This window comes from Rissa tridactyla, chromosome 8, assembly GCF_028500815.1.
Source record: "Rissa tridactyla isolate bRisTri1 chromosome 8, bRisTri1.patW.cur.20221130, whole genome shotgun sequence".
NCBI classification, from domain to species: Eukaryota; Metazoa; Chordata; class Aves; order Charadriiformes; family Laridae; genus Rissa; species Rissa tridactyla.
Genome location: NC_071473.1, coordinates 4,837,574 through 4,905,181, shown reverse-complemented (window position 1 = coordinate 4,905,181; position 67,608 = coordinate 4,837,574). Strand labels below are relative to the sequence as shown.

General features: G+C 57.4%; 1 protein-coding gene across 3 annotated transcripts; it reads left to right on the top strand.

Moving 5' to 3' along the window:
• The first annotated feature begins 25,825 nt into the window (after positions 1-25,825).
• On the top strand, positions 25,826-59,588 carry LOC128914170 (ATP-sensitive inward rectifier potassium channel 12). 3 transcript variants are annotated; one of them, XM_054212828.1, is made up of 2 exons: positions 25,826-26,532; positions 55,631-59,588. In XM_054212828.1, the coding sequence occupies exon 2, from the start codon at positions 55,789-55,791 to the stop codon at positions 57,076-57,078; it is 1,290 nt and encodes a 429-aa protein (XP_054068803.1). In that variant the 5' UTR covers positions 25,826-26,532; positions 55,631-55,788; the 3' UTR covers positions 57,079-59,588. The 3 variants fall into 3 exon arrangements, with proteins under 3 accessions (XP_054068803.1, XP_054068805.1, XP_054068804.1); XM_054212830.1 differs by lacking the exon at positions 25,826-26,532 and adding an exon at positions 46,829-47,230; XM_054212829.1 differs by lacking the exon at positions 25,826-26,532 and adding an exon at positions 47,823-49,318.
• Positions 59,589-67,608: the final 8,020 nt, after the last annotated feature.

The window sequence follows — 67,608 nt, the reverse complement described above, 5'->3', positions numbered from 1 at the left end:
TTCCCGAAGGTGGGAGTGAGTCCACACAGCCTCTGTTGGCTTTGGAGGTGGTGCAACAGCTACCACCTCTCCCCGGGGAGAGGGATCTCGCTCCAGCTTTGAAGGCAAATAAGGTGATCAGCGTGTGGATAAACCTTTAATGATATTTGGCTGAGTGCAGCGCGCAGTCGGAAGGGAGGCATGGAGCAAACCTGCTAGAAAAGGGCAGCTACTCATAACCAGCCCTTCTTCAAATTTCTTGGCAAGCTTTGCTGCTGGCCTCGCAGCTCCGCATGCTGTGCTCACAGCTGCTCCTTCGCCGTCGGTGAGGCGCAACCCAAATGCCTCAAAATGAGGGTGCAGAGGAGGACGGAGGATGAGTCTGAGATGAGGGCTGGCTGCAGAGCCGGGAGGAGAGTCCTGAGCCACCGAGGTGGGGTCCGGCTGGAAAACCCGGAGAAGCCAAACCTTCATGGTGGAAGCAAAGCTTCATGCAAGAGTTTATGTGTCTTCTCAATGCCTCTTGAATTACCAATAAATTACATCAGGAATCCCTCTGCAAAACCTGTGTTTGTTCTTTCATGCGTTTCTTTCCAATGGTGGCACCCATGGGGGAAGAACCTTGGGAAATGCTGTATTTAGGCAACCGGTGACGTTGGCTTTAGCATCGAGACTGGCTGTTGGATGGGGAGTGTCACCTGGATGAAGGGGACACATCCAGCACACCAAGAACCCAGCTCCAGGTTGGGAATCCAGGATGAAGACGCAGAAGATGAGAGCAGCAGGTGCCCAGGATGTGATGTTCTGGCAACACACCATGTGGCCCCTGTCCCGGGGCAGCTGCCGGGGTCTTTCTGCCCATATTGGTGTCTCAGCTTTAAATAACAGTGATGTTCTTAGTGGTCATCTCCAAACCAGCTGCAGCCCATGACTCACAGGCTTCCTGTCCACAGCAACGCTACAGGCTGACTCACGGCTATGGAGTGTTTCATCTTGACCCCACAGCCCTTTGATTTCACCAAACACCATCCTGTATTTGCAATGAGAGGTCTCCATTTCAGGGCTGTGAAATCTGGCTTGGCATCCTGCAAAGACACACGGCAGATGGTGCTTCATCCCTAGCTTCACCTGGTTCTCCTCCTCGCCTCCCTTCACTCGTGGTTGGCAAGAAATGCTTCCTGGCTTGGTTTGATCTGCAGCTCTCCCAAGTAGGGCTTTGCTTTTCCTGAGCCCCTGGCGAAATCAGCATTTTCCCACTTAATGTCCCAACCTTCCTGAGCCTGGGGCAGTCACAGCTCTGCAACAGAACTGGCACATGGCCTCATCAAGGTGTGGGAAGGTGGATGATGTGGGCCTTATTCAGCCATCCAGAAGCTGTTTGAAGCAGCATCTGCAGAGGGATCTGAGCACGGAAAGTACCTGATACCTGGGAGGAGTGAGACCAGCCTTTGGGAGATGGCTATGAGTCGTGGCACTGATGGCAGTGGAGCTACACAGCTTTGCTCTGAGCACCTGGCACCATGGTGGCAGAGGAGGGGAAGGGGGGGTGACTTGTCCCATGTCACGAAGTAAGGCTGGGTGCCAGCTGAGAGAGCCTTGACGGACCCCTCGGGGATCTGAGCGTTCCTGTCGTGTCCGTGCAGGTCTCCTCCAGCCCATGTCCATGCTCTGAGGGGATGTGGTGGAGCCACCTCGGAGGGGTGTGACGGGAAAGGTGCTCCTGGCCAGAGAGGCCACCGACCGTGTGGCTGGAGTGCTGTGGTGAGCACCGGAGATACTGCCCAACTCTGCGGCGAGGGTGGGGGAGGAGGAAGCAGTGTCTGGTTTTATGACACAAAGCACATGCTTTTGATCTGAGTAACCTTCTGTGACAGAGTTGGGAGCCTTCTGCTGCACCCTGTGCTGCCGGGGAGGTCAGTGGGAGAACCATGGGGCCATGGGCGTTGTGTCCCGAAGCATGACAGCCACGTCTCGTACCCGTCTGTGAGAGCTGGCAGTGGGACAGTGGCCACAGAGGAGCTCTGTGGTGGGATAGGCCTGGGTGGCTTCTCCTTGCCACCCAGCAGCTCTGCCATGAGTGCGACAGGCAGGTTTGGGTTGTTCTCCACAAAGTAGGCGAGACCTGTTTGGGTACGATGTTGTGCCAACCTCCTGCTCCAGGTTTCTGCTCTCCCCAGCCCTTTGAGATGCTTTCGGCCAGCCTTGTCAGGGGGATCGCTATTGCTGAGATGTCTTGGTGAGCTTGTGGTAAAGTCTGGGGTCCTCCCTGATACTTACCCCCAGGGTCAAAGAAGCTCTACAGCAACTGAAAGGCCACAGCTTCGTGGTCCACCAATTTTCGACCAATGTTGCTGGTTTTAACCAGCCATAGCTTGGACCTGGAGCATGATGTGTCCCTACAGAGTTCTGGTTGTGCATTGCTTGGTTGTGGGGCAGCTCAGGAACGGGTAGAGAACAGCGTTTGTCCAAAAGCCTCATATGTGACCTCACAGCTTCAGTGTAAAATAAAACCACGGAGTCTAAAGACATATTATAATGGCAAAGACTGGTGCTACCTAAGAACAAGCCCAGGTTGGATTAGTCCTAGATGAGAAAGCCCTTTTTCTTCAAGGAATGGCCACAGCAGACCCTAATGCTGCAAAGCAGAGAGCAAAAGCACCTTGAGAGCTGAAGTTACTCACTGGCAGCCTCTTTTCCTCTGCTGACTCTGGTGACTTGGCTGTATCTGCCAAGGGTTGTACCTCCTGCAGCCTCCCGTCCACTCCCTGCCCACTGACGGCCGTGCCTCGCTGGGAACATGTCTTTCCAGGTGAGCATGGGAAGGTGTTTCCTGTGGAGCCACTAACCAGCGGTTGAGCAAGCGTTGCTGGCTCAAATGCAGGTTCTCCTGCTTCCCCAGCCCTTTCCCTGCTCTTGTTCCATCCACGGGGAAATGTCTTCTCCGAGCTGCTGCTGATCCCTGGCTCCTCAGCCTCACCCATGGGAGGAGAGGACACATGGTGGTTGGCTCTGGGCTCTGGCAGAGAAGAGGGTGGTGAGGGCTGGTTCTGAAGAGGTGGGATCTTTCTCTACCAGTGCTTTGGAGCTAGGAGGAAGAGGAGAGGTCCAGGAGCCATCTTCAGGGTGTTGACAAAGAAGGAGCTGAGTGAGCGTGAGTCCATGTGGGTGAGTCGGGATGCGATGGGGGAGTGCTTGTGGGTGCTCCATCCGTGTTTCACCTCCTGCCATGGTCCAGGAGGCTCCTTGATTGCTAGGAAGGGGCATATGGAGGTTCAAAGGGGTGATCTCCAGCAGTCCATGACTGCTGGACATGTTCTAGAGGCTCAGAGGACAAACCAGCCATCACCCATGGGACCCAGAAAGGTTGGGAGGAAATCTAGGTATTTTTCTCCAGGGCTGGGCTCCTCGTCTGCCCCCAATGGCAAAGGGAAGAATGGATGTGGTGGCCTGGGGATTATCTCGGTGCTTGAAGGGACTCGGGGTGGTTTCCTGGTCTACCTTGGGGTGCAGCAAGGTGCTCCAGCCCCTGAGCAGGGCTTTTCTTTCTCAGCTGGGCAACAAGGTGAGAGCAGGCACCTGCTTTTGGGGGAGCCGTTTCTGTGAGGGCTTTTCCTTGCTCTGCCCATCCCCAGCTCACCAGTAGCTTTGCCCTGCCCATTCCTGGGGGCTGTTCGCAGCGCGCAAGGTGATCTCTGATGGGAGTCCCTGCACTTTTGGCCACCACCAGGGATTTTTTTACTCTGTGTATGGACAAGTCGTTCTGCGTCTCCTATAACCTGCAGGGCAGGTTGTCCCGGGGCCGGTGGCTCTCTGTGGATCCCAGCCTCTGTGTCTGTGCCAACGAGGTGCTCACGGTGTCCAGGGTCAAGGGTCTGACCGCGGGAAGGACCCATGGGGCCATGTCCCATCTTCTAGGACACCCTGCTCGGTTCTCCCTTCTCCATCCTGCTTTCATTGCCAAATCCGCTGCTGCGACAGAGCAAACATCCTCCCGTAAATAATCTGCACAGATGGGGCTTTATTTGAACAAGCTGATGTGCACCAGCCGCAGAGGATTGTACAACGGGGTGCCGGGGTGGGGGCACCTCGCCCAGCCCTGCCCTGGGCTTTTCCTGTGGCCAGGATATGCCTGGGATCCCCACATCTCTTGACCGATGCTTGGAGCTGGGGAGGTCCAGGGAGTTTGGTCCTGCCGTGGGAGAGACGTGAGAAAATAGGTCTCGTGGTGGTGGAAACCCTGATGAACCTGGGGAAGGAGGGAGGGAGAAGGGTCCTGCTCCTCTCTAGGGTGCTTCTTGAGCCGCCCCGTCTTCCGTGATCAGAGCTGATGAAAAAGGAAAATGTTAAAATGCTGTCAAAGGTCTCACCTGGGAAACCTCAAAGCAAATGGGCGTTTGTGTTTCCCAGGCAAAACCGCTCCTTTTGGAAGCCCTGAAGTGTTTTGAAACCCTTGACTTTTTTTTGCTCCCCCCTGTAATAATTGACTTTGTGCTGAAATGGCAAATTTTTCAGGTGAATCACTGTTAACTGGGTTTTTTTGCTGCTCTGACTTCAGTGGTGGGCCACGGGGGCTCACAGTGGCTATGGCCAAGGGAAGCGGTGGCAACTTCCCGACCTCATTAGAACTGGGTCCGATTCATTATGAGGAAACACCCAGAGGAGGAGGAGGTGTGCTATCCTTGCATGCCTGACGCTTTGCCATCAACTGGACCAGTGAGCCGGGGCTGGTCTGGGGACTTGGGGGGGTCCCCTTGCCCCCCTCCAGGTGCCCAGGGTGCAGGAGCCCTTTGCTCTGTGTGTTGCCTGCCCATTACTCATACGGGGAGCACATTTTTGGGGACAAACTGGAAACACAGGGCTCTGTCCTGAGCCCATTCCTGACCGAGCAGCAGAGCCAAGCCCGGCCGGGAGGGAGGGAGGGGTCTCCCCTGGGCTGTGTCTGCTGGCTCCGGGTGACGGATGTCACCGAGCTCTATATATTTATAAATTGAAGCAGAGCAGCGCAGTACTTACAGCCTCAGAGATCTCCATCTACCTGGCAGCCAGACCCGAACCCGAGCTGCCCTTCGCCCTGGCCGCGATTCTGCTTCGCTGCCGGCAGCCGGGGCTGCTCTTATTTTTAATAGAGCGTTTCCAGACTACAGCAAGCGACAGGAGAGTGATTTGCGACGTGTCAGGTTTCCTGCCCTTTCTCTTATAGCCCCGGCTTATGAAAATATGCTCCCGCTGGGATTGCTTTGGTTCCGTTGTTGTTGTCCAGTTCAAATCCGTCTTTATTACTTGCATTAAGGACGCGCCTGGGGGCTCGGGAAAGCTTGTGGCACCAGTGCCCAGCAAAGGCCAGTCCCTGCTGCGGCTCTGGGACGAGGAGGCTGGTTTCCATCCCTGGTGAGATGAAGGGAGGTGGCCTGGGACACGCAGGCAGTGAAGGGTCACCCTGACACCGCTGGAGGTGAGACCCCGGCCATCACACAGCCCGCTTTTGCAAAGACTCATCTCCCACGTGCCCCGTGTGCGCTTTGCCTTGTGACTGAGGTCTTGATCTCGCCGCCTTTATGAAAATCCCCTGCTCAACAGGGAATCGGTTGGCTTCGGAGTGTGTTTTTTGGTGGGGACTGCCGTCTCAGCCGGCTGGGACCCTCGTGCCCCAGCTGCGGTGGCCAAGGGGACGGGGGAGCCAGGAGCCGCCGCAGCCCCGGCTGTGGAGCCAGGGCTGATCTGCAGCGCCAAGATCCCGATGACATCAAATGAGCAATTAGCTGAGGCTGACGAAAGCATCCGAGGGAAGAGCTGGCTTGCAGAGAGGAGCACAGATCGTACCTGCTGTTCCCCACCGCCCCGGCGTGCCGCGCTCTGCCTCCCCATGGCTTCTCCCCTCTCCGGGAGATCGCAAAGGGCTTCACAGCCATCACCAAATTAAGCTTTTACCGGGGAATCAAGACTGTCTCCGTTTCCCAGACGGGGAAACAGGAGGATGGGGCGAGACGAAGCAGTTCACCCAAGTCCGGGCAAAACCTCAGCGGCAGATCCGAGTCCCAGCCTGCAGCGTGGCCACAAATCCTCCTGCTGATCTCTGCTTTATTGAAAGGCACCGGGGGATTTTTAGTGGTCCTCTTTAGATTGTTCATTCATTTTCCTCTCCTTAGTTGCTCTCCACCTTGGCAGAGTCAATTTCCTTTATTAGCTCTAGACTTTCTCTGCGGTGACAAAGCTCCTAGAAGACCCCTTCCCTCTGCAGGCCCCCCTCTTAAAAACCGAGTGAAGCATCCTTAGCTTGTGTGAGTGGATACAACTACATTTCCTAGTGCTAAAGGTTCTTCCCTTTTGAGAGCACTTCAAGCACTTACACTCCGGCTTTTGAGAGTTACGGCACAGATCTCACAGAGAGCTGAACATTTCCAGGACCTTCAGGAAGCCAGAAGCAAGGGAGGGGATGCAGAGGATGCCATCAACCCCCCGGGGCATGCCAGGGAAGAAGAAGGCGCCTTGCAGGATGGGAGAGCTGGGCTGAGCCGGCGCTACCGACCGTCCCAAACAGGTTGGGTCTGTTGATTGCTGGCTGCAGCCCTGCGCCGCGCTGGGGACTGGACCGCCGAGCTGGAAGGAGCCCAGAGAGAGAAAATTGGCTGGCACGGGAACCGGAGAGGAGTAAAGCGCTTGTTGCTCGGGCAGGAAATTGCCATGTCTCCCAGAGCTTTCCTCTGCTAAAGATCCCCCTCGGCCGGGGATGGCACGGGCAGTGCTGCGTTACCCAGACACGACCTGCAAAACCGCGGCTCAGAACCACTGGGGAAATGCAAGTTGTGGTTGTTGCCACCTGCAAAGGGACCGTGCTGCAGTGTCCCAGCACGGCACAGCCCCGAGCTCAGCTCCTGGTGCCTCCGCCCTGGCACGTACGGGCTCTCGGCGCAGGGCAGCATCCCCTCTCGCTGGCCGGCACCCGGCGTGGCCAGGCGGCAGCACGTTGGGTGGCTGAGACCCTTCTGCAATGGCAAGACCTGGCTTTTGGGTCCGATCCTGGCCTGGCAAAGCTCTGCTAATGCAGCTCCCCTGGGTCGGAGCCAGACAAGTCTGGGGGTGGAATTACACCTTTCTCCACAGAGGGAGATGATCGGAGACTTGGCTGTGCGCAGGCAAGAGCTCTCTTCTGCTCAGACGTTGCGGTGGGTCCCCAAGCCAAGCAGCAACGGGAGCTGCTTGCCCAGCAGAAGCTGCTGGGTGGGACTGGCTTGTGGAACGAACACAGCGCCCAGCCTCCCGAAAAGCACCGGGGAACGCAAATCCCTGCGTGCTGCAGGCATGAGATGGATGAACGTAGTGGGTTGTTGGTCGGCATCGAGAAATACGTGTATAAGCCATGGCAGGGTGGGTGGGCAGAGGAAAAAATATAGGGTCTTGTTTGAGACCCACAGCCATGAACAGCCTGCATCCGAGCTGTTCCCAGCCCCCCACGAGCATCTGCTGCTGCAGCCGAAAAACCCAGGCAGGTAGGGAAAAACCTCCACTGCGTTTAGTGGATTTTATAGAGAAACGGGGAAACTGAGGCACGGAGATGTGCTGAAAGTCATGCCAGGAGTTAATCTGAAGTGCTTGGCATCCCTTGGCTTACGTTACCTGCTTTCTTCTCCCTCCTTCTCCAGACCAAAAGTGGGGCAGGGACAAGGCGCTTCTTCGGGAAGAAAACTGATCACTTCATGTTCGTAACCTGGGTATGCGGCAAAAAGGTTCGCAAGATGGAAAGGGTCTGGGGAGGCTGGTTTCCAGGAGAGGCTCTTGGATGCTGAAGGACCCAGAAATGCCAAAAAATCCCATGGCTGTAGCAAATGTAGAGATCCAGCAGGTTCGAAGCCGCAGAGGTGGGTGCTTTTCCAAGGGGGTGGGGATTTGCGGGGGTGAAATCTCCCTGGCAGTTATACCATCCCTCTAAGAAACTGGGCGCCGGTCTGCAGGCAAGTGGGGCCCCAAAGCAGCTTTCACCCCCCTGATTAAGCAGGAGAAGAAAATAATAAAAGCCAAATATAATTAACGGGGCAGGGGGGGAAAAGAGATTTTTCAAAGTTTGGGTCCTCAGAAAGGATGTTTTATTCATAGCCCGGCAGGGAAGTGCTGGCGGTGCCATCAATTATGGGTGCTGCTGGTGAGCGCGGCTCGGCTTTATCGTCCTGACACCCGGCGCAGGGAATTGGGGTGTCGTGGGGAGCCTGCGGGGCCAAGACACCAGCTTGGGCTCACCCGCTGGCGCGAGCCCTTCTTCTCCACCCTGCAACCCTCCATGATGCTGGATGTCCTCGGCCGTCCGGCAGGTCCTGCCGCCCCGTGCCGTGCTCCGGGGAGAGAGGATGAGCATGGCCCTGCCAAAACAGCAGAGGCGGCGGCAGCGAGGGTGGACGCCCGCCAGCCGAGCAGCCGCAGCGGATCATCACCGCCCTCCCCGCCAGCAGACGCCAAGCGCATCTTGGCAGCCGGCGGTGAAGCAGCGCAAGTTCACGGCTTGGTCAGAGGCCCAAATGAAAAGGGATGATGATATATATATATATATAAAAAAAAAAAAGGGGGGCAAAAAAAAACACATTCGAAGCACACCTAACGCGCTTCGGCGGTGCCAGGACAAGGCAGCAAGGCTGGGGCTGGCCTCTGCCCAGCTCCTCCGTGTGCGGTGAGGGGGGTTACAACCGTCCCTGGGCTTGGTGCCCCCCGGGAGCAGCTCACAGCTCTGAATATTTCCTATTCTAGGAAATCCCCCCAGTAACTTTCCAGAGAGGTGATAAAATATCTGTCGTTAAGCAAAATAAAGCAGGTGCAAGAGCAACACAAGGGGGAAAAGGGACCCGGGAACGGTCCCTGTGGGAGGTGGCCGCAGCTTCCAGAGGTGGGAAGGAGTGGGACCAGCCCAAACGGGACCAGCCTGGAAGACAGGGCTGACCCCGCGGCAGGACAGTCCTGGGCCTGGGCAGCTCTGAGAAGGTGGCCTTCAAAACGCCGAAGCATCGCATTTATAATATTGCCACGAAAGAAACTTCTCAAAAAAATCTCTTTGAAAGATAAAAGTGGTGAAACAAGGGTGGGAAGCGGGACAAGGACCCGGGGACAGAAGAAGAGGGTGACGGGCGGCATCGTTAGCTGGGCTGCAGGGTTGCACCCCAGGGTGCCGGTGCAGACCCAGGCCAGGCACCCGGCTGCGGGCATCGCACGGAGAGCAGGGGCTTTTGTGTCTGCAGCGCCTGAAAAGGCAGGCGACAAAGCAGGAGACGCTTTCAAAGGGCAGGAGCATCCTCAGAGGAGCAAATGCTGGATTAATGAGGGAAACAACCTCTGGCTGCCTGGCAAGGAGGGAGCGGGAGGCGGCGGGTGGCCTGCGGTGCTGAGCAGTGTCCTGGGGACCCACGGGGCTCCCTGCAACTCAGGGAGCTGGACTTGGTGGCGGAGGCTGCTGGGACCAAGCGCTGCGTTAACCCATCTCTTTTAATCAAGGTAATGCTGACTTGCGCCCGGGCCCAGGCGATGTCACGGGCGAGGATTGATCGCCGAGCCGCGGTCCTGGCACACCAAAACCCGACTCCGGGGACAGCCTCGGCTCTGATGGCCCCGCTGATCCGCGCTTCCTAATGCGAACAGCAATTCATTTTTGGAGGAGGTGCAGCGAGCGAAGGGAAGCCAAAGGGGCTGCCTGAGCATCCTGGTCCCCGTTCCCAGCCCCAAACCCCTCCTGGTCCCGCTGCCCCATGGACAGGGCTCCACCGAACCCCAACCTCCCACGGAGGGACAGACTCCGCTGCCACACCTACCCCAGCAGCTGCGGTCACATTCAATGGAGATCTAAGAGCAAATATTGCGTCTAAAGAGTTTTATCTGGGGGATCCCATCCTGCACGCAAGGGGCTCAGAACCCCCAAAGCGCAGAGCTTCTGCCCTGGGGCAGCTTGGGCTGCATAATCAGGGAACCAGCATGAGGGGGATGCAATTAGCCTAATTGCTGTGAGTATTTGAGGGAAGATGGTGTACTCTGCCCAGCTGAGCCTAAGGAGAGGTGAGGCATCCTCCTCCCCAGCCTGCTGGGTTACCTATAGGAGGAAACGAGCAGAGTGAGTTGGGTGCTGGGGGAGGGTGGTTGCCTGGTGTGGGGATGAGTTGTGCCAGTGCTCAGCCTCTTGGCCGCCTCACCCGACTCCCGCGTGGCGGGGTCTCAGCGCAGCATCGTCGGGGGAGGCGGCGTGGGACAGTCTGTCACCGCAGCAGGGCTGGGCTGGCTCCCAGGCACGTCGGCTCCATCTGCTCCCGCAGAAGAGCCCTCCTGTTCAGCCTCCGCAGCCAGCCAAAGGTAACTCGTAACCCTTGCTCAGAGCTGGCTCTGTGCAAAGCCATATGCTCTATAAAAAGCCACGCTCCCTGGGAAGAATCCCCCCCCTGCTCTCTATTAAGGTTTTTTAGAGGCACCTGATGTTGAGCAAAATCTCCCCTGCAGTCTGGGGTGGATGCTCTTGGAAAGCAGATTTGGGAAGACAGGATTTGTGGGGAGGAAAGGGTTTGTCTGTGGGGGCAGGTGGGCAGGGACCTTGTTCTGTGCCGGGTTAATTAGTGGCAGCCCTGCTGTCTTGCTCTCAACGTGTCAGTCCCTGAAACTTTAATGCCTTTACACTGGTCCTTCAATTATTAAGTGTGGAGGCAATGGAGAAGCCGGGCTGGGAGAGGTGGCTCTGTGGCTGCCATGTGTGGGTGCCATCCCGTATCCCGGGCACGTGGGGGCCGCAGCGTGGCTCTGAGCATCCCAGGGCTGCTGTGTGCTCCATATAGCTCAGCCATTCCCTCTGCCCGCCCACCCCCAGCCACCTTTGCCTCCATCCTCGGTGCTTTGGGGAATCTCCCCTAGCATGTTCCTGCTCCGCAGGGACCACACAATGTCCCGGTATCTCTTACTCTCTGCCTGTGGTGTGTTTTCTGTGTTAAGTTTGCCAGAGGGAATTGATGTTCTCAAGGGGCTGATGGAGGAGATGTCTTGCGAACCCGCTGAATTGATGTCTGTGACTTGGTTGCCTGTAATTTAGGGGAGACCTGTGAGCTGTGTGGGTGTTTGCGGGGTTCTCTCCCTAAGCTATAAATGGTGTTGGATGGAGCTGGAGGGGAAGGAGCTCCCTGGGCAAAAAGCGAGTGTGCTCGGTGCTGAGGTGGGGCTTGTCTGCAGCTGCCATTGGAGCCTAATGGTGCTGGGGAAGAGCCTCCCTCTAGCTATAAAACAGCACCGTGTTTGCCAAAAAATGTAAAACTCTTGTGCTAACAGGGTAATTAATTAATTACAGCTCATTAGCAGAATTACAATCCCATTAGTACCTATGGATTGTGGGTGGGGGGGAAAAACTGATCCTCAGGGGATGCTTGCGAGGGCACTGCAGGCTGCTGTGCGCCGCTGGTGGCACTGGGGAAACCGGGGGTGCCTTGGGGCTGAGCTATGGGGATGGGGTCATGCTCGGCCAGCCCCTGCCGGGAACCCCCGAGTGATGGCGTTTTGCTTCCAGGGAGGTGTACACAGAAATTGCTCCTCTCTCCCCAAAACAGAAGCACCAGCACTGGTGTCTTCCCAGCAGCTCACACTGGATGTCAAAACTGTGCTCCATCCCACCGTGCTCTGCCTGTGTCCCCTTTTGGACACAACCCGTGAAACTCCAAAATTAGGTGGGGATGGATCAGGGGAAGGGGCTGAGCCCACGTGGGACAGGTCGTGGGGTCCCGGCATCCCGGCTCTCCGCTCTCTCTGGGAGCGAAGCCTCCCTCCTGCCCCGCTTCTCCCCTCGAAATCCCATTAGCGCTTCCTTTATTCTTCGCTTTGTCTTGCTGTCACTCACTGGTCGCTCATTTCTTTGATCCCTTTAATTTATTATTTTTATTTCAAAGTTGGTTTTGTTTTTTTTTTTAAAAAAGGCTCCATCGGCAAGGTGAGGTGAGCGTGGACCTTGCTGATTAAATATAGCGATGAGGCACGTTGATCAAAGCGTGCCAGTTTCTGGGTGTAGAGCTTGTCCTTGTGCGTTTGGGCCGTTTCCCTCCTCCTCCTCCTCCTCCTCCTTCTCCCCGCCGGGACATGGAAGAGTTCTAGGGCCTGCCACGAGTCCAGATAAATTGCTCCAGACCTTAAGCCCTGGCTGGAACAAACACCAAGTTTTCCCCCATTTCCGTTCCCTGAGCTTGATGCTCAGGATCTGGGCGTTTCTGTAACGCAGCAACACACCTCATGAATAAAGATTAAGTTGATTAAAAAGGAAAACCCAGAGCAAGGCGGAATAAAAGTGATTTGCAGAGATTAGATGCTCTGGCACATCAGGAGTTCCCTAAAGGGCTGAGCTAACATGTTCAAGCATAAGAGCTTTAAGCCCTCTTGCCTGTTTTGTAACTAATGGCTTTGGGTTGGGATGACTAACCCTCCCATTTCATAATTGTCCCCATGGGACGCCGGTGAGGTTTCGCACACAGGAGGACCTGCCTGGTCCAGAGGCCGGTATCCCCGGCCATAACCCACTTTGTGCAGTTACACGAACTGCTCTGCCAGCAAGATGCTCCCTTCGCAGCAGCCAGATATGGGGGAGATGGAGCAAAGGAGGGGTATGAGCCTTGTACCCCAGCAAGCACAGCCTCTTCCTTCCTCCTGCATCCTGTAGCCTGGGCATCCCTTGCTATCAGGCACCCAAATCATGACTGAGCCTAAAGAGAAAAATTAAAAAAAAAACAAGAGAGAGAGAGAAAATTTTCTTCTTATTTGCAAAAGCAAGGCTGATAACGAAGCACCTCCAAACCATGCCCCAGCAGACAGCGTTGTGTCCTGGGTCTCTTGTGCAGCCAAGGCAAACTGTCCGGCTCCTCTCGCCACGCATCGAGCCTCACGGGCTGCCAGCTTCGCAACCTGAGCTTTCCACCCACCGCACAAAAGCAAAGGTACATCCTGCCTCACAACTGAGAAAGAGAGGTGGGGGGGGGGAACAACCAAACCCCACCCAAACCCACACTTTTCTTTTTCCCAGGGCGTCTTCTTCCCTGGATTAGCACTGGCTGCCCCAGAGACCTGCCTGCTCGTTGCACGCATGGGACGAGCGCTCCAGCATATGCTGGCAAACGGGTGCCATGTAGTATTTAATGAAGCAGCAGGGAAAGGAATGTGCATACGTAATCTAGAGAATCCTTTGTCCGGGATTTACAGGGGTAGATATAAGGGCAGAATCCAGCCCGCTCCATTTTAATGACGCAACCTCTGTCTTCATCAGAATTTATTATTTGCTCTCGGGTCTGCAGCAACGTCTCTATTCTGGGCCAGGACCTTGTCTTGTTAACCCCTGTTTGAATGAGCAAGACCATTCCTGTACCCAAGAAATTAGAAAGTAATTGACCTTTTAATTCTGCCCTGAAAATGCAATGCTTTCTGTGCCTCATTTCCCACCCCCCCATTCTCTTTCCTCTCTAGAGGTGCTGTCACCGAGCTAATGCTGGCTGTGCCCAGCTGGGAAGCCAGCCCCCGGGTGACGTGTCCCTGTGCGGGACCTCTGTGTGCCCCGACACGTGTGGAAGCCCACCCCGAGGTGGGAACGCCTGGAGGGGGAACATCCTCAGCGCTGTCGGAAGGAGGCAGCTACAGAGCAGGATGGCAGAAAATTGAGCTAATTTTAAGATTTCCATGATAGATTTCCGAATTGGATTATGTGACACAGTTGCCGGTGGTGGCAGGGTCTGGAGTTGACGATTCAGGGTCCCTTTCCCTCCTGCCTGTCCCTGCGTGACCTGGGAGCCGTGACTCCTGCCGTAGTATTTTCCCTGCGCGAGCCAAATTCCATCATGGGTAATTACACTCCATCTCTTCAAATTCCTCGGGGAGCGTCGATGCAATTTGCTGGTCCTCTCACTGCCGAAGGAGTCTCGGGTTGCAGGGAGAGCTCCAGCCCGGAGGTGGCCACATTGCAGGCGTGCGAGCCCCGGTGAGCGCCTGAGCTTGCAGGAGCTCGCGCTGGTGGGGCTCGTTTGCCATCTGGTTGCTTATCAAAATAAAAATGACTGTTTTGCTCTAAGTTTCTGGGTGGTGATGGGAGAGGAGAGGCTCAACGGGTGTATTTGGGCTGGATGTGCTGCCCTGTGTAGGTCGGGATGGTTGCGCTCGGGCACCAGGGGATGCAGCCGGTGTTTCGGGAAGGTGGCAAAAGCTTTGAATCCGGCCAAAAATGAGCTGGTGAAGCAGCAATTCCCCCCTGCTCCGCTCGCTTCTCCCCGCAGTCACAACCATTCATCCTGAGCAGTTGTATCCAGCACCGTATTTTGGCAGGAATTACTAGCCCATCAATCCAGGCAGCTATTTCTTTTCCCCCCGCGGCTTCAGAAGGCAATAAGTCTGCAGCAATGCAAATATTGAAATGCTGCGCGTGGGGGATTAGTGACTTGGCAATTAAAATATTTGACCTACGTGGCGTTGAGTACCAGCAAGGTCAGATGGAGCCGTGCTTCTTCCCAAAACTTCTGTCCAAAGGAATTTTATATAATGTGGCTACTCCTGTTTGAACAGGCTGTTTGTTCCCTACTGAATGCGAAGGGCAAGGCTCGGGGTTGGGGGCTGTGTGAAGGCTGTACCCCCCCTCAGCTGTGATTTTTGGGGGGTGCTGGGAGTGGTTTCTGGAGGCAGGTAGGCGATCTCCTCTATAGCACAAACACTCCTGAATATTTACAGGACTCTTCCCGCAAACACGGCGGAGAACAAGCATCTCCTTTTGTTTCCGAGATTGTACGTGCTGAGAATCCTCGTCCAAACAAACGAGCGGGTTTTTCTTCCAGCAAACATCACAGATCTCTTTCTCTTTTTTTTTTTTTTCTTTTCCTTCTCCTTTTCACATGTTGTTCGCGCTGTTCTGCAAACAATGTTCTTTTTAAGCCCGGGCAGAAAACTCTATCTGTCTTCAGAGCATGATGTGACGGCAGAAACCAGCGATGTCCGCTTGGCAATGAGATTAAGCGGAAGTCATTTATAAAGGTCCTCTCATCCCAAAGCCAGGGGAGGGGGGAAGAAAAACAACCCCCCCACCCAGCACTGTTTGATCTGGATGGCCGGGCACACAGCTGGGGTTCCAGGGATAGCAGTCGGAGGGTTCATGGACACTCCCCAGCCCAAGATCTGGCACAAACCCTCCTTGGTTTTGAACGGCAGCGAGTGGCTGGAGGATGACTGTGAATTTGCTCCCTTGGACCATGGGCTGTTGGCTGTTTCCCCCAAAAACTGCTCGTGTAACTTGCAGCCCCTCAGTGGTTTTGGCGTGATAGGGGCTGAGGTTTGGGCTATAGCCGGGGTCCCGTATTGTGACAGGGTCCAGCGGCTCTGCCGGCGGTTCCTGCCTTTGGATGAGCATCTCCTCTGGTCCTACCTGCTCCGGGCAGGACTGCTGAAACACCAACCTGTGGCAGCCTGATGGGGAATGTGATTTCAGGGGCGATTTTTGGAGTCTCTACCTCCTGGAGCTGAGCTCCAGGGGCTGTTGGCATCTGCTAAATAAGCACGGGGGCGGCTGCAGCCCTCCGTGGGATGTGATCCTGGGGAAAGACTGTGCAAAACCCCTGTGGCTGGTCCTGGGGGTTGCTGCTGGCCCCAGCACCCCAAAATCCCAGCCCTCCTCCCCCCCGTCTGGTGAGCAGGAAGGTGCTCAAGGGTGCTGTCTTGGAGGAGGAGAAGCCCAGGCCATGATTCCTCCCCACCGACACTCAAACGGGAGCCTAGGAACCAAGCACAAGTCTGACTTGAGTGGAGATCCCCACCTCCTGATAAAAAAACCGACCCTGACATTTTACCTGTCCACAAGTGTCTGCCGAGAGACTCAAGTAACAGGTTTATCCAACAGGAACAATGTTGGATTTTGGCAGAGGAACCGTTTGGAAATGGAGACCAAGAGGCTTGCAGAAACCTCAGGCTCCGTCATCCAGGATGGAAGTCGAGTCACTCGCCCATCTTCTCCACGCTGCGGGGCTCCCCCATCCCTTCTGCTGCTTTCCGGTGGGATGATGCTCCCCAAAGAGGTGTGGGGCTGGGGTGAGAAATTCCTGATTGGCGCTATGGGCTCACCTTAGTGAAGGTCATCCCTGCTCTATTTGCAATTGCGCCGCCCGCTCAGGTCCTGCTGGGCTTTCCTCCCCTCCCTACGCTCCCTCCAGGTGGGTTTTGATAGAGTGTTTTTATCGAGTCGCGCCGGGCTTGGAGTCCAACGGCAAGCGTCTCTTGCAGAGCCATAAATGTCTTCAGGGCTACCAGCTTGTGAGCCAGCAGGGAGTGGGGAATTGCTGAATTTGGGTAAATTTGTCATTAGAGAGAAACACAGTTCTTCAGGTTCCCCCCCGAGTAATGCACGACTTGGGTAGGGGGCAGGGGAAGGAAACAATAAAACTCCCCAACAACATACGCACCGGCACGGCTCAAAAGAAAAAGCGTATTTTTTTTTCCTGTACCTGCTGACTGATTTTTTTTTTTTCTTTCTTTAGAAAAATGAACTTCTGGCTCAACCTATTCAATCTCACAAAGCATTTCAATTTTGACAGGAGTGCATATTCTGGAGGAACGTGGTTCCATCAGAGTCTCTCCAGCCGACTCTAATCCCGAATGCCTTGCTGCGACTAAACCTCATTTCTATGTTAAGTACTTTAGCTCGCCTGTAAGGGCCAGGTAAAATCTCAATCAGTCAAGTAGCCTCCCTGCAGCTGTCCTGTTAAACATCAGGGTTTTAAAAATTTTCTTTTTTTTTTTTTTTTTTAATCTTTAATGGAGCAGAGATGGAAGATCCGCTGGGGAGAGGCGCAGTTTGATCCCTGATAAACCAACCCTAAAATTTACACTGGGAAGCTCCCTTACATCAAGGGAGTTGAGGGGGCTTGGGGGTCCCGGTGCTTTGGGGCTGGGCTCTGGGAAGCCCTTTGACGCTTTGTCTTTTATTATCCAGCATCCAGAATGGAGGGAAAGGGAGGAAAAAGGCAAGAAATTTGAAAGAAACATCTTTGATGAGAAGCGCGGAGCGCCCGGCATGGCGGCTGTGGTCCTTAGGGAAGAATATATATACGTTTCTCCTCTCTCATGGGCATATATACCTGGTGACAGCCAAACCGCCAGCCCAGCGGGGCTGAATTTAAGGCACAGGCTGCTGTAGCAGAGGGAGGACATTCCTCTTCTCCCAGGGACCTGGGTCACACCTTCTCTGGGTGCTACACCTCATCTGCGTGATGCTCCTTGCTTCACACGCTTGCTGTCCCCGTGCAAGGTGCAATCCCTGCAGGGCAGGAGGGTGAGGTCCCCTCTGAAAATGAGGGATGTAGGAAGATCCCCAACAGCTCCATGTGGGAATTACCCCTCCCTGATCTTTGCAAGTCACCGCATCGGAGTATCCAGGAGCAGCAGGTACCACCCGATGTGATCCATCATGCAAAACCCACATCCCAGCTGGGATTCCCTGATTCACCCCCGAGGGATGAATACCCCAGGAAAAGGGAAAAAGAGCCTCTTCCCACCCCTTTACGAGCTCCCAGCCCTCGCCTTTGCTGGGGTGCTCTGCCCCTAGGGCTGAGCTGCGGCTTTGATCCGGCGTGTGGCGGCAGCTGCGTGTGCTCAGCACCGGCGCTGCAGAGGCTGGCGCCGATCCCAAACTCACGCAGCCTTTGGAAAAATACGTGTGATTGCACAAAATGGGGGAGGGAAACATCTGAGAAGATCATGGTGTTTCACCTCGGCTTTCGTAAATGTGAAGTTTTTGTTTCAAGAATAGTCAGAATACCCTGTTTGGAGAGTAATTTGTGTTGTGTTTTCTTTTTTTTTTTTTAAATGGGGCTTTGCCTTTTCTGGTCTGGAAAATGCCTTTTAACTGACTTAGGGGAGAGCTGTGATTTTACAAATCAGTGCAATAGCCTGGTGAGAAGCTTATTCATTTTGGATTGAGCAAACTGTTTTGATCCTCATGGAAAAGCCCTTTATAATGTTGCTTTCACTTAAAAAATAATAATTTGTTACCATCTGAACATACACTTTTCTTTTTCTCTCGCTTGATAAGCCAAAGAATAGCTCAACCCTTCATCTGCCCAGCTCTGGGCACCACTGAAGCCCTGTTTTCCAAGCTCCCACCCTCTGAATACCCATCACAGGCAGCTGATCCCCGTTATCTTCCTAAAATCCCGCGCTTTCTTTCAGACTGCCCTCTTGCCATCCTGGCTTCCCTGACCCAGCCCAGGTGCCTGGTGTGGGTCCTGCCCGTGGCTTTGAGCTGGGAATGAAAACTGGGGTTTTTTGCGCTTCTTTTGTACCGTTTCTTCCACTCTGTTTGCAAAGTTTGAGCACTTGCCTCTGGAGCCTGCGGCCGCCCGGCATCACCTAACGCTGCGTGCTTGGGGACAGGACTCGAGCAATTTGTTAAGATTTTATATTTATTGCGGTGCCCCGGCGTCCTGTTTGCCCTTTCCCAACCCCTGAGAGCTGCCTGCGGGTGGGCAGCGATGGGACGGAGAGGCTTTGCCAATAACAGGAGAGCACAAACATTTGCTGATGCTTTCCTTTCTGCCAGCTGCAGCGAAGGAGACCCAAATTCTCCATCCAACTCTTATTTTCTGCCCGGGGCTGGCGGTGGCACGGCCAGCTCAGCCTGGGGCGGCAGCACTGATGGAGAAGCTGCTGGTGCTGTTTCTGCAGGAAGGAGTTTAACCTTGTTCCTTGCCCAGGACCAGCCCGGCTGGTGCAAGCAACGCTCGGGCCGCTTTATTTAGCAGCGAGGGCTGGTGTGAAATGCCTCCTGTGAAAGACGGGGACGAGTTGTGGGTGGCTTCAGCGCTTAAGTGACCTGTCAAAGAGGAGCAGGGAGGTTGTGTCCTGTCTGCTCCCTTGGCCGCTTGCTGCCCGCGCCGCCGAGCATCCTCCTACTGATGTCTGAACCTGCCGTGCTCGTGTGTGATCTCGTTTGGCAGAAAGCTGATGTCCTATGGATGGGCAAGTCCCCCAAGCCTGGCACTGGCAGGTAAAGGCAATAGTAGCAATATTGGGGCTGAAGCCCACTTTTCCTTTTTTTTTTCTTACCCAAAACCCCTGTACAGACACGTGGGTAAATCCCCTGGTGATGTGAGCCCGGAGGGAGGATGTTGAAGGAGGAATTAGAATCTGCCAGCACAGCCCCTGCCTCGGTTTCCACCTCATTGAGCAGCCTGGAGGGAAAGCCAGCGCTGACAGTTTAAGTGCTATGGATGCTCACAGGTTGTCCTCTGCAGCCTGCTAATGCACCAGCCCTGGCTTTTACCCCCGGCTGTGTCTGTCCACGAGCTCTCTCCATCCTCCCAACCCCAGTGGACTCCAGGACGCTGCTCGGGATGAAGAGGAAGGACCTCTGTTGTGCCTCTGGTCATGCTGAGAAATTTGGGGGGGTGACCTGCAACAGAGGAGACTGGGATCTGAAACTTCAGAGAGCTGAGCGCCAGCAGAGATGTCCTGGCTCAGTGCTTAAGGTTGGGCCAGTTATAGTTGGGCTGGAAGGACTGGCCTTGCTGTGGAGGGGTGCTGGGCTCTCCAGGCTCCCTCCAGCTGTCTACCCAACTATCAAGTCCCGGAGGACAAATAATTTAGGGGCAGAAGTGATTTGTCATTTTGACCCCTTCTTCTGTCCTTTTTCTCTACTGGGGTTGGGTGGCTCTTCTCCATATACCAGTGTTTCTCCTGCAGCCTCCTCGAGCAAAGCTGTGGAGGTGGGTCACCAAGGGTCCTACAACTGTATAACTGGTCCATGCTGGGGAAAGCCCCTTCTGGCCTCTCGAGCCACCCCTTTTGCCTCTATCTAGGAGGACATCGCTGTAGGACAAGGCTGAACTGGATCCGACCCCTGGCCAGAGGTGCTTATGTAAGATATTTACCCCAAGACTGCCTTGGGAAGGAGCCAACGTGCTGATTAGGTGACGTCTGCTCAGGACGGGGTGGATTTTGCTTCGGAGCATCTGCTGCCTGGTCTGGTGGTCTCGTAGGCGCTGCCCTGAGGTCGTTTATGTAAGAAGCCGGCTGGGCTCTTTGGCTGCAGCGAGCCCTCTGGGTTATCCGAGGTGCCTGTCTGACCCCCGGGATGCCCAGCCCGCCCGGGCTCTCCTACGAGCATCCACCAGTCAGCTGGTTGCTGCTGCCCTTTCCTCCTCCCTGTCCTAAAATAATCCACCCTGTGGCTGAGGGAGAGGGGAGCTGAGCACCGGTGGTGGAGTGAGGAGAGCAGAAAGGGGATCGGTGGTTTCTCCTGGGTGCCATGAGCACCGTGGGCAGCCCAGGGGAGCTGCCCTCCACCGTTCCTTTTGGAGCATCCCATGGTAAAAAGCCAAAGCCGCGCTCGTCCCAGCTGGCCCAGGACATGGAGCTAGCACCAGGTTTACGCACAAGGTCTAGGAAATCCCATCTGCTGCCCCAAATCCTCCCCCCCAAACACCGCAGGTCACAACAGCGTCAGATAAGCTTCTTGTCTCCTGCTTTGTCCTATATTTTCCAGGCGGGATCCCAGTGTGACATAGTCTCTGTCCTGATCTTGGGGTGGTGGCACGCTGAGGGGACACGGTTTTCCCAAACGGGCTCATTTTCTGCTCTTCAGCCGCAGGTAAGGAGCAGGCTCCCACCTCTGACCACGGTGCAATGCCCCGGACAAGGTCTCCTCAAGCGTTTGTCCCACAGACACGGCCTCGGCCTCTCTGCAAGCAGTCAGGCAGGGTCAGCGCCTTAGGAGTCCTAAAAAACAGTATCGTGACCATGTGGAAAATGTACACGCCATAACTGGAGTGGTGTAGGGTCATGTTTTACGGAGGGTATGATTGCTTGGACTGGAGTTGCTCATAAGGGAGCAAGGATGAGCCTCCCCAAGGTGAGCAGCGTGCGCTTGGAGGAGAGAAGTGGAGGAAGACTCAGAGGGGGTTGCTGGGGAGTGGTATCCCCTGGGGACCCTGCAGAAACAAGCTCTTAATGGGTGAAATTAAGCTGACTAGAAAGGGAAAGTTTCCTGAGATGTGTTAGAGTCTCCCAAGGGAGACACAGTGCAATCCCAGCACCTTGGTCCCCACGGTAAACACAGGAATGCAAAGGGTGGGAGCGAACCTCGGCACGGGAGCTGTGTCCCCGCCACGGGGCAGCGCTTGAGTTTGCAGCGAGCCTGAACCCATGGCATGGCACGGGGCCGGCCCGCTTAGGGACACCGGCGCTGGGATGCGACGGCTGATGCTGGCAGTGTCCGTGCCGTGGCTGGGGCTGGAATCCAGCTGGAAGCTGGACGTAGCGATCCTTTATTAGCAAAATCTGCAGAGTTTCACTGGCTACAAGTGGCATCTCATTTGGTTGGCTGGCAGAAGTACAAATGTCTATTTTCCCTGTGATAGCCATTTTGGGAGAGAAATGGCTCATCTGCTCCGTGGCTTTTCGTGGGACAGGCTGCTGCTCCTGGTTCTTCATGGTTCCTCAGGCCCAGCCCTGCCTTTGCTTTTCTCTCCCAGGCGAGTGGGTGCAAAGATGCTGAGCCCGGGGAGCTGGACCTGCTGGGCACGGTGCCGCTCGCACCCAGCCTATGGAGAGCCGCTCCGCACCCCTGCATGGCCGTGGCTGATTCTTGCCCCCCTTGGCACTTTCTGGTCCCCAGGACCTTGTGCGTGGTCTCATAAAACCACCGCAAGCGCTGACCTCGGCCGCCGTGCTCCTCCTGCCGGCAGTCCGGCTCCTTCCCTGCCCTCCCTCCCTCCTGGCCGCACTGAAGCACAGCCAGGAACCAGAGGTGCGCTCTCCTTTTTCCAGATAAATCTATGGCAGTGCCACAGTTCATCACTCCTCATGCCCTGAGTTCAGCTTCCCTGAGCTATTTCAGTTGTGCTCCCTGCTAATCAGCTGCTGGCGTAGCCCTCGAGATGCTCTGGACATGGAGACCAGGTCTGAGCATCCATCTCTCCATCATCCAAATGTTCCTTGATGCCCTCAGCCGCTCTCCCTAGGCTGAGATCCCCCTGATAACCCCCCCATCCCTATCACACAAGTATCTTTTCTTCTGCGCTGGGCCAGCACCCCTCTTTTCTCCCTTTCTGGGTGACCGTGCGGCCTCGATGATCACTCCGGGGGTGAGAGCGATGCCCACAAACCCACGCCGTCCTCCCATCCGTCCGCCGCATCCCCTGGCCCGTTGTCTTCCCGAAACCCGCCGGGACTTGGCCCTCCGCATCGCCGTGCCGGCCAACAGCGCGGCCTGGCAGAGCCGGCATCCCACGCTGATGGCGATGCCAGCGCCCGGAGCAGATGGCGGCAGCCGTCCGGTCCCTTCCCCATGGCCCATTTTTCGACCGGGAGTGCGATGGCCTCGGTGCGCGGGTGGGCAGCGAGGCGGGAGCCAGCTCGGACGGAGAGTCAGGGGCAAGGCGCGTTAATGGCACAGATAATGGCTATTTTTAACTTTGATAGATGAGAGCTTATTTCCTGACTCAGCCTGTGCGGTGCAGCGGCACGCGTGTCTCCCACTGCCCGCGCCCAGCGATGGGGATGGGGGGACGCGGCTGGTTTGGGTCATCAGGTGGTGACCTGGAGCCCAAAGACGGCCTTTCTAGCAGCAGAAGTGGGAAGGGAGTGGGGTGCTGGGAGAGCCAGACTGGCACCCCACGAGGGATGTCCTGCAGCCCCATGGAGGCCTGGCATGGCTTGTGTTTGGGGTGTCTCAGCTGGGCTCTGGGGTGGACGCTGCATCCGTCAGCCTCGGGTCTTTCTCAGCTTGTCCTTCGCAGTCCCTGTTATTGTCCTGTCGTCTCCTGTGGGGCTTCACGCCTGTTTTCCCCAGCGCCCCGTCTCCCTCCTGCTGCAAAACCCCTTGAAGTGAGCCAGGGAGACTCCCATGGGAGCAAACCCCTGCCTTGGAGTGGGGGATTTCTGAACAACCCTGCACCTTTTGGGGCTCAGCAAAGCCAGGCTGCTCGAAATCCCACCCTCTCCAGCCGTTGGGCTTTGGGAGAGGCTGTAGGATGGTGGGCCATGGCCCCAGAGCCAGGTTGCTCACCACGGGATGGGGACCTGGATCGTGGCGCTCGGTCCGAGTGGGAGGACGGGTGACTTAGCACGTTTCCCCATCCCCGCTCCCCCCTCGCCTCCCCCTCGGCCTCTTCCTCCAGGAGCCCTGACACTAATGCAGCGCAAGCGCGGGATTTATGGGCGGCAGCCCTCCAATTGGGCCATCAGTCTTGATTAAATTAGCCCTAATGGCTCTGTGCTGACTTGCTCGCGGCCCCGCGCAGCCGCGGCTGCCGGCGTCGGGAAGGGGCCTGCTGGAGATCCCGCCGGGTGCACCCCTCGCTTCGACCTCTCGCCCTCCTTCCCTCGCTTCCATGGCTCCTAAGAGAACGGCCAAAGCTGGCCTGGCTGCAGGCTCCTGACCCGAGCTATTCCCCATCTGAGAGCCCACCGGGGCCACGGGGGGCCACCATACTCCTGCCCCCCGAGATGGGCACGCTGGGGGCCATGGGATTCCTCGTGGCTCTCCCCAGCCCCAGGGCAGCATTGCCCAGAGCCCGTGGCAAAAACACAGGGAGCCAGTGGGTTGGGTGAATCCCGGGGCTTGCCGGGATGGAAATCTCAGGCTATTTCTTTGCATTTCCCGTAGCAAACCAGGGAGGGAGGGCTAAGCCACCAGCACGGCAGGGTGATGGGAACACTGGCCTCACCAGTTCTGCCTGCCCAGCTCCCTTCTGCCATCCCAGCCGGCCCCGAGAGCTGCAGCCCCCCAGGGTGGCCATGTCTCCCCTTGCGTACAAGCCCCAAACATCTCCCACTTGCAGCTTTGCTGGAGCAACACCCGGCTCGTGCAGCTCGGGATTGCCGCTGGCAGCCCCGGCGGAGCATCGTGCTGGGGAGCGTCAGCCGAGAGGGGACCGGGGCTGGGGACCCCGCTGCCACTCTCCTCCTCCTCCTCCTCCTCCCCAGGTGGTGCCTCCCTGGCCGGCCCTGGCCCCCGGCCAGCCACCCGCCCTAGCCCTGCAGCCAATTTCCGGGCTGCCCGGCCCGTTAATTATATTTATTGCTGGAGGGAGTGGAGGGAGGCGGGGGGCCAGCACGGGGAGCCTGGGGCTGGCACCGCCGGCTGGGCACCGGGGCCGGGGGGGGGATTCGGAAAGCTTTCCACGAGCGATGAACAGGTTGGGTGGCAGGAGAGGAGGGAGCCAGGGCGCGAGGGGCTGCCTGACAGGCAGAAGGGAGGGGTGTTTTGGGGTCAGGACACTGATGGTCGCCCCTCAGTTCTCTGGGTGGCCGTGCTCATGGCCACCGTGCCCAGCGTAGGGGCTGGTGTCCCCTCCTGTCTTCAAAACCCTAATCCCCGCTGTTAGCCGAGCATCCATGGGGGTTTAGGAGTATCGCTGCCAGAACAAGGCCCTGCGGCGCTTTCCATCCCTGGATTTCAAAGTGTTGGTTAAAATGCCGTATTTGTGGGGTTGGCGCGATGGGGTGAGATGGGGCAAGTCAGCGTGGAGAGGGGAGGGGAGGCAGCGCCGCAACCATCACCCTGAGATGCTCCGGGGCTCGGGGGTGTTTGGGGGTGGGGAGGGGAAGCACGATGCTCCATCACTGTGCCGGGGAGAGGATGGGAACCGGGGACGAGGAGAGTCACCGCTCTGGGACGCTGCCGAAGGGAAGAGAAAGGGATCGGTGGTCCCAAACCCATGGTAGGAGACGAATAAGAGTGAAGAGAAGGCTGGGAAGGGGTGGGAGGCGACGTAAAAAGGAGATGGGGCAGGTGGGGAGGCAACTTCTTCACGTGCTTGGGGAAATTATGTTTTTTCTATGACCTGCCGGCTGTGTGACAGCCAAGCCGAGCGGTGTCGGGCATCGCTGTCGAGGCTGGAGGTCTCCCGGCTGTGATTTGTTTTGAGCGAAGGTGGCGAAACCCCAGAAAGGAGCAGGCAGCCGCCCTGGGATCTCACGGGCGACGGAGCGTGGAGGAAGTCTAGCAAAAATTACAGCTGGTGGCTGGTTTGCATCTCCCTCTGGCTGGGAGCCAGCCGGGATTGTGAGCCCACTGCAGCATCCCTCTGCCGCCCGCTCCCCTCCGCCGGGGGGGGGAAAGGATGCTGGAGCAGGGTTTCGCTTTGACCCGCTCCAAAAAGGCCTTGCTGTTATAAGGACAGGGTGACCTGGAGACACCCAAAGCCTCCCAAACGGCTCAAAATAATGCTCACCACCGAGAAATAAACTCGGACTGCAATCCATCTTAAAAAAAAACCAAAACAAAAAGTAAAAAAAATCCCCGCCCGCAATAAAAAGAAGTGTCTTCGATTCCCAGCCCTCCCTCTGCCCCCGGCTCCTCTCCGCACACGCAGACCCTGCCCCTTAAACCAGCCGAAAGTGGAGCGAAGCCTCCGGGGACGTGGTACCCGCCATCGATTTTTCATGGAAGGCGCCCAGAAAGGACGGTGATGGACTGCGGGGCCGCAACCCCCCGACCGCAGCAGCCGGCACGGGGGAGCTGAGATGGATCCGTCGGGAAAGGGTTGTTGCTTCGCCGCCGTTGTGGCTGTCGGAGCCGGGGCCGGGCTAGAAAAACAAGCGGAAGCCATCAAGGTAGAGGAGAGGAAGCGAGGAAGAAGAAGGAGAAGAAGGGCCGAAGGACTCGGGCGAAGCAGCCATTAGGAAAGTGCTGATGCAGAGGTTCACTTGTGTCTACGGGCAGAGTTGGGAGTAGTTGCTGTTCACGGACAAAGGCGGTAGGAGGGAGTGGAGCTTTGTAGAAGCCGGAGCCTGTCTCACTGGGTGTCTGTGTTTCATTCCCTGTCAAAAGGCTGGGAGCTGGTTGGGGGGGCGGGGGGGGGGGGGTGTGAGGGGGGGGAGGAAAAGCAGGGAAGCGGCGAGCTGCAGCGCTCGCTCAGGATCAGATAGCAAGAAAACCAATAGCAGAGAGAAAAAAAAAAAAAAAAAAAAAAAAAAAAGAAAGAAAACCAACCCACACCAACCAACCAACCCACCCACCCTCCACGCTGAGGCTGAAACAGGCAGGTCCCTGCCAACTCCACAGCACGCAGCGAGCGGGGAAGAAGTCCACCCTCCCCGGGCAGGAGCGGAGTTGAGCCCGAAGGATATTTGATGACACTTTGGCGACGATGGGTCCCCCAGCATCTTCCAGAGCCCATTTGAGGCTGAAGGCTCTGAAAGCGCAGAGGGAGTTTGAAGCTAAATTCACCTGAGTCTGGATCTCTTGGTCGCTGGGATTTATCTGCTTTTTTGGTTTTTTTTTTCTCTCCAGGGGGTGGCAGGGGGAAACCGAACCAAGAAAAAAAAAGTGGTGGTTTGGTTTTTTTTTAAATCTCCCTCTTTTTTTTTTTTTTTTAATTTTTTTCTTTTTCCTTTTGGAAGAAGAGATATATATATATATATATTTCCCCCCCCCCCCCCCCCCGCCGTGGCTGGAATGGAGGGGTTGGGTCTGTGCCTAAGAAGCAGCAGCCGAACGTCGGTCCTGGGAGAAACCCGAGTGGATGTGGGGTCCCCCGCCAGCTAACTCTCCAGGACCCGCAGCCCCACGGCCCGGGGTGGGGGGGCTGGATGCAGTGAGAGGTAAGTGAAGGCTCCGGCGTCTGCCTGCCAGAGAGCCAGCGCGACAGCTCCTCCGCTCCTCCGGCTCCGTCTTAATCCCAAGTCAGAGGCAAAAACAGCAGTCTCATAGTGAGTCAATCGCTTCCACCTATTGCAGCCCTAATGGAGAAATAAGATGGGGAAGTTTCGCCGCGGCAGCCTCCCGGGTGAAGTTGCCCACCCACCCCCACCCCCCACCTCCTCGCTCCCGTGCCCAAAATGCCAGGTTGCGGGGCTGGGGAGGGGGGGGTGGTTTGGATTTTGCGAAGCTGACAGCCGTCACCCTGCCAGTGCCATGGGCCCCCCTCCCTCCCCGGCCAGCGGCGAGGGTTCGCCGCTGTGTTTTGGGGAGCGCCGGTGCCTCCCGCTCGCCTCCGCTCGCTTCTGCTCGCTTCTCCCCCCCCCACCCAGCCCCGGCTCCCCGGGCCCGCTCGCTTTCTCGGCCAAAAACTTTTGCGCACCGGCTCATTTTGGAAATGCCCGTGGCGGGGTTATGCCCCGATCCGTGTGCGCACATGCGGAGATGCACGCGCGTGTGCGATGCGCGCTCGGCCCGACCTTCCGATTCCCCCACGGTGGGGCACGGCCGGGCTGAGCCCCGCGATTTGGGGAGGGGTAAGGGGTGCTTCGAAGGCAAACTGCAAAGCACGGTGCAGCCGGGGGGGGGAGGGGGGGGCGATAAAAAAGATAAAAAATAAGCAAAGCAAGCCGACGACAGCAGCGGCAGCAGCATAATTGCATCACTGTAATAGTATCGGCGCTGAGCGCGAGCCAGGCTAGTAAAATTTGTCCAGAAAATGAGCTGTACTAAAGTGCCTCCAGTTAGCAGCACCTGCACGCCTTCGCTGGGTGCTCGAGGCTATTTGTATTTTTAGAAGTCTCTCTTAATTATAGAGCAAAGAGTGTTAGAGGGGAAAATGGTGTGTATTTAGCAGCATTCGTTCCCGCATCGTTTTGCAGCGCATACGAGCGCAAAATCCCCAAATAGGGGGTTTTTCTCCCCTTTCCACTTGTGATTTTGAACCACCTGTTTTGCGGTGGTGTCGGCAAATGAAGGCTGGGTTGGGTTTTGTTTTTTTTTTTTTTTTTTTTGTTCTTAGAAAGCGTGGTGCTGACTTTGCTTCCGTGCGAAAAGGATGGGGAGCGATCCCCTTTTTGCCTTCCCACGGCCCCCTCTGCACCCCAAATCGAGCTCAATCTCATAAAGGGCTGTGACACCCCCCTGCTCCCAGCGCGGGGGTGACACCGTGGGGACAGGGGACTCGCGTGCCAGTGCCGGGTCTCCCGCCGGCACCAAAGAGCCGGGGGATGTTTTACAGCTCGCTGCGAAAAGAGAAACAAACCCTGCCACAACTCGTTCTGCTTCTATAAAGCTCTTTCCCCTTGTCCCCTTCTCCGCAAAACTTTCCGGGGCCTTTTGTTCTGAACAGCAGGTGAAATTCCCTTTGTGTGAGCACAAAGCAATGAAGCCACCAGAAAATAATGAAAACAAGACTTAAAAAAAAATATATATAAAATTAATAATAAAAAAAATAATCCTCGCCTGCTCCTTTCAGGCCTGGAATAACAGCGAGCATTCCCGTCCGTGCTGGATAGGCTTAATAAAACACCGGCTTTGCTGGGGAAGGCACCTTAAAGGCCACTTTATTTCTTGCCTCTGATCTACGACACGCTTTGAAATCCTGTATTGCTTCTGCTGCTCTTTACCTGAAAGAGTTGCTTTACCTACGAAGCCAAGGTGGATTTTTTTCTGAGCCCTGAAATGACCCCGGGGGATACGATGGGACCAGGCGGGGTGGGATGGCGGTGTCCCCCCGCCGGCTGCACAGCACGGTGCCACGGTGCTCTGCGATGCTCCAGCCACGGCTCGCCGTGGATTTTCCCCCCTCTCCCCGCCGGCTGGCCGAGGCTGCAGGGCTGGCTTTGCCGGCAGCGCGATGGGAACCGTTCCCTGCTGCGGATAAACTTTGGAGGAGCTGTTGGGGAAACGGCACAGTGAGCTCAAACCCGGCATTTTCTCCCTAATCGGCGTCAGGTTTTAGGGTGTAGATGTGCTCGGAGCAATGCGGGAGCCTCACCCAACCTCCGTGTTGGGAGGAAAAGAGGACGGGTTGGCAGCTTTGAGGACGGCGTCTCTAGAAAGGGCGGGAGCGCCGTCCTTAAGAGGGGTTTCTGGGGGGACGAGTCCGTCCCTGTCTCCCGTCGCGTGGCACGTGGAGCAGGTGCCTTATGTAAGCAGCGATGGCGGCCCCGTGCCCCGGCCACGCTGTGCCATCCCGCGCCGCCGCGGCCTCGGCCACCTGCCTCAGACCCCGTTTTGGGGGTCCCCTCTGCGTGCAGGTGCTGCTGTATCACCCTGGGGGTGGCATAACCCCCACACTGGCCAGGGGGGCAAACGGGTCCAAGCGCAGGGGTTTGTCCATGGTTTCTGCAGAGTTCACGGTTACATCTTTCCCAGTGGGGGTCCCCAGCCCTGGGGTGGTGGCACCAGGGCTCAAGCCCCTTTCTAGGCTCTTCTGCGCCCCTTGGCAAAGCTCCAGCCCGGCTTGCGTTCGACAGCGCAGGGCAAGGGCTGGCTCTCCTGGATGAGAGGGGAGAAACCAGCCCCGCTTGCACCCGTTCTTCGTGCTGCCGACTCGCTGCAGGAGCTGGGAATTGTCCCCTGAGCGTGGGGACGCCGGCTGGCGAAGGACCTGTGTCCCTCCCTGTCCCACTGTCCCAGATCATGAGCCTGTCCCTCTATCTCTCCTGCACCTGGTCTGCCTGAAATGGAGGGAAGGAGAATAAAAATGAGCATCAAGGGGCTCAGGGAGCCCCTGCGCCCCAGGGAGCGCAGTATGGTGGGCGTCTCGTCGCCCCGGCCCCACACCAGCTTTGGAGTTGGGGTGGGAGGCAGAAAGGTGGGAGTGGGGGGGGCAGGTGGCTTGGGGGGGTCCCAGTGCTGCGCCCACATCTCGGGTGACTGCAGGCCTGTCACCTCACTGGGACATGCCCCCTCTTTCACCATTCCTGGCTTGTTCTTAGCTTGTTCCCTTGTTCTAGATCAGTCCTTTGGTCCCAGCTTGATCTTTCGGTCCCCAGCTCGATCCCTGGTTCCCAGCTTGATCCCTGGTTCCCAGCTCGATCCCTGGTTCCCGGCTTGATCCCTGGTTCCCAGCTCGATGCCGGCTCCCAGCTCACTCCCTTGTTCCCAGCTTGCAGCGAGGCAGGACTGCCAGTGGGCGATGGTTTTTTACAAAGCTCTTTCAGATTCCCCCGTTGGACTTTTGAAGCATCTGGTATCACTATCTCAGCATCATTATGAATTAATTAACATTAATTCCCTGTTCTGGTATCTCCTATTGCCAGGAGCCTTAGCCTGGGCTTTTTCCACCCCTCCCTCACCCCCACACGGAAATGGCCGGATCCCGACTCCACCTGGCAGAAAGCCAGAGAGAAGCCACGTGGTTGGGGGGCCATCGGCTCCCCATCCTTGTCCCCATCCTGCACGGTGACAGGGGATGCTGCCAGCCCCCTGCCAAGTCCGTTAGCCAGGGCAGGGCTTGGTCCTGGGGGAGCCCCGGTGCTCCCAGTGCTGCCTGCCCGCTTGCCGTGCCACCGGCACAGGGCATGGATGCTTCGTGGATGGGTGACATTGCTGTGCCATCCCTCACCTCCACTTCCCCCCAGGGCTGCGGGGCAGGTGATGCTGGGACTGTCCCGTGGGGGACGGATCTCCCTTTTAGCTCTGGGAAGCACCAATCCTGGCTCCCCAGCCTGTTCTGGAGGCACCAGGGATGCTCTCAGGGCTGCTGACCCATGGATGCTGATATCAGGGATGCTGTTCCCAGGAATGCTGATCCCAGGGAGGCCGACCATAGGGATGCTGTTCCAGGGATGCTAATGCCAAGGATGCTGTCCCCGGGGATGCTGACCCTCTAGAGATGTGGGGACAGGGACATAGACATAGCAGGTGGATGCGGGCTGGGAAAGAGGCCAGGATCCGCTGCCCCAGCTGCATTCATCCCGCTCCGTGAGTCACCCCGAGGGAGACACTGCCCCGGAGTCACCACCTGGCCAGGCGGCTCCATCCCTGCGCTCTCCCTGGCACGGGTCAGCCCCGGTGGGGTCCTGGCCGAGGGCTGCAGAAGGACTCCGTGGGATGTGGGTGCAGCACCCGCCATCTCCCAGCCCCGCCCCACCCCGTCGCCTGCCCCACTCCCTGCCCCACAGCAACACAACCCTCCTGCCGTCTGTCCCCCCGCTGCTGCCCTCTGCCACCACCCTGTGCCCCGTGGCAGGGCCGCTGCAACCCCCAGGGCCACCCCAAGCCCCCTCGCACCCCGTTCAGCGTGGGCTGAGTCAGTGGGGGTTCCCCCCCCACCCTCTGTGAGCCCCGGGGCCGAGGCGGGGTGGGGGTGACAGTCCCCGGGTGGGCTGGGGGACAACCCCGGTGTCCTACATCCCCGGAGCCCGGCTCGGGCTTACGTAACGGCCGTGCTGCAGTCTGCTCTGCTCAGCCGCCAGTGCCACCGGCAGAGCTGCAGCGCGGAGCCCATCTCCCTGGATATTTGCATTTTGGGGAGAAGGGGGAGGGAGGGGGACACTTGAGGGGTAGGCGAGACCCAGGGGGTGGCCAGGGCCTGGAGGGGGTGGTTGGTAGAGCTGTCTGGGTACGAGAGCTGGGGCGTCTGTCCCCAGCCCCATCTGTCTGGTGACCTTGGGAGCCGAATTCCCCCCTGGGTGGCAGCACCCTGTGGAAGGAGGATCTGGGGAGGGGGAGAGCAGAGCAAGCCCTGCCCGGATTCTAAGTGAGGGGTCAGGTTAGAGACCCTGCTGGCATCCCCTGCCAGCCACGCTCCCATCTCTACCCTCCTCGGAGAGCACTGCGCAGATGGGGAAACTGAGGCAGGAGGTTGTGACTCCCCATGGGGAGCAGGTACCAGGGTCCCTCTGGATGCGGGGCGGGGGGGAGATGGTACATTACCAGCCCCTTGGATACCCTGAGATGGAGGTGCCCCCATCCAGGCTGAGCTCTGCCCCTGCAGCTGGTGTCCCCACTTGTGTCTGGCATGTGGGCGCAGGGACGTGCTGGCACTCGGTGCGGTGAGCTGCAGCTCTGGAGCTTGCTGTACATGCCGTGACCCGGTGACGTGGGGCAGGGGGGGGACAGCAGGCTGGCCGCAGCACCCTTCCTGTCCCCAGCCTGAGTCCCCAGGGGGGTGTAGGGTGCCGGAACAGGGAGCTTGCGGGAGAGAGCTCGCTGCCGGGTTGTGCCGAGGCTGTGGTCTGGTGGGGGGCCAGTGTGTCACCGTGCCTGATGCTGCCGAATGCCGGGGTGTGCCTGGGAGCTGCTCCGGTGCCAGCACCCACTGGGAGCCCAAGGGCTGTGGGTGGGCTCGGGGTGCTGGTAGCAGCCCCGGGGCTCGGGGTGGTACTCGCTGAGCGACCCCCTCCAGCCAAAATGTCATGGCAGCTCTGCTCCGGCATGGCTGCGCTCCAGCAGGGCTCAGCGGAGGCAGGAGGAGGGATTGTGCCTGGAGGCAGGGCCCTGGCTGTATCCCAGTTGTCACCCAATGCTGCGGGGACCCGGTGAGTCTCTGTCCCACCCCAAGGCTGCGGGGTCACCTGGTGCCATGGGGAGCAGGGCTGTGCCTCCATGGTGGCCTGTGGCCAGAGCCGAGGTGGCTTCAGTGGGGGCGGATGCCACCACCCGTGGGTGCCACCCGCCCGCAGGGACACCTGGCCGGGCAGTGTGGGCATCACTGCAGCGCTGAGGGAAAACCTGGTATGATCCCAGTGCGAAAAGGTGGTGTCACCGCCAGTGAGAGCCAGGACACCCCACGGAGACCGAGTCCCCAAGACCCCCACCTCCCTCTCCTCTTTTGCCCCTTGTTCCCAGGCTCAGCTGGCGTTTCTTCCGGAGCTCAGTGGGATGGAGCCCAGATGCCCCCCAGCATGCCGCCGAGCCTGCTGCCCTCCCTGGGCACCCCGGCCGGCCCCGGAGCCCACGGTCCACGGCACAGGGACCCTGCGCCCCGCAGCCGGGGGGAACCAAGGACGCCGGTGAGCTCATCCGTCCTGCCCGGGCTGGGAAAATCATTGCATTGTGCTCGCTGCAAGAGGCTCAAAGGCCTTTGGTTCCCTTTTAGGACGCGTCTGGAAAGGAGCCACTGAAACAAATGCCAGGAAAAATATGCCTTCAGTAGTGGCTACTTTTTTCGTGCGTTTGGAGGGATCCAAATGTGGATCCCTTGCCTTGGGGAGCCCTTTGGGGATCCCCCCCAGTGCTCTGACTGCAGCGATAAACCTCCCCCCATGCTGGGCAGCCACTGCTGGATCAGGCCCTTCTCTCATGAAATGCCAAATCCGTCCCTGTCAGGCGATTCAGACGTTTGGGAAAGCGGGGGTCAGGTGCTGCTCTGGATTCTGCTGCCCTTCATCTCTGCAGGAGCACAGGGGAGCCCTGGCACTGCCAGTCTCCCCGGGGGGGTCAGGGCTCCCGGCGCGGTGGGTCCTGCTCCCCAGCTTTGGATGCCCCAGGGCCAGATCGGGCAGCGCGATTCTCAGCTGGGCTGAGAACGTCCTCCAACTCATTACACACGGGGGCCAGCTAATCTCCATCTGACAGCGAGTCATCCTTCCTACCGCGCTAAAGGCTGTAATGACAATGTACTTAAAGGGGCTGATGAATTAAGTGCATCTTACAAATGCATCAGATATTAAAATTCCCGTATAATTACAGTGCGATGGATTATGTGTGGTGCTGAAGGGGAAGCAATTCAGCAAAGCGAAGGAATTACAGTTACAGAGGAGAGCCAGTGAAGCGTAATTACACACGGATCTGCTCTAATGCTGGTGTACAGCAAGGGGGCTGGTTTGGAGCTGCAGCGGGAGCGATGCCGAGCGTCACCGGGGCCGTGCTGGCTCCAAGGGCTTGTCCGGGCTGCTGCAAGGGTTGTGGGAAGCGAGTGAGACCTGAAGGATTTCATGGAGAGAATAGAGGGATAGAGGGAGAGGGCTTTGCTCTGCTGCATCCCTTCTCGTTGCATCCCCAGAGCACCCTGCCCGCCGTGGGCCGGTCCGGGGGCTTTCTCCATCGCTCACCCCAGCACCCGGCTGCGCTCAGCGCTCTGGGTGCACATGTGTGCTTGTGCCTGGTACAGCCGTCAGCGCTTGAGCAGATCAGAGACGAGAGAATCCGATTCCTTTCCTTTCCTTTCCTTTCCTTTCCTTTCCTTTCCTTTCCTTTCCTTTCCTTTCCTTTCCTTTCCTTTCCTTTCCTTTCCTTTCCTTTCCTTTCCTTTCCTTTCCTTTCCTTTCCTTCCCTTCCCTTCCCTTCCCTTCCCTTCCCTTCCCTTCCCTTCCCTTCCCTTCCCTCTCCTCTCATCTTCATATTTTCCTTTTCCTCTTTTTTTTCTTTTCTTTTTCTTTTTCTTTTTCTTTTTCTTTTTCTTTTTCTTTTTTTCTTTTTCTTTTTCTTTTTCTTTTTCTTTTTCTTTTTCTTTTTCTTTTTCTTTTTCTTTTTCTTTTTCTTTTTTCTTTCTCTTTCTCTTTTTTTTCTTTCTCTTTCTCTTTCTCTTTTTCTTTTTCTTTTTCTTTTTCTTTTTCTTTTTCTTTTTCTTTTTCTTTTTCTTTCTCTTTCTCTTTTTCTTTTTCCTTTTCTTCCCCATTCCCTTTCCCTCTCCACCCCGTCTCGGGGTGAGTATTCCCAGGTGGCTGCAGTTGTGTGATGTCCGGGCAGAGGCTGCTATGTCACCCTGCACCCCAAGTGTCACCAAAGAGGCGAGCCGGTCGCTCGCATCCTCGCTGCTCCATATTTTCTGGTGTTGGTGACGCAGGGGTTGTCCCTGGTGCTTTCAGCCCCCCACGCCGGTGAGGGGGTGTCACCTGTAAGGGGCCACGGGGGAGGAACGTCCCCAGCACGATTCGGCTGTGGGGCTGCCGGAGCAAAGGCTTTTCTCTAACGAGCTGGTGCCGCTTTTCCCATTAATTATATGGAGCGGTGCCACCATCAGACAATTAAGTAGTGTTGTCCCAGGCTCTAATAAAGGCATGGAGAAAGCGGGGCGTGGGACGCCATGCCATGACATGAGTGTGGGGCTGCACTGTGGGGGTCGGGTTCTCCGTGTGCCATGTGGCAAGGCACCCGCATGTGGCCACCAGTGGCCACCAGCCAAAACCCTGCGAGCACTGCTGACCTGTCCCACCACCACCCCCAGTGCCGCCTCCTCCTCCTCCTCCTCCTCTTCCTCCCCTAACGGGCCAAGAGTCCCGCAGGGCCACCGTCCCCATCGTGTCCTTGGCCACAGCCTCAGCGGGCAGAGGGGGCCGTGTGACGCCTGCCTTCGCTTTTGTGATGGCGCTTGTTCACTAATTAGCAAAATCTGGCAATCCGCACCATTCTCCCTGTCATTAATTATTATTAATTATTTGTTATGCAAATAAAGTTGAAGAGCTCAGCGCTGTAGGCAACACAAACGAAAACAGTCCCGGCTCCAGGCAGTTTATGCAAGGGTGGGCGAGTGGGTATCGCAGGAGTCCCGGGGACATACAGCATCCACGCGCTGTCCCCTGCGGAGGGACCGCTGCACGTCGGCAACCCCTGGGATCTGGGGACAAGTCGATGGCATCAATGGCGATGGGCGCTGCAGGGCGGGTGCCAGAGGGGACTGCAGGGATTTGGGATGTAATGGGGAAAACGGTGCTTTTTAGGGTCCTGGGGGATGAGGGTGATGGGGGGACCCAAGGGCAGTATGTCGGTGATGGGTGGCCGAGGCGAGTGCTGCTGGTGGAGGCAGGAAGGGCAATCACTGGGTGGGTTTTGTGGGTTCTGAGAGGTCCCGTCCCATCCCTGCGGTCTGTCCCCAAGGGCGGTGTCTGGGGAGAAGCCGGGGTGTTTCACCAAATGATGTCGTTTCGATAAGTGGCAGTTTCCTGTCTCCGTCCTCCCAGCTGGAGCGTGGACGGGGCCAGGACCCGGCCCTCCTCCCCCTGCCCCGCAGCCCTGGGGTGTTATTTGGGTGCCCCCCACCCTCCCTTTCCCCTCTGCCCTGGGGGTCTCTGACCCGTCCAGATCTCCCTTCCCCTTGTGTGCCTCTGAGCTCGCCATCGACCCCAAACGCAACCACCCCATGTCACGCCCCTGTGTCACGGCGCCATAACGCCGGTGGCACCACGCCGCAGGGCTGGCGCTGGTGGGGCCCTGATCCATCCCCTACCTGAGCAATTGGAAAGGGAACCGAGGAAAAATGGAAATTAAAGAGAGGAAAGAATTAATAAGGATCCTGCCTCGACCACAATGGCTTTGTTTCAGGAGAGCCGATACCGCACGCTCGCTAATGCCGTTCCTCGGAGGCCTTCGGGAAGCAGCGGGGTTTTGGCGATGCTCAGGGGCATTTTTGGTGCGCTGCGGACGCGAGCGTGTGTTAGAGCTGTGCTTGGTTCCTGCCCAGCCGGGGGATGTCCCCTGGCGTGCAGCTGCTCTCCCCAGCCGGGCTCTGCAGCAGGAGGCAGCCGTTGCTGTAAAGCAACGACCTGGCAGAGCGGAGATTTGGGGTGAGAAACGTGTTTTTACGAAGCGATACCTCTCCTCCTGCCCTGAAATGCCGGGCAGCCCGGCTGGAGGGCTGCTTGCTCCCTCTGGTTCGGGGATCGTCCTACGGTGGCTGTACCGTGCACCCCGAATACACCGAGCGCGGAACGACCCTGTAACAATCCTCTTCTGCTGTGCACCAAGCGCCATGTCTGTGCGTCCCTCCCCAGCACCTGGTGTTATTTACTTTTCTGCATTTACTAAATTCCCCAGTTATCACCCCGTAAGCCTCGTTCAGAGAAACCCCCTATTTCCTCCATCCTGGGGTACTGTCCCTGGACATTTCTTTAGGGAGAATTCAAAGCAGGGATGAGAGAGGAGAGAGGGGCTGTGCTCAGAGCTGCAGCCGATATCCCACAAAACTCTCCCATTATTCCTGTGCCCGATGTCCATGGGGAGCTCAGCCTCTTTTCTTCCCTCTCCGCTGCAGGAATCAGCTCCGGTTGCTGCCAGGGTTATCTCCATCCTCCAGCTTGCTGCACGCTCTGCTACTTCACCGTCCTCCCGAGGGCTGGGGCTCGACCCCGGCCGGGCAGCACATGCTCCCGCCGAGGAGGACGATGTCTTTATTTTGCCACCGCCAATAATGAGTTTGGAGATAAAATCTGGAGAAATATTGGGGTTTCATGGAGATCCCCCGCCTGCTGCCGCAGATGCCTGGGCACTCGTGCGTGTTCGTGGCCCCGTCCTGAGCCCGAGCCTGGGCCGGCAGCCGCAGGGAGGGCTGGGGCCAGATGCCTGTTTCTAATAAAGCTCGGCTCCCGCCGTGAGCCGCGCTCATCCTCGCCCGCTCCAGATGATAACGGCAGGGATGCCGCTGCCGGACGGACCTCCTGGTAAACATGAAAAGTGGCTGAAGGTGAAAGGACCGGGCTCCAGCTTGGCGTCTGTGGCACCAGCCCCGCTTTGCCGAAATAAGGATGCTCTAAGGAGCTAAAAAAATCTCTTGCCCGAGACCTGGCCCCCGTGGCGGGTGTGTGGGGGCTGCGGGGGGCCGGAGGCGGCAGGCGGGGGGCCGGGGCGCTGCGTGGAGCGCAGCAGGAAGGAAGCGCTCGGCGAGGACACAGCCAGCACTGCGTGCACGTCCTTACATATGTGCTATTTTCAGCTTGACGGGGAGCAGGCCAAGTTCTCCAACAGATTGAGTTTGGAGCTGAAATCCTCCTCTGCTCCTCCCACCCCCTCCCACCCCCCACCCCGGCCCAGCACCCACTGCCTGCAGGTGCGGGGAGCCCTGTGTGCCCAGGGCACCTCGCTCTGCCCCGCTCGGTCTATATTCCCTCCGGGAAGATCCACGCACTCTCCCAGCGCTGCCAAACCCCCGCCTCGTCGCAAGGCCACAGGATGTGACCCCGCTCAGGGGGACAGTGGCTCCAGCTTCCCCCCTTCCCACCTTGAGTGGTCCAAGCACCGACACCAGCATCCTCCCAAATCCATCCCCACTCCATCGGGGACCTGCAGCATCTCCCGCCTTTGGCTTCGCACACTCGTGCACGCTCCCACCCCCTCTCTCCTTGCTTTTTTATCCGAGCAGAAAATGTCCCTCCTTCCTTCTGTCCCCAAATCCCCCCTCCTGCCATCTCCCCTCTCCCCCACCACCGTGACCCCTCCAGAAGTGCAGCTGCTTTTGCAGCCGTGTCCTCGCCCTGCTTGAAATGCAGGCAAGAAATCCATGTGCAACTTACTGTCTCGGCACCCTGTAATCATTTTGTCAGCCGAAAAGCACTTTTGTCAAACCCCCACAGGCAAACCGGGAGGGGACGGATTGGGGAGAGGCATCTGACACCACTCTGTGCTTTCCCCCCCACCCCGGCTTTTTTCATCTTGGGTTTTGCTTTACGGGTGGGACGAGCGTTGGATTTTTCTCTCTTTTCCCTCGCCGGGTGCTTCGGCGAGTGTCCGGAGAGAGTGAAAGGAATAAGGAAAATGTTGCAGGAGAGCAGCGAGGCTGGCGAAAATGCACCGCCAGCGGCTGGGTTTGCTCGACAAAGTGCAATTATGCAACGGGAGGAGAAAGCTGTTCGGCTGGAGAGGGGTTTCCAGCAGGGACTAATGGAGCCCCAGGCTCCGTCACCTGGGATGGCCCCGAGAGCGGCCCCGGCCCCATTCAGGTGCTGGGGGTCATTAAATGGCTCCTGTCTGTCCCACGCTTGAGCTGCTGTGGGGGGGTCTTTACAGAGGGAGGTTAATGCCATCGGTTTGCCGTGTCCTGACAGCAAACAAATGGGGTGGCAGCGGCTGCCCTGCCCAAACCCGGCAGGGGGTCCCTTCTCCAGGGCTGACGGCCCCTGAATGGGACGCGGTTTCCCTCGATGCCAGCTCTCGTGCTTCACCTCCGTTGGGGGGGTCTGTGTGTGTACCTTTTTCAGCCCCTTCAGCATCCCCAATGAGTGCCTGGGGTCCCAGCAGCGGGTGACACCAGCCCTTGTCCTCTGGGAAGGGGTTCGGGGGCGTCTCTTAGAGCAGGAGTCTGTATGGCCTCGAGGACGGGCTCTGCTTTACCCCAGCGTGGGATGGACGGGGTTGGGGGGGCACAGGCTCTTATTCCAAGTATGGGGACCTCTGATTTGGGCACCCCAGCACGGCAGCCCGGGAGCGTGGCTCTCCCCTTCCTGCTTTTTTTCTCGGCTGGCGTTTGCCCGAGCATCGGGGCGAGCTGCCTTTGCCAGCCTGCGTCACGCGAGCACCGTGGGGAGTTTGCACAGAGCCGATCCCTTCTCCCTAACCTTTCCGCTAATGAGGAACCAAATGCCTGGGATGGCTGCGGCGCTGGAAGGTCAGAGCCATCCACAGCCCGACGGCCCCGCGGCTCTGCCCCCGGTCCCATCCTCCTCACGTCTTTCCCGAGTCCTTAGTGATGTTTTGGGGTGCAAAGAGGAGGCGGGAATGAGGTGCTCCGTGGAAATCGTGCGTCTGGGCTGGTACCATTGGCTGGAGAAATGATAAGCCATAAAGCAAAGCGCTCGGTGAGCCTTGTCTAACTCTGCACGGCGTGTTTGCAGGTCTCAAACGCAGAAAAAACCACCCCAAACCCCACGTGCAAATGCTGCTCGTCTAATTATGGTACTGGGAAAAACTCATCCATCCTTATGTGTCCGGTGCGTCCTCATCTGCGCACGTGAAATTCGGGCCATCAAACACTCGCAGCCGCCGTCGCAGCAAGGCGCTCCCGTCCGGAGACAGGTCCTTAAATCATCCCCCAGCGCTGGGAAAATTGCAGACAGCTCGAGAGCGAAAATGAAAAGGCGAAATGGTGTTCCTGGAGCTTTTGCCCTGAATTATTTGCTCAGCTTTAATAATAAGTTACACGCAAGGAAAACTGAAGCAGCTCGGGTGATTTTTCTGGGGTAAACTAGTTCTGTGGATGCCGTGAAGTGGAGCCCGGTCCCTGCCTCCTCCGGCAGCCTTCGGGGACAGGGACGGATGTGCTCCGGGGAGATGGGCTGGGACAAGAGGCAAAATATAAACCCTCTTTAATGCGTTTCAGTGCAGTATCCAGAAGATTTTCATTCATTTTTCTGGAGGCGGTGGGGAAAGCAGTGGTGGGGATGATCCCACTCTGTCTCCTCTCCGCTGGCCCCATCCCTCCCGTGGGCTAATACCTGGCTGGCATCAGCAGGGCAAACTCCGGGCCGTTTTTCCCTGCCTTATTCTAGGCTGGTTTGACTAAATCTAACTGGTTCGGGATGAATCATTCCAGCACTGCTGGTTGTGACTTGCTGGCCACCGCGAGCCAGACCACTCCTGGGTGCCTTAATTTAACTCTCCTTAACTTAACTCTCTTCAATTTAACTCTCCTTGATTTAACTCCCCCCTTTCTCATCTTTATCTTTTTAAATGAAGCGGAGGGGATGAGGTCTTGCCACAAACCCTGCGTTGTGTGCCGCACACCCTGCCCAGGGCTCTGGGCAGGTTCCACGTGCTGCTCGTAGAAAGGCGATGGCCGGGCTGGATCCCGGTCCGTGGAGCTGTGATGGATCCCATTTTCTCTTGTGCCCGATTCCGCAGGGTCACACAGAGCGTGAGGAGCTGTTTGCACCGAACGCTCGTAGCCGAATCCGTATTCCTGGGTTTATTGGTTTCTGTTTGCTGCTTTTTCTCCTGTTTCCTTTCCATGGGGTTATTTATAGCCGGTTCAACTCTGCGCCCCGTCTCCTCTCCCTCCTACCTCCCCAGGTGCTGCCTTGAGGGGGCAGGTAGCTTGTTCCCAGGGAAGGATGCTGTCAGGGCTTTGCCCAAGGGCACAGGTATAAAACTTCCTGCAGGAACAATTTTACTGCAGGAATGTTGCTGAACTAGCCAAATTGGGCAGTTCCGGGGGAGCAACCAGGGGTGCGCTGAAACCATCTCCCTCGCTTGCTTCCAGCTCCGTCCCATTGCTTGTGCAACCCAAAAATGTTTCGCGAGGAAAATGTAAACTGCTGATCCTTCACCCACTGGACTGGGACCTGATTTGGGCGTTCCTGGTGATAGCAAAGTATGATTTTTTCCCCCCAGCTTCTTCCATATGTGACTCCCACAAGAGCCCCGAGGAGATTGCCGATGCCAAGCTGCGTCCCCCGCGACAGCGGAGGGTCTGGGCGCGTGGTGCAGGAAGGCAGGGAGCAATCCGGGAGCCTGGAATGTGGATCCACATCTGCCTTGCTGCCGGCAGGACCCAGCAACCTTTCCCCCAAATTGAAAACGTGCATTTAGGGTAAAAATAATAATAAAAATCATAACAAAAACCCCAAACAACACAAAGAGTCAGTAGCTGCGATGCCATCTGTGTCTGCAGCATTGCACAGCGGGGTCAAGACCCCCGAGCAGGCTGCTGTGCCTGGAGCCCCCCCGAGCACCTAAGCAGGGCAGCTCTAAGAGGTGGTACGAGCCTTCCTCCTCCCTTCCTCCCCCTCGGAGAGGAATGTCCTGTTTCTCTTCGGAACAGCGTATCTCCTTGGCATCTCTCTCTTGAGAAGCTTTGATTTCTTTTCCAACTGTGGCTCTCCAGCCTCAGCAGCGTGTCTTGGATATTTTTTTCTCCCCGCGGTCCCCCTCCCGTTGATCCCAGGGGGGAGGCTGGTTGGAAATCTCTCCGGCAGCCCTGGCCGGAGGGGATGGAGGGCTGGGGGCAGCGGGTTGCCAGTTCATTTGTTTTCCTCAATGGGGGCTTCAAAAAGTGATGGGCTGATGGGTTTGGAGTCTCAGGGGGGCAATTTCCCTGGCAGCATCCAAGTTGTGTCACCTCTCTGCTTGGCTCTGTGACGACAGTGTTGATTTGAATTCTTCCAACTTAAGACTGATTTAAATGATGGTGAAGTTGGGGGGTGGCGTGTGGGAGTAGAGCACTGAGCGCTATTCTTTTTCGGTTGTCATATGCCTCCATAAAGACTTCTGCCTTGGGGATTTGCATAGATCCGTGGTCCAGATTGCGCTACAAAACCCACCGGTGGTCTGCAAAGCTATGGCAACGGCTTCTCCGCTGGCTCCCGAATCAGATGAAGCTGGAAAGTTTAGGTGTGTTTGCAAGTCTTTGTGCCACGGCCGTTCCTCTTTGGTTTGGGGGCTGCAGCCGGGGCTCAGAGGGCAGCCAGGAGCCCCTTACCCTGCTCCTGACCCACAGCATTCCCCCTCCTCTGCAACCATACCGTGGGAGATGCCCAGGCCCATCCCAACCCAACCCAACCCATCCCATCCCATCCCATCCTATTCTATTCTATTCTATTCTATTCTATTTTCTATCCTATCCTATCATCTCCTCCACCAGTGTGTGCCACTTTGCCGAGTGCTCCCAGCCTTGCACTCGAGACCACTCTAATTTGATGGAGAGGCGGTGAGGTCAGGCAAAAAAAAAAAAACCAACCCCGTTCTCGATGCTTTTGTGAAAAATAGGTGTTTGGGTAATGACCTCACGGGGAGGGAGGCTGCAGAGTGAGCTGATCTCCTACCAGTGAAACCGCAGGAGGCGAAGGAGGGGGATCGTGCAAATGTCCCAGCCACAGGGAGAGCTTAATTCGGCGGTTGTAATCGCTGAGGACACGCACATCTGTAGCAAAGCAGGCTCCCTTCCTCGCGCTGCTCCCAGAAGGGCTTGTTTGTTTAATTTTATCTCGCAGAGAAAATTATAAAAAGAAAAAAAAAAAAAAAACCACCAACCTACCACCACCCTGTGGTTTTGCTCAGCTGCAGCACAAAAACGCCCCAGCGGAGCCCGGAGAGCGCCGGGGACTGAAGCCCTCGCCTGAGCCCAGGTATTTCCATGGGGAAGAGGGGCAGCAAAGGGGCCGGCAGCCCCAGTGCTCTGCCGGGACCCCGCTGCCCCCCCGTGCGGGGCCGGGCAGGACGGAGCCGGCTGTAGGAATCACCAGATCTGGGGAAATCCGGACATCGCACTCGCCACTCTGCTCATCCTCCTTCCACCCTGTGCTGAACAAACCCCACGGCCCAGAGCAGCTGGACCCATAACAGAGGGAGGTATTTGCCCTTTGGGAGGCTGGAGGAGGATGGGGGTCTCGCTGGGGACCTCGACATGGCAGCCCGGCCTGCCCGGGTGCCAGCGATGCACTTTCTGACTGAGCAGAGTGGGTAAGGTTGCATTTTGGGGCAAAAAGTTGAGATCTTTGTGATGGTTGGTGCTTTGCAAGCTGCCATCTAAACCCTGCCGTGGTCATGGCTGGTCAGTGCTGGTGCGGCTGGATAACGTGGGAGCGCTTGTGCTCTGGTTTCAGCTCATTTTCTTCGCTGTCATTAGTTTAAATTTCCGAGGGAGCCTGGGCTTGGCATCAGACACTGACATCCTTTAATTCAGCAAATGTAGAAATGGGACCTTTTCCAACTGGAGCGATTAGAAACGGTCCCGCTCCGCTCCCCATCCGCGGTGTCGGGCGCTGGCGGGGCTGTCGCCCCGCGCTGTCAGCCGCCCCTCTCCCCCCCCCCACAAGCCCCCCCCCCCCCCCCCCCCCCGCCGACGTGACTGCAGCTGAGACCTCCCACACTCGTCACACGGGTGTGACGGCCCGTCATCGCCATCCCTGCCGGCTCCTCGGCACTGCCCATGGTCCCGGCTGGCAAAGAGCAATGGGGCGGGGGGGCCTGGATGCAGGAGGGGAGCTTGCCGGGGGGAGAGACGGAGCCGTGCCCCCCGTGACAGCCCCTGCAGCACCTGCTGCGATCCCGTCCCCAGCAGTAACACCCCTTTGCCCTGACAAGGGCCTTCTCCACCTCCGGGTTTGCGTATAATGGCGCGTGTCCCCCCTAAGCTGCTTAATGAGGGTTAAGAGGCTAACGGGCTTATTACCAGCAATTATTTCCACAGCCCTGCAGGTGTCCCTGAAAACGGCGGGGCCCCGCGCCCGCCCGGGAGCATCCTGCTGGTACCGACTCCAGCCTGGGGCGACACGGGATTGTCGGTTCTCAGCCGGCTGCCTGAGTATAATCGGTGGTTGTTTTCGGGGTGGTTTTACACCCTGTTGCAACGGTCCAGGATGTGGTTTTGGTAGGGGAGTGGAGGGGGGGGGTGGCATTCCTATGGATACCTTCCCTCCCCCCACCTCCTTCCCCCTCCCCGCCCTGGTCCCTCTCGCTATGGCTCCTGAGCGGCTCTGCAGCATCCCTGGGCGGTCGCCTGGAGACAGCCGTGGCGGGTTGCCACAGCGACGGAGCCTTCGCTCAGCATCCTTCCAACTCAGCCGCCTTGGCCGAAGTTGGGCGAGAGAGAAAAATATCCCGGGGCGGCGACACCTTCCCCCCCTCCCCCCGGTGGCAAGTGCAGGGCTGGGGAAACTGAGGCACAGCTGGTGGCGTCGGAGGCAGCCGGGAGGTGATGGAGGAGGTTTTGGAAGCTGCCTGTGGGTCTAATGGGGCAAAAAGTGGTGGAAATGGGGTTGGGGGAGGGCAGGGGGTACCCGCAGTTGCTGGGGGAGGGGAGGGAGGGGGGTGTCAATGCTTTGTGGAGGCAGGTGCTGGTGCAGCATCTCCGCATGAGTCGTCCCAGCAGCAGCGGTTGATAGTCACCATGGCGATGTCAGCCGCGCTCGGGCTGTCATCTGCGTTGACATCCAGCGCGTGCCGGGATGGGCTGGAGGGGCGTGCGCACCCCAGGGGGATCAGCCACCCAAAGCCCCGCCGAAAACCTGGGGTCCCCCACACAGGGCGGGGGCACTGGCCGCGATGCCACCACGGTCCCTCAGGGATAGGGTCCCACGGGGCCCTGGTGGTGGCACGGGCTGGTGCCTTGCCCTGGGGACCCGCCACAGTGAGGGAGAGGGGGGTGAAGCCCTTTGGGGTGACACCGGCTGCCGTGCCCCCCTCCATGGAGAGCTTCACCACCCCCCCGCAAGTCTATAATTACAGCCGATGTCCGCGGAGGGCGAGGACGGGTTACGTAACTTCGGCATTTGGAAAATTCTTTCTGTTCCCTTATCGGCTTTATAAATACCCCGAACCCGGGTCAGGCCAGGCTGGGGGGAAGGCGATGACATGGGCTGCAGCCGGTCCCCACACTCGGGCCCGTCCAGCCGCCCTGCCTCAGTTTCCCCCTCTCTATGGACAAAAGCATCCCTGCTGCGTCCTGCTGCTGCGCTGAGGGCAGGGCTCCTTGCTGCCGGTGTCAGCCCCGGTGGGGCCAGCAAGTGTTTTTCACCTCCAATGGAAAAGAAGGGCAATTTTTCTTCCTCCCCTGGAAAAGGCTTGACGGTCATTTTAGGGTCATGACCATCATTAAACGGCAAGTTCAAAGAGCCGAGGTCCTGCCCGCGGGCACTGACTGCCTTGCCCTAACGTGGTGTCACATCCCCTAGGTCTGAATTTGCTGCATCCTTCTGGCTGGTCCTTCGTTTCCTAAAATTCCCTGGATCTAGGCCGTGGGGTGCCTTAGCCGCTGCATTTTCTCATCAGGGTGCTGGTGGTGGGTGCTCTCCCTGTTCCACCTACTCCGCGCAGCACCGCCGCAGCCCTCCTGACCCCCCCGCAACGTCGGGGGGACAGGGGATGCTGGCGAGTCCGGAGCATTGCTGGCAACACTGCCGGGGGTCCGGGGCTGGGAACGGGGGGGCTGGACCAGAGCCCCCCCACTCATGTGCGCTTGCATTTACGCCACTTGCAGAGTTACCTCCCCGCGGGGATGTTGGAGGGCGGCCAGGGCCGTGTCGATAGGAGCGTGCACCACGAACGCAGCCAAGGGCGGCCGGGGCGGCGTTGTGTAACTCTCCGTGCGACTCTTCACCGGGGGCATGTCGCCCTGTCCCATCCGCCACAATGCCACCAGACCTGGCCGCTGCCTCGGCCGCAGGCCACCTTTGCCCTGAGCCCACCCGTTGCCACCACCTGGCCGTGCCAGGATGCTGCGTGACGCCTGGCTTTACATCTCCGAGGGACGCTGGAGGGCAGGACCAGGACCCCGGGGGTTAGGTAGGCTGTAGTGGCTGGCAGCAGCGTGCCACCGCCTTTGCCTCCCCCAAAATCTTCCCTTGATGGTGTTTTGGTTTTACTTGCTGGAGAAATGGTGCCCTGCTCTTCATCAACCCGTGTGCGCACACACAGGGTTTCCCCGGGCTCGCCGACACCGGGCTTTGCATTCGCTTTGTTTATTGTAGGGTCGCCCAGGAGCACGTGGGGGTTGGGGTGTTTTTTTTGCCCAAAAGAAAAAAAAAAAAAAAAAAAAAAAAAGCATTCCTGGCTACTAGTTTATTGCTTTCGGGATCCTGCAGCGTGTGCCTGAGTGAGCCGCCCATCGGTGGGTGCACCTGGGCTGTGCGGAGGAGCACAGGAGGGAACGCAACCGGGTGTGCCGGTTTGAAAATGACCTTTTAAATGCCCAGGTCTCTGCGGTTGCTGGACCCCCTAACGAAGGGCTGACCAACAGCACCCGAGGCTGGGGCACAGAAATAACGAGAAGGGAGTTATTTTAGGGAGTTCTGCGTCTGCCCGGTGCGTACCTTCATGGCCGCCCCCGTTTGGGCAGGGCTTCCCCAACGAGGTGGGTGCCCTGGGTGATGGCGGTAGCGTGGTGGGTGCCGATGTCGGGCAGAGATTTGACTTCTTGCTTCCGGGGCCGGGCTGAGAGGATGGATGGGGCTGGTACCCGCGGGCAGGGAATGAGGGAGGATTAATTGAGCCGCTGATCCCTGATGGCGAGAGGGGACGGGAGCAGCGAGCCCCCCCCTCCCCGGCGTTACGCAATGCCTGTGCTAAATCTTCACCGCAGCAGATAAAGGCGATCCCCAAAATACCCTGCCCTGCCTTCGCCGCCCCTGCAGCTACTTGGGTCTGGGGTCATGTCTGCAGTCTGGGGGTGTCCGGCTCCCCGGGGACATCGGGGCAGGGCGGAAAGGGCAGAAACCTGGGGCTGCCTGGTCCAGCATCCCGCCGTGGATCCTCTGGGAAGGAGGTCTCCTCCAACTGGGCTCAGCTCGAGGAACGAGAGCGTTAAAGGGAGGCCTCGCAGGATTTAAAAGGCACTGAAACTCTTGAACTGGTGTGGGCAGAGCCATGGGCTGGCGGAAAACTAGTAGCAGCAAAGCAGTGCAAGGGTCTCTCTCATCTTGAAGATGCCGGGCAGCATCACGTGTGTGCCGGGGGGTTTGTCACCCCCGCGACTGAAAAGGAGGGTGATTTTTCTGCCTCCTGTGGGAAATGCTTGGTGATGGGTTTTGGGTCATGGCCATCATTAAGCCTCAAGATCAAAGAACCAAGGTCTTGCCTTGGACCACCAACTGCCTTGCCCCGGTCTAGTGTCTGATCCTCCAGGTTTGACTTTGTCGCATCCTTCTGGCTGGTCCTTCGCATCCCCAAAATCTCTGAAATCCCCTTTGAGCTGCTTCTCTCCCAGTCCCCTGAGACCACTAAGGTACCTTGGGCTTCCCACGCTGCCGTGACCGCAATTTCGCCCCCCACCCCTTAGAAATACCACTGAAGGTTGATGCCCCCCTCGCTGGCAGCGGCTCCCCACGGCCGCAGCCGAGGTGCCAGCTCCTGTACATGTAGGGAAGAAGAGAGGCTGTAATCTGAGCTCGGGAGTAATTAGCCAGGACGGCGGCGTGCTGCCCAGCGAAGTCTCGGCCGCCCGCTCGCTCGCTCGGCCGCCGGCATCGGGCTCAGCATCTGCGGCTCTCGCTGCGATCGAGGAGGGTAAGTAGGGCCAGGAGGGCGGCTCTGCCCGAGCATGGCATGTCCTTCCTCCCCGTCTCCTTCCTCCCGGGATTAAAAATCAAGTTGAGGGCTCTACTGACACCTTAACCCAGGGCGATACTGAATGGCGCTGAAAACGCAGCCGCTTCTGGGGTGGAAATGGCATCTTTACCCTGGCACGGCCAAGGAGCCGGGAAAATTCCCCGGGATAGCGGGACGTGGGTTGTATTTCTCAGGGAGAGCTGAACTAACGCTTGGATGGAGCAGGAATAACCGCCAGGTTTAAAGCCCGAAAAAGAGCGGAGGATGCTGACGAGCGGTTTGATGGCTCCAACCTCCTTGCTTACATTCCATCTCCCCTTGCTGGCGGCACCTGCGCATCCCGAGCTGGCTCTCCCGCTCATCCCGCTCTTCTCCCTGCCGATTCCCAGCCGAAAAACCGCCACGGGGAGAGCGACGCCGAGGCGCTCAGCGTCGCTCTCCCCGCGGCTCACGGCTCCATCGGCTCCGACTGGCAGCCCCATCGCTCCCAACCTGCCGCACGTCGCGCCTTCAGGATAAACATTTCCCGGGCGCGGGCTCTGCCCACACACGCGATTTCCCTCGAGCAGGAGACACGGCTCCCGGCGGGGGGTTTGCGTCGGGGTGAGAGCCGAGCTCTGTGGGGAAAAAAACCCGCCTTGGGAGTGACGGGATTTGGGAAAGGGACGTTGATGGGAGCTGGGCAAGCAGGAGGTACGGGATTAGTCCTGCTGCCGGCAAGCTGGGGCTGAACAAGGTCCGGATCCATCGCCTTCTGCCTCTAACCCTAAAGCGTAGGTGGCCATCGCTCCGTGAGAGGGGTCTTAAAATAATTTATGCCTGGGATACCCCAGGGATGCTGCCCGCAGCATGGCGCTACCTGCGGCACGGGAGCCCCTGGGCGCTGCACCCCTCAGCTCATCGCCATCTGGTTGGTGACAAAATTCGCTTGAAGACGTTTGCCCTTTCCATCCCCTTTTCCCATTCTTCCCACGGTGCTTTTTAGCAGCCGGTCAATCCCTCTGGGCTGGCACCAGGGTTGTTGCCTTCCCCACGAGCTTCTTGGCACGTGCCGGATGGGAACCCACCATCCCTGATGGGAACCCAACTCCCTGCAGGGGCCCCAGCAATGGCACGAGCGGAGCGCAGGACAGGCAGGAACGTGGCCGGCTGATTTCGGTTCTGCCATCATCCGCCCCCAGCCCCATCGCTGACATTTGTCCCTGGGATGGTGTGGGGCTGGGGCTGGAGGCCGGCACGTACCCAGATTTGGGAGTGTGCAGGACAGACGAGGGCCACGTGATGGAGGAGAGCGCGTGGGGAAGGCACAGAGACACCCCAAGGTCACCCGTCCGAAAACACCCCCTGGCTCACGGGGTCCAGGGATGGGGCTTTTCGGGAGGGAGGGAGGTGCCCACTGCAGCCCAGGCCAGGAAGGGGACTTGGGGAATTGCTTGGGGACTTGCACATCCCACCGGCACCCCGGGCACAGCCAGGCCAGGAGATATTTCAATTCAAATCCCCAGACACCTCCCAACCATGAGTCCCACCCGGGGGGGGGGGCTCATCTTCACCCTCCAAACACCCCACTGACCCCGTAGCCAGCTCCCGTCCTCCACCCAGCACCAGACATCTCCATCACCGGTGCCCCAGCCCCACCGGCTCCGGGAGGCCCCTGGGACACCCCCCGTCACCGTGTCCTGCCGCGGGGAGAGGGGACAGGGCATCACCACCCCAAAGCCTTAATTCCCTGTGTTCCGGGGCTGCCAGGAGCAGATCTCTGACGTCCTGTGGGACAAATCCTGCGGGCCGCGGGGTCCGGGGCATCAGCAGGCTGGGAAACCTCCCCTCCCCCCGGCTAAATCCCTTCCCCGGCGCAGGACAGTAGGTTACGGGACTCGACCAGAGGTTGGATTTAAGGAGATTACAACTTCTCCCCCAGGATAATCTAGAAATTCAATTAAAACTCTCTGTCTCTTGCCCGGGCTGCAGCAGGGCCACGGGGCACCCCGCGCCCCGCAGCCATGGACAGGGAGCGCTGGGGAGACCCCCCCGGGGGTACACCAGGTAAGGGCTGAACCCCTCCTCCTGCGGTCCGGCCAGACCCCCCCTGCCTGTGGAGGGTGGCTGGGTCTCTGCCCCTTCCCAGGGCGATTTGCTGGGGTATTAACACCCGTCGTCTGAGTGGGAGCAGCTGGGACTGCCTGCGGGGGGGCTGCGGGGGAGGCAGTGGAGAAGGGGCCATGGGTACCCCGGAGGTTTGGGTAGGGGTGTCGCAAGGACGGGGCATCCTTCGGCATCCCCTGGAGTTTTGGGGCATCCTTCGGCAGTCTCTGGTGCGGATTGACCCTGCCAAGGCCTTCGCCCCCCCCTTGCCCTCGTCCTCACCCCCAGCCGTGTCCTGCTGTCTGGCTGTATGGACGCGAGCGGACAGACAAACAGCCGGCATTTCCCGGGCGAGGGAGATGGGATTTCAGGACCCGGCTGCAGGGCTGGCTGCGGGCTGGGGGGACTGTGGGTGCTGTGGCATTTCCTAACCCCGCCACGCTGCAGACGGGCAGGGGGGGACATCACCTGCGAGTAGCAGGGGGGGTGGCCAGGGGGATGACGGCGTAGGGGTTCCGGAGTGGGGCTGGGTACTGGGCCTGGAACAGACATGGAGTCAGCCGGGCTGGGATGCTCGGTGCCCCCATCATGCCATAGATTTGGGGACCAAGCGTGTGCTCAGTGCAGCCTCCGAAGGGGTCTTTTCCCAGGATCTTCTCTGATCCAGGACACATTTAGCGGGACTTTAAGGGTGCTTAAGTACAAGCCACATGGCCCCTGCGGTGCCGAGTGTTGCACGTGGCCCCTTTTCTCCTGCTGTGCCCGCGGTGGCATCCGCACGTGGCTCGGGGGGACGGGGACGAGCCAGCACCTCTCCAGGCACCCTGTCACCTCCAGTTTCCCACCAAGGGCCTTCCTTATCCCCTGTGCCTCAGTTTCCCTCCTGCGTGCGCCATCAAGGCTTGCAGACAGCGATGTCTCGGCTGCTCACCGGCACTGGGGGGGGTGCATGGGGGGGGTCTGGTGGAGGGGTGCGTGTCCGCGGCTGTTTTCTACCCATGTCCCTGCAGAAACGGAGCAGCTTTTTCTCATTAAGAATGCACTGTGGTGGGAGCCTCTGTCCTTCCTGGCAGCAGGGGGGAAGCAGGGGGTCATTTATCCTCCGGATTCATCAGGGCCTGGCTTGCCCCGTGTTGACCCTTAATTTATTGGAAGTAGCCAAAGACGGGGTGTGGGAGGAGGGGGTTATTCAGGCAGCAGCGCTGCCCTGGCACAGTCGGGACACTCTTGGGTGCTCAGTGCTGGGTCACTCGGTTGGGACGGTGTGAGCAGGAGTGGTTTGGGCAGCCTTGGCTGTGCCGGCACAGCCGCAGCCCCGCAGCGGGAGCAGAGCTCCCTCCTCCCCGCTGACATTGCCGTCCCGCTGCTGGGGCATGAAGGGCATCGCTGCGGGAGATAGCAGTGTTATCTCCCGGCGCAGGGCAGGCAGCAGCACCGAGCGTGACCTCCTCGCACCGTCCCCTCCTGGACGGTCATCTCTCCCATCCCCGCGGCCAGGGGACCTGCGTCCCCTGGCTCAGCTCCTCTGAGTCCCCACTCGGGTCAATCCCACCCGAACACAGCCCCACGAGCCTCCACGAGACGGGAGAAAATCCATGCTGGGAGGATGCAGGAGTGGGGACGGCAGCCCTAATGGCCCCAAAACGTGTCCCCTCCAGAGGTACAGGGAAAGGTGTGATGATAAATCACATCGACAGATTCAGCCGACTCTAACTAATGACCTCCCTGGCACTCAACACATTTTCCCGGCACGCTGGCTGTTCCGAATATTGTTGTAACATTTAACTCCCTTTCAAAAAAAAAAAAAAAAAAATTAATAAAAAAAAAAATCAGCCGTGCAGTTGGCAGATTGCTGGAGACACTTGGATTCTCTGCGGGAAGCCGCTCCGTGGTGGGAGTTGGGTTGCTGCAGTTTAGTGGCAGGAGCCGTTGTCTCTAATGTCAGCTCATTAGCTGGGGCAGTCCGCGGCGTCGCTGTGTTCAGAGCCCGCGGGGAGCTGCGGGCCGCTCCTTCCCGCTATTAATATTACGGACCTGTTTTGTTTCCTACGTGTTAACGCTATTAGCGCTGCGCAAGACGCGTGGTACCAGCGGCAGGGGACGGTCCCCGTCCTGTCCCACACCCTGCACGGGTTTGTCGTCCGCGAGCTGGGGCTGGCAGCGGGCTCCAGGGGCAGCGGTTACTGAGGGGAGTTTTGAGTTTGCCCCCAGGGGGTAAAATTGTGATGCTCGGGGGGCGCAAAACTCCTGGGGAAGAGGCAGGGAGGGGGATGTAACACCTCTGCCCGTAGCCCAGGGCAGCCCTGGCCGTGGGGCGTGCTGGGGTGATGCTGGAGGGCGCCACTCCTGACCCAAGGGACCTCGGGGCACCCACGGGGCTGCGGCCCCCACCGGTGCCCACGGCAGAGCCCATCCGGCCCCGGGTTTCCACGCGTTCACATGAGCCCTCTCCCAGCCCCAGCCTCCCGCAGCGGCAGCGTGGGGCTCCAGCCTTTAAATTAAAACCAAACCAGAAATTCAGCTTTCAGCAAACTCGAGAAAGCGTATTTCCAAACAAAACGGTGCTAAATAAAGTACGAGCCGCAGGCGGCCGCCTGCTCCGACAGATCCACTTTGCTCGCCTTTATTTAGCTGCCGTCTCCCCGTGCTGCCGCTGCCGGCCCAGGGCCGGGGGGGTTTGTCCCCCCAAGAGCTTTGGTGTTTCAGGGGGGGCTCGTCCCGTGGCCTCAGTGAATGTGGGTGTCACGAGAGCTGCCCCCTCCTCAAAGCAGCGTCACCCCCTCGGGTCTGTCCTGGCTTCCCCCGCAGCAGAGGGTTTCCTGGTGTCCCGGGTGCTCAGAGGGGTGAAACCCTGCGTGGCATGGGGGGGGGGGTGGAAGGGAAGGGAGGAAGAAAGAAAGACAGAAAGAAAGACAGAAAGAAAGGAAGGAAGGAAGGAAGGAAGGAAGGAAGGAAGGAAGGAAGGAAGGAAGGAAGAAAGAAAGAAAGAAAGAAAGAAAGAAAGAAAGAAAGAAAGAAAGAAAGAAAGAAAGAAAGAAAGAAAGAAAGAAGCAAAGGAAGACAGAAAAAAGAAATAAATTAAGAAAGAGAGGAAGAGAAGAAGAAAGAAAGAAAAAAAGAAAATTAAGAAAGGAAGAAGAAAGGAAGAAATGAAGAAAGAGAAAAATAAAAAATAAAAAAGGAAAGAGAGAGAAAGAGAAAGAAAGAGAGCAAGAGAGAAAGAGAAAGAGAGAAGGAAACAGAAAGAAAGACAGGAAGGAAGGAAGGAAGGAAGCAAAGGAAGAAAGAAAAAAAGAAATAAATTAAGAAAGAGAGGAAGAGAAGAAGAAAGAAAGAAAAAGAAAAAAATTTAAGAAAGGAAGAAGGAAGAAATGAAGTAAGAGAAAAATAAAAAATAAAAAAAGGAAAGAGAAAGAGAGAAAGAAAGTGAGAAAGAAATAGAGAGAAGGAAAGAGAAAGAGAGGAAGGGAGGAAGGGAGGAAGGAAGGAAGGAAGGAAGGAAGGAAGGAAGGAAGGAAGGAAGGAAGGAAGGAAGGAAGGAAGGAAGGGAGAGAAAGAAAAAAGAAAGAAAAAAGATGAAGAGCAGGAAGGAAGAAAGAAAGAAAGGCAGAACAGAGAAAGCAAGAAAGGAGGGAAGGAGGGAAGGGGAAAGCGGAGGGGAGCGGTGGTGGTTGGGGAACCCGCGCGTCCCCGGGAGCGTCACCCCCGGCGAGGGCAGCACCGCTGCCTCCGCCGTCACCCGGGCACGTCTCCCCTCCCAGCACAGTTAATCCAGACCCCAGCTAATCCGCTGGCAGGTCACTGGGAGCTCATTGCATTTTGTTCACTTCTCAAATGCATCTAGAATTAATTAAAAAAACCCAAAACAACCCGAGAGTAAATTTATCCCGTGGCAAAAAGCATGCGGCGTATTCCCCTGGGGGGTGAGCCGGAGGGGTGGTAGAAAAGCAGCCTTTTCTGGCTCCAATTGCTCAGCTCTCATTAAAAAAGGAGGCGAGAGATTAATGAATGTAGCCAGTGTGGTCAGGAGGAAGACTCGGGACGGGTGACCAGGCTGGAGCTTGGCAGTGTGAGCCTGCAGCCAGCCTGACACATCAGCTCTGCAAGGCCTCTCCGGTCCCATTTGACCTCCAATGACTATGAGGTTGGGAATATTAACCGCTAATATTAATTGTTTTGCCTATTTTACTCTTCCCCGTGGCTGTAAGGAGGGAGAGGATCTCGTGCCGACAGCCCCAGCCGGCTGCGTGCGGTCGCTTGCTCTGCCGACACCAACAAAGAACCGTGGTGCTTGAAAAATCAGCTTTGGGGAGAAAAAATGGTTGTGCCTGGGTTGTAGCAGGTGGAAATAATGTTGTTTTTGTGTATAAGATGGTGGCACGTGTGGGTCCGTGTCCAGCACCTAGGAGGTTTGGGCAGGCTTTTCACAGAATCACACAGAATCACAGAATCGGGTTCGGGTTGGAAGGGACCTTAAAGATCATCTCGTTCCACCCCCTGCCCTGGGCAGGGACACCTCCCACCAGCCCAGGTTGCTCCAAGCCCCGTCCAACCTGGCCTTGAACCCCTCCAGGGATGGGGCAGCCACAGCTTCTCTGGGCAACGTGTTCCAGTGCCTCACCGCCCTCACAGCAAAGAATTTCTTCCCGAGATCCAATCTAAATCTCCCCTCTTCCAGTTTGAAGCCGTTACCCCCCCGTCCTATCATTATGCTCCCTAATAAAGACCCCCTCCCCATCCTTCTTTTAGTGCTCCTGCTTGCGATGCTGGGCTTCTGCAGGGATTCCCAAGTCCCAGGCTGGATTTGGGAAGAATTTCGGTAAAAGGCAGCCCAGGGTATCATTGTTAGCGGGGCTGATGCAGCCCCGGGCAGGCTGTGCCTGGCAAAGCTCCCCCGCTGCAGGCGCTGGGCTGTCCCTGGCCACCGTGTAATGGAAAGGGTGTGCGTGTCCCAGCGTGTCCCCGGGCACTGGAGCTGATTGCAGGAATCGACGGCATCGATCGGGCCAGCGGATCCGACACAGCACGTACAGCCCGGCGGGTTCGCCTGTGCCTCTAAGCATGAGCCGGCCACCTCTGCGCTGGGGGGACAGGGTGTTGTAGGGGGGCTCTGCATGCGCTCCCCCACCACATTACTGCCCCACGCAGGTCTCGTTGCCAGCAAGGTGGTTTCATGCCCAGTGGCGCATCCCACGTGGGTAAATTAAAGGAGGAGCTGCGGCAGGGGGTGGTTTGGGGAGAATTCCTGCACTGCCACCTCTTCAGGCTGCTTGGGACGTGCCACGTGGCTTCTCCACAATCCTGTCTGCCACTTGCTGCAGCCCCATGTGCCATCACAGAGGGGGCCAGCAGCCTGGCAGGCTGCCACTGGGTTCCCCCACCATGGGCTCGCCTGCACCGGGAAGCCCAGCCAGCTTGGGCCACCTCTCCCGTGTCCGTGCCACCTCCCTCCGAGGCAAAGCTGAGTGTAGGTCCCTGACCCTGCAGCAGAGCCCTCCAGAAGGGGTCAAACAACTCCCCATTCCCCAGTGGTAGCTGTGCCTTCATAAGACTTGGCCAGCAAAACCCATCTGTGACCGTAGATGGCTCCATGTCCCAGTGGATGCGTTGGGAAAGTTGCTGCTGGGGACATCTGCCCTGAGCGAGTGCCTTCCGGGGGCCTTCTCCAACCGGCTGCACGTTGGCCGTGTCCTCTCCCATCCCCGGGCTAGGGAACGGAGGTTAAATCCACATCTCCCCCTGGTTTCCCTCGACCCCAGAAGAGCTGGTGCTCAGGAGGTCGGGCAAGTGCTGCTGCGATGTGCTGGGCAGCGGTCCATCTGGCACGGGCAATGTGAACTGATGTAGCCGCTTTCAGGCGTACCTTTATTAATATCTCTGTGCTAAGGAGAGCAGCTTGGCCTCTCCACATTCCCCTCCAGCAGCCTGACCCTGCTCCAACAGCAGAACTCATGAGAAAAGTGAAGGGGAGAGACTCCAGTGCTACCCAAGGTTTTTCATCTGCTGGTGTCATTGAGGGTCCCACAAATGCCACATCTCCCCAGTGGGGTTTGTTTACTTGCTTTGTAGTACAAAAAAATCAAAATCTAAGACCTTCTTCGTTCCTCGTATGTGGTTTTTGGGAATAGACGAGCCATAGGAGGGAGAGTAATGGCAGCTGGGGGGTCCTCGCTCAACATGCAGCCACCCACCCTATCTGATCCATGGCCAAACACCTTCTTGGGTCCCTTTGCCACGAAAGGTAACCGCCGTGTCTTTGTTTTCTCATTGCAGAGCCTCTCACAGGATCCGCCTGGTGACGTGGCAGCCAGGACGTGGAAGCTTGGGACTTCTCTTCCACTGCAACAGAATTTGGGGGGTGGGCAGGGGTGGGCCAGGGGGACGCCGGGAGTCGCAGGACCCTTCACCTTCACTGTGGGCTTGGCTCAGGGATGACTGCAGGCAGAGTCAACCCTTACAGCATCGTGTCCTCCGAGGAAGACGGGCTGAGGTTGACCACCATGCCAGGTATTAACGGCTTTGGCAATGGGAAAATCCACACCAGGAGGAAATGCAGGAACAGATTCGTAAAGAAGAACGGTCAGTGCAACGTGGAGTTCACCAACATGGATGACAAGCCGCAGAGGTACATTGCAGACATGTTTACCACTTGCGTTGACATCCGCTGGAGGTATATGCTCTTGCTCTTTTCCCTGGCATTTCTGGTGTCCTGGTTATTGTTTGGGCTGATTTTCTGGCTAATTGCACTCATTCATGGAGATCTAGAAAACCCGGGTGGAGACGATACCTTCAAGCCTTGCGTTCTGCAGGTCAATGGCTTTGTGGCTGCTTTTCTGTTCTCCATTGAGACCCAAACGACTATTGGTTACGGCTTCCGCTGCGTGACGGAGGAGTGCCCGCTCGCAGTCTTCATGGTGGTGGTTCAATCCATCGTGGGGTGTATAATTGACTCTTTCATGATTGGTGCAATAATGGCAAAGATGGCCAGGCCCAAAAAGCGGGCCCAGACATTACTTTTCAGCCATAACGCGGTAGTGGCAATGAGAGATGGAAAACTCTGCCTGATGTGGAGAGTTGGGAACCTCCGGAAAAGCCACATAGTAGAAGCCCACGTACGAGCTCAGCTAATTAAGCCCAGGATCACAGAAGAAGGGGAGTACATACCGCTCGACCAAATAGACATTGACGTGGGGTTTGATAAAGGCTTGGACCGTATCTTCTTGGTGTCTCCCATCACCATTCTCCACGAGATCAACGAAGACAGCCCCTTGTTTGGGATCAGCCGCCAGGATTTGGAGACAGATGACTTTGAGATCGTGGTCATCCTGGAAGGCATGGTAGAAGCCACTGCTATGACGACGCAAGCTCGGAGCTCCTACCTGGCCAGCGAAATCCTCTGGGGCCACCGCTTTGAGCCCGTCTTGTTTGAGGAGAAAAACCAGTACAAAGTAGACTATTCTCACTTCCACAAAACCTACGAGGTCCCGTCCACCCCCCGTTGCAGCGCCAAGGACTTGGTGGAGAACAAATTCCTGCTGCCCAGCACCAACTCCTTCTGCTACGAGAACGAGCTGGCCTTCATGAGCCGTGACGAGGAAGAGGAAGACGACGACAGCCGGGGTTTGGAGGACCTCAGCCCGGACAACAGGCACGAGTTCGATAGGCTTCAAGCCACAATAGCGTTGGATCAGCGGTCGTACAGGAGGGAGTCGGAAATATGACTCTTGGTCCTTCCATTGACTTTTCCGAGGGTATTTTTTTTCCTCCTCTAATCTCTTCCCCTACAACCCGCTCAAATTATGCAGAACAATGCAAGTGCCATAGGAATGCTTGAGAAATTAGTATCGTTCATAGTTTTCAGTTTCATCGCAATAACCACTGAGCGGTCGGCAGGAGGGGACGGCGGCAGGCCACAGCGCGTCTCCCGCGCCCGGCGCCCGCAGCGGGGCCGATGGCCCTGGGGGGACGGACGGACGGATGGACGGACGGACGAACAGACGGACGGAGAGAGGAGGGTCCGTGGGGCGCGGGCAGGCGCTCGCCCCGTGCGGCCCCGTGGGGCTTTGCTCTCCCCGCGGGGAAAACGCCAGCGTTTTCTCGGAGCCGAGCACTGCGAGATCCAAAAAGAGGAAATATCAGGAAACAAATCTTTCTCTCTCTCTTTCTTTTTTTTTTTTTTTCCTTTTGTTTTTTAACTGAGCAGCAACGACAACAAAAAAAAAATTGCTCCTTCCAGCAGGTGGTCTGATTCAGTTGCACAAGAACAACACTTGAAATAACATGCAACATTAACGTACTTCTTTTTAATTTGGGGGAAAAGTGGGGGGGGGAGGGAGGTGAGAGGGTTTTTAATTTTTTCACCGTACCGTTTGGGAGACTGTTTACCAAAATAATAATAATAATAATAATAATAACAATAATAATAACAATAATAATAATAATAATAATATTAAATCTGAAAGAAGTGATTCAGTATTTTTTAAAAATGAACAAGGGAATGAATAAGCCACCGGGGTTCTTTGAGGAGGTGACTTGCTGGGCAGATGCAAGAGCTAGAAGTCAAGACTGCATCCAGTTTTGGGGGTGGTTTTTTCCCACTGGCATGGCTTCCTAGGCAGAAAACAGACGTAAGTGGCTGGAGGTCCGTGGCAGCGAAAGTGAGTAGCGTAATTACTGGCAAAGTAGCTAATAAGGAAAAGGCAGACTGCGATAGGAAGAAGCATTGTAAACACAGTAATTAGCCAATTTCTGGAAATATCGATCTTCAGGGTGAAAAGTGGGTCTGGGGCATCAGCTGCTCGAAGTGTTGGGTCTACCCCAAAATCTCCAACGGGGAATTCATAAGTTTCGCTGTAAGTAGGATTAAATAGTGAAAAGCACAAAAAGGAGAGTGGAAAGCTCTCAAATGTGGGTATTTTCCCACTTTTCCGAGCAATTTGGCATTTTCTCCCTTGAAAAATCATTTCGAACGTGGAAATCAATGTGAAAGTCATCTTGCTGAGTTACACTTCTTCTAGCACAGGAGCCGCCGGCATGCCAGGCTGGGATTTATGAATTCCCCGTTCCCTGGAGAGCCCTGCTTCAGAGGCAGATGCTTTTCCGAAAACAACAGATGCCAGTGGAGAAAAACCGCCCCGTCTTGCGCTTCAACCCGTCCCCACGTCCCAGCCTCAAGGTGGATTGTGCCTTAGAGATGCAAACTCATCCCGCGCCCCGGCCCTCCCCCCCCCCCGGCGCCCCGCTCGCATCCTCCCCTTGGGGTGACATCCCCATTGCTCTGCCCCCCGCCGCAGCGCCCGCGTCCCACCCTCCGCTGCGTTTTGGGCTAGCCTTGGTGGCACGATGGTTCAGCTCGTGCCACGGCACAGGGCAAAGCACCCCGTGCTTGGGAAGGCTTTGCTCCTGCCCCGCTCCCCGCCTTCGCACGGAGGGAAGGAGCCGGCAAGGTGCAGGTTGCGGGTCCCTTCCTCCCGGCCGTGCTGCTCTTTGGTGCTCTGCGAGCCAAAATCTGGCTCCCTGCTCCCCGTGGCCGTGGGAAAGGCTTTGGTACCCGTGGGCATCCCGCACCCGACCCTGGCTGCGGAGCCCCGGCAGCACCCAGCCTCAGGGAGAAGGGGGTCGAGCACGGGGTCCCCGGCAGCGTTTCGGCTGTGACGGGCTCCCGGTGCTTTTCTCCTCCCCGTCCCCATCCAGGAAGCCGTGTCCCTGGGTGACAACTTGCTGTGGCATGTCCAAACATTGGTGGCAGAGGCAGGATTTGTCCCGAGTCCCCCATCCCCATCTCCTTCTTGCAAAAGGCTCTGGGGAGCGGCTGCCCCGGCGTCCCCCCTCCCTGCCTCGCTGCCCTGTGCCCCCCGAGCATCGTGTCTCACCAGCCGGCCGCAGGACAGGGACCGGGGCTTCGTCCCCACAGAGTTTCTTCCCACCAGCGTCCATCACCACCATCCCGTGCTGCCCACCAAGGGGCTGCTCCGTTTTTGGCATCCCCTAAAAACCAGCCACGGGGAGAAAACATCCCCGGGGGCAGCGCTGAGAGGGACCGGGCCATTTCGGCACAGAGTGCCCCCCCAAACAGACTGTCCCCAAAAGCGGGTACATGTAGGGACGTGCCATCAGGCCCTGGCCACGAAGTTTGTGTTATTATAAGGCAGCGAACACAGACGCCATCCCATCACCGGTCCCTTTGCTCCCTGGGGAGATGGTTTTCCCGCCCGCTTTTTGTCCCATTGCATCTGGGGGGGTGGGAAGGACGGAGGCGGGGGAGGGGGGGGTGAGGGGGGGGGGGGCAGGGAGATTTTGTGTGCGCACTACTTATTTATTTTTTTAAAAAAAAATGCTTTTAAGTGGTTTTAGGTTCTTTTGAATAAATAATAATTATTAAAAAAAAAAAAAAGGTGCACATCTTGCTGCTGTAGGGTTCTCAGAGGGTTAATTTCTTTATATATATGTATCACAGTAAATATTTGTATAAAACCGAAAGAGAAATAGAGATGTCTTTAAGTAAATTATTGCTTTTAAAGAAACTTCTATGATTGTACAGTGTTACCTGGGAGAATAGAATAATATATACAGATGTTATTTTTAAACTGCTGCGTAGGAGGATGTGAACTGGGCCGGGGAGCGCCCGCGGCCGGCACGGCGAGGGGGGGTCAGACCCTCCCCGGCCCCCGTTCACGCACCCCCTTCCCCAAACCCCGCTAGTGAGGAGCTAGCTCTGGCGAGTCGTCGTACATATACTGTATAGTCCTCGTCCTGGCCGTGGACCACGCCGGTACATAGCGTATAAATATTATTTTTGCCTACCTGTGAGTGCTCTGAGCTACTGGTCTTTTTCCCTACCATCAGGGAGCGTTGGTTGGGAAGGCCGCCCGGCCGTAGTTTTAATCACACGGATTGTCAAAGAAAGGCAGGGGGGAAATAGAAAGGAAAGGAGAAAAAAAAGCCAAAAAGTGGTGTTTGTTCGGCGCTCGGGTTCCCCGGAGGGGATGGAAAGGCACAGGGATGCTCTCGGGATGCGGGTTTTGGTGTCGGTCGTTGCAGGGATGGAGCGGGATCCCAGCGGGATTGGGTTTGGAGCCGAGGGAGGGGACACGTCCTCCCCGAAAACAGCCACCGGCCTTTTCCTCCGAGCGGAGGCTGCTCCATCCATGGAGTTAACTCCAACGTTACTCTTGATCCTTGGAGGATGGCAGAAGTCCGAGAAAGGAAAGAGCCGCTAATCCTCTTGGCCAGCATCCCGTAGGGATTGCCCTCGGCCAGGGCTCAGGGCAGCCTCCGGCAGCAGTGGCCGCCCTGGCCGGGGACGGGGGACCAGGGGCTGGACCCACTGCTGCTCCCGCTTGGCTTCACCCCAAAGAGATGCACCGGTGAGAGCAGAAAGCGGCCGCATCCCTGCGCCCTGAAACCACCGGCTGCAAAGAGCATCCTCTGTCCCCGGCAGCCGCGGTGTCCCCTCGGCCGGGCGGCGGGTCCCCGGGGCCGGGAGCCGCCGGGACGAGCCTTAGCTTCTCATAACCGAATTTAGTGCACTTAGTCTTTTAGGGCTGGGACAATCACTTAGCGCTTAACCTTTCGCGATGCGGTGCCTGCTTGACCTTCAAACCTTTTGTAGGAGATGAATTCAGAGCCACCTTTTCTATCTTTAATAAGGCAGAACAAATACGTTTATTTTTAAACCCTCCTGCTCTTTCCTTTCCTTTCGTGCTGACAACCAAAAGAGTCCCCTGTGTCGTGTTCCCCCCCCCGCCCCCCGCCCCCCGCCATTTCTTGCACACCAAAACCAGTGTGTGGCAGCCGGGTCTGGTGCTCCGGCCGGACCCTGCTCTCCCACCCACCCCCAATTCAGGGATGCTGCCACGGGGGGGGGTCGGCACAGGGCAGGATCTGGCCACGTTACGAGCCGGGAGGGTACGTGGGACGGTGCCCAACCCGATGCCACCCGTCACCTCGCCGAGCCCCGGCGCCCGCCAGCTGTGCACATCTGTCCTGCTGCCCCCTCCCAGGGGCACCATCTTTCCTCCATTCCCCCCCCCAACACCACCACCAAATCACACCCCGGTGCTCCCCCCGGCTTGGCCCCACGTGGTTTGGGGACCGAGACCCGGCACCAGTTCACACGGGCAGTTTGGCAACTGGGAGCACTGGTTTCCCAGGGGTAAAGTGCGGAGTCCGTTCGCTGGGGCGATGGTGACGTGCCGCCGTGGAGAAGCCGATGGATGCAATGAAAGTGTCTGTACCTTTTCCACCTCCGGTGTTTCTCTGTCTCATTGCACATATATTTGAGATATATGTGACAATGTATATATATATTTGTAAAATGTATTTCAGATGACAAAAACTGGCCAATTTTATGTTATTTTAAATATATTATATATATTATATATAAGAGTCTCCAAAAGATATAAATAGACTAGAGAAAATAATATAAATATGTAATAAATGTATTTTGATCTATTTAAAATACCTCGCGTCATGCTGTATATTTTAAAGATCACAGGGAAGCGTCTGCCGGTAGCAAACCTCAGACGTGGTTTCGAGTCTGTCAGTTGTCACACACATAATATATATGTGCAGCAAACTTTTAGCAAGACCCGGGGGCCGGCGGCACAAATACAGATGGTTTTTAAGAGCCTTTCAGCAAATGTCCATCCCGCTGCCTCTAGGTAGGAGCAGAAAGCCCACATATAGGTTTTCCTTGTTATCCTGCGGGAGAGGATAATTTTTCCTCTCTGCCAGGGAAGGGGCTGTGGGGATGCTCGGCGGGACGGGGGGGCGCTCTGCAGGGTCCCCCCTCCCCGCCCAGCCCCGTGCGCGGGTACCGTTTGCTCTGCTGCGCTGCCCCGGTGGGCTTTGGCCAGGGGAGCGGATCGCAGCGGCTCAGCCATGCGGGGAGCCCGGAGATGGGAAAAAGTGTCTGGAGCCCCGGCAGCAAGAGCCCAGTCATCCGAGACTGACCCAACAAATCTTCCCAGAGAGACCTTGGTCGTCCTTGGGCTCCACAAGGATCTATTTCCTACGGGCATCGCCTCCTCCGGGGACCTCAGGGGACACCGTGCCGCGGCCAAGTGACAGTTTAAATGTCTTTAATGGTACGTCACGGCTGAAGGAAAGCAGAGCGAGTGTGTGGGACGCTATTTATGGAGAGGTTAATGGCCTGGTGGACACGGAGCCCCTGGATTTGCCATCCTGGATTTTCCTCCTGGTTTTTGCACCTGGCTGCTGCGGGGAATGGGGCTTGTGTACCAGGATAACCTGGAGAAATTATTCATCACCGTTTCTCTGGATGGTCTGAATCTGGGTTGGGCAACCTGTGACCGATTGCTTCCACCCACCGACGATGGTCAGTTGGGTCTCATGGGCTCCGTCCCTTCCCCCCCGTAAGGGAGTTTTGTACTCATTAAAAAAAAATCACTGCCAGCCGCTCACTCTAATCACCAAAGATAGGGCCAGGGCTAAGCATGATTTAAGAGCGCGTCCCGTTTAATTTATCAAAGGGGGAGACTGAGAGGTGACTTGATTACAGCATTTGTCAGGGGGAGAATACACTGGTACAAAGAGGTAACTTAATCTACCAGGGAAAGGCATAATAACCACCTCTTCCTGGAAGCTGAAGCCAGACAAATCTATCTTGGAAATAAGGAGCGATCTTTTAATAATGATTAGCTATTAGAACAAGCTACCAATCTCTGTCTCTTAATGCCTTTAAATCTGGACCAGATGCTTTTCTGGAAACTTTTCTCTCGCTGAGGAGCGGAGCAGGGAGGGGGGTTATTGGGGAAGGTAATGGCCTGTTACAGGCAGAGGGGAGGTGAGATGGGAAAAACCTCCCTGCTCTCCTCCAAAACATGGGCTGGATCTCAGGAAGGAAAAATGCCTGGGAGGGCACGGGGGATGCTTGTGCGGGGCCCTGCCAGCATCTCTCCTGGGGACAGGCACCGGCCCGTGCAGCGGCTTCCCGCAGCTCTTGTGCTCCCATGCGGCAGCGACTCCTCGCGCAGCAGTTTGCACTACAAAACCCATCGCTTCATTAGTGGAAGCATTTAATGATTCAGGAGCCGGCAGCTCCCCCGGGGACGGTTTCCACTGCCTCCAGAATTCCTCTCTCGGTGGCTGTTTTGTAGCAGAAATCCCCCGGGGAGCCGAGCTGACGCTGGCACCGCAGGAAATGTGCTACCAGGAGGTTCGGTCCTTGCTTTATTTCCACTCCGACCACCCTCATCTTTGGGGGTTAGAGCTAAATTAAAGGGTGGTGGTGGCAGCGGAGCGCGGGGATGGGAAGGCAGTGGCTGTCTCGGATGGGAAGGCAGTGGCTGTCTCTGCGGGGAAGGACCGTGCTTACGCCTCGCAGGCACGGCCAGGGTGTTTTCGGCAGGGATGCTACCGATGGGCTGAGGTTGGGGCTGTTTCTTAGCTGGCAACCTCCACTTTTAATACTCAAGATGTCTTTAAATGCGAAAACCCTCTCTAAATTCAGCATGACTCCAGCCCTCCCTGACCGCCCTCCTGCCTCTTTCCCTTTGGCTTCGGGGGACTGAGGCACCTCTCCGTGCCCTGCAGGGCTTTCTGGCCTCCCCAAAAGCAGGGTGCCTTTTCATCGGCTTGGATGGGTTTGGCTCAAACACACCGCCCCCAAAACCTGGGTGTGCCATCCCCTCTTGACCAGGCAGGGAGCGGGCGGAGGGACTGCGAGCTCTGGATTCCCACCAGGATGGAGCCAGCAGGGGTTTGTGCACTGTGCTGCCCGTCCCGGCTGCGTGCCCCGGAGCAGGGCTTGCTGGCCAAAAACCCGGCGCCACGCAGGGAAAACAACGCATTGGTCTCCCAACAAATCCTCCCCAGCCATGCTGAAGTGATGCACCACATTTCAGAGGGTTGGAGGCAGGAACTTTGTCCCAGCCCCACTGGAGACGCTGCTCCTCCACCCAGCCTGGATAAATCCTCTCTCCTGGCTGCTTCAAGAAGCTCAGACCCTACAAACCCCTCCGAATTTGTTCCCTTGCCCACCCGAATTGCCCCAGCACCATTCTGGGTGGCCGGGAGCAGCTCGGGTACCCGCAGGATACCCAGGGATGCTGGGTTGTCTCTGGGGGTAACCATAGTAACGGAGCAGCATCTCTGCTCTCCTGCTGGCAATTTGCTTTTTCATCTGGCATTAAGGTGGACCCTCTGCAACTCCTCTCTCCCCCTCCACCTGCCCTGAATGGCAATGCCGAGAGCTCTCCCACCGACGGTCTGGCTCCCTGGCTCCTCGTGCCACATCCCACCCCATCCCACGCCAGGTTTCGTCCCGCTGTATAATGGGATGCTGCCGGGGAACCGTCCCCCAGCATCCTGTGGGGAGACGGGGAAGGCAGCGACTGGAGTTTCTCCTTAACACAGATTTATAAGTGTGAGTGGGACAAAATTAGGGGTTTCCTTACACTTGTTGTTAAAAGGTCACTGTCAAGGTTAAAAACCTTAAATACTTTTTTTTTTTTAATTGTAAAAGGCCTCTATTAGTAATAACACACCAGCTTACTAATATGGATTGGATTTTTCAGCACTGAATGTAATTATCACCCGTTAAATACTTTGTTCACCTTTCACATTTCTCCCCGCTTGGGGAAGGCAAACACATGAGTCAGCGTCCCTTTTTCTGTCGGTTTTAGGCAGTTTCGGTGACAAGCCGTCATGATTCAGCACAACGCTGCAAAGTTCAGGTCGCAAACGCTCACCACGACGCCGCTCCCGGAGAAAAACAGTGATTTAAAGGAGGTGAAGGAGCCCCCCCATCCTGACCCCAGGTTTTGGGGAAAAAAAACCCGAAACCAACCCCAAATGAACAAATTTGGAGTCAAACTGGGCACAGTGGTGCTGCTCTAAGGGAAGATGCGCTGAAGGGTTTCCCATGGGATATCAGGGCTGTGGATGGAGAGGGAAGGGGAGCCGTCCACCCCCTCCCCAGCCCGTCGATGCTTCCCCTCCTCTTCCCCTGCAGCTGGCACATTTATTTTGGCAATACCTCATTAGGGTGTAATTAAATCTTCCCCTCCTTTGCCAGCGCCGCCCGATGACCCCAAGCATCACGCCTGTCCCCTTCCAGGCTCCCTGCTCGCTGGGCTGCTGTGGGGTCTGGGGTGGGGGGGTGCCGGGCACTTGGGGATGGTGTTAGAGGTGGGGGTGACCCCGAAAACCTGTTATCCGGGGGCTGGCATCCCCGCCTGGTGGGCTCGCTGGCCGTTTGGGTTGGTGGCTGACTCAGCCCCAGATGGTTGCTGCGAGGGTTTATATAACGGCGTGTTTTGGTGGGGGCCGGGGACGCGGTGCGGCGAGGAGGTGGGCACGGGGGCGAGGGAGGGAACAGAGCTAAAGATAAGCCTGGCAGCTCCGGCAGCGCTTTGCCGGGGCCCGCGGGAACCGGCAGGGAAAAGGCTGCTGGGGATCGGGCACCGAGACCGCAGCTACGGCAGCCGCCGGGGCACGGTCCCGCTCGCCCACCCAGCGGCCCCGGGTGAAAAACAGCTTTGCATCCCGAGGAGAAACAGCTTTGCATCCCGCTGCCAGCAGCCAATTTCTCCTCCCTGGTACCCACCAGGTGCTCAGTCACCTCTCGCCCTTTCCAGGTTCACCTTCCTGCAGCCGCTTGCAAACAGACCCAAACCCACCCTCCCTTCCTTAAAATGTTTTGTTTTTTTTTTTCCCCCGGTGTTTCATGAGTGCAGCAGGGGAATAATTTTGCCTGGTTGCGGGACCGAACTGAGCTGCCTAGAGCATCCTTCACCCTCCATCGCTCCCTCATACCCTCTGCTTCGCTGGCGACTGCCGGCCGGCACTGAAGCTCGCAATCAGGATGAGAAAACTGATGTTTATTTCTCTTAAAGGGATGTTTTGGGTGACCTTTGACCTCTGTAGAAGTCTTTCTCTTTTGCCCAGTTTGTGAATTCAGTGTAAAGACAAAGATGACCCTTGGTTTATGGGAGTTTTATTTTAGTGCTCTGGAGATTTGCTGAATAAAACCGATTCTAATGCAAAGGATGCGCTGGGTGTGATGGCTTTTCTCAGGCGGGGAGCTTGGATGGGTAATTAATAACTTGAGACCCTGCTCTGTGCCTGGGTGGGTGCTGCATGTCCCTCAGCACCGGGGTTAACCATGACCCCCCCAGGATGGCTCTTATTTGGCAGGAGCCGCCCTCTGGAAGAGCCTTCCCCAACCCCAACGGGGCTGAACGTGGATTTCATCCCCAAACCCCTTCTTTGCCTTCTGTCAGGCCAAACCCATGGGTACAGGGGCAGCCCCAAGAAGCTTGTTCAAGCCCTGGAGCCAGGCAGATCCTCGTGCTCCAGGAGGGTTCCTGCATGGCTGAACACCCCCACTGCAGGAGGGATGGAGAAGGTCCCCGGCCGTGTGCCGGCGAGCAAGACGTCGTCCGCTGAGCGCTCCATACGGCAGCACCATAATGACGCCGGGTGTGGGGGCGACGGCAAGAACAGGCGCTCAGTGTCGGCAGGAGGAGCGCGGCGGGCTGGTAACAGCGCTCAGATGGTAGGGGGAAGTCCGCAGCTCCTGATAATTAGGAGAAAGACTAAATAAATCCTTTTGAAAAAGATGATGGTGGGGGGGAGAGGCTCAGACCTGGGCTCCTGCCAGCGATGGATTTGCAGAGCGCTGCCGCCCACGCTGGACGGGAGCAGAGAGGGGCATCGTCCCCGCAAGGTCGGGGTGGCAAGGCTGCAGTGGCAGCGGAGGGCTAGTGGTGGCCGTGGCAGCGGGATGGGGCGGTTGCCGGCCCAGGCAGTGAGTGTCTGGGTGCCCCCTCCCATGCAGGTCTCTGCATGCTCCCCCCACCCTAGGGTAGGTCTCCATCCTGTGGCCCCTGGTGCAGAGAGGACTGGATTTATAGGGAGCAGGAATCTGGGGATTACGCCGCTGGAGTCTGACCAGCCAAAAATTGTTAAAAATCAGAATATCCGTAGCTCAAATCCAGCTTAAAAGTCAAACCAATCATCCAAACCATCTGCCTCACCATTGAAGATAATACTACTTTTATTGTTTCCATAAGCTGCTAAGCAGCTTTTCAGCAAGAAAAGCCCTCTCTGCTGGGACATTGGCTGCGGTGGGACAGCACGGTGGCCTGCCCGGTGGTGGCCAGGTCCTGCTGGGATGGGGAAGCAGGGCACGGTGCGGTGACACGGAGGATGCAGTGCAGGGGCGGGAGAGCAGGGACTGGTGCTGGGGTTTATTGCATTGCTCCACGCCACGGTGGGGATAACAG

Coding starts and splice junctions, on each gene's coding strand:
- LOC128914170 (XM_054212828.1), top strand. CDS start 55,789: ATGACTGCAGGCAGAGTCAACCCTTACAGCATCGTGTCCTCCGAGGAA.